At 43.5% G+C, this 72,089-nt stretch overlaps 6 protein-coding genes across 8 annotated transcripts in view; 3 read left to right on the forward strand and 3 right to left on the reverse strand.

Annotated features, from left to right (window-relative positions):
- The window catches only part of LOC133924826 (uncharacterized), a 4,628-nt gene extending 2,038 nt beyond the window's left edge, over positions 1–2,590 (reverse strand). For 2 of the 3 annotated variants that reach the window (XM_062370553.1, XM_062370552.1), the window contains exons 1-2: positions 791–2,590; positions 307–459 (exon numbers count right to left, since the gene is read on the reverse strand). In XM_062370553.1, coding sequence (XP_062226537.1) covers positions 334–459; positions 791–2,575 — 1,911 coding nt within the window. In that variant the 5' untranslated portion in view covers positions 2,576–2,590 and the 3' untranslated portion in view covers positions 307–333. Of the gene's footprint in view, positions 460–790 lie in introns of all 3 variants that reach the window. The other variant, XM_062370551.1, reaches the window with a different exon arrangement.
- Positions 2,591–17,210: 14,620 nt separating this feature from the next.
- LOC133924827 (brassinosteroid-responsive RING protein 1-like) lies at positions 17,211–18,530 on the reverse strand. Its single transcript, XM_062370554.1, has one exon. The coding sequence runs from the start codon at positions 18,433–18,435 to the stop codon at positions 17,806–17,808; it is 630 nt and encodes a 209-aa protein (XP_062226538.1). The 5' UTR covers positions 18,436–18,530; the 3' UTR covers positions 17,211–17,805.
- An 8,931-nt stretch (positions 18,531–27,461) lies between these two features.
- On the forward strand, positions 27,462–28,603 carry LOC133925589 (uncharacterized). Its single transcript, XM_062371463.1, has 2 exons — positions 27,462–27,548; positions 28,109–28,603. The coding sequence occupies exons 1-2, from the start codon at positions 27,462–27,464 to the stop codon at positions 28,601–28,603; spliced, it is 582 nt and encodes a 193-aa protein (XP_062227447.1).
- LOC133924829 (uncharacterized) lies at positions 28,410–31,508 on the forward strand. The gene is made up of 3 exons (XM_062370555.1): positions 28,410–29,762; positions 29,851–31,340; positions 31,440–31,508. Exons 1-2 carry the CDS (start codon positions 28,804–28,806, stop codon positions 31,325–31,327), a joined length of 2,436 nt encoding a protein of 811 aa, XP_062226539.1. The 5' UTR covers positions 28,410–28,803; the 3' UTR covers positions 31,328–31,340; positions 31,440–31,508.
- Positions 31,509–42,054: 10,546 nt separating this feature from the next.
- On the forward strand, positions 42,055–44,789 carry LOC133924830 (BTB/POZ domain-containing protein At1g63850-like). The gene is made up of 2 exons (XM_062370556.1): positions 42,055–43,326; positions 43,415–44,789. Exons 1-2 carry the CDS (start codon positions 42,676–42,678, stop codon positions 44,411–44,413), a joined length of 1,650 nt encoding a protein of 549 aa, XP_062226540.1. The 5' UTR covers positions 42,055–42,675; the 3' UTR covers positions 44,414–44,789.
- Positions 44,790–64,592: 19,803 nt separating this feature from the next.
- On the reverse strand, positions 64,593–66,820 carry LOC133924831 (scarecrow-like protein 8). Its single transcript, XM_062370557.1, has one exon. The coding sequence runs from the start codon at positions 66,662–66,664 to the stop codon at positions 64,817–64,819; it is 1,848 nt and encodes a 615-aa protein (XP_062226541.1). The 5' UTR covers positions 66,665–66,820; the 3' UTR covers positions 64,593–64,816.
- Between the last annotated feature and the right edge of the window lie 5,269 nt (positions 66,821–72,089).

A 72,089-nucleotide genomic window follows, 5' to 3' on the forward strand; every position in this document is an offset into this window, starting at 1 on the left:
ACATATTAAAAAAACTAATACTTTCGGTGCTTATTTTTTAAAGCTAAAACTATTTTAATATATATTAAAAAACTATAACTTTCTCACTAAATCCACCTATCACCCTCTGATAATCGATAAGCTCATAATTAATCCTCCTATTTTAACACATATAGTTTTTTTCCAACATATATCAAAATAGTTATAAATTTTTAAAATACATATAAAAAATTATAATTTTCTATAACATATGTTAAAACAGTTAGATTTTTAAAATTTACTAAGAATATATATCCATACTGGAAAAGAAGAAGAATTTTTTTTAACCTTCTTATTTTCATCTGTCGAATGAAGTTATACTCCTGCTACTTGGCTGAACTCGCCTTCCCTGCATACGCCTACATCGATGGTCATCGTCTTCTCTCCCTTCCTCCCCTCCTCGGGAGGAGACAGCACTCTGCAGCAGTTTCGCCTGGGAGACTGCGCATTCATGTGACAGTGCATCAGTAAACTATGGTAAAACACCACAACACAATACGTCAAATCACATCGTCAAATGTACTAGCAAATGCTCATTTTTGCACAAGGTTGCCTCTTACGGAGCAATTGGGTTGGATACTCTAATCCTAGCATACAGCTGCACAATTCTGTTGATTCAGTACTTAAAAGGAGTTGGATATATCCAGTAATATCAAACTGATACCAGTTTCTCATCCCTGGCCCGTTGGCCTTCTCTCTAAATGGCAATGCATCATGTGCTGTGGTTAGTATGGAATAGAAGGAGAAGGAATGAATGGGCAAGAAGGATTACCCTGTCCCATAACCTGGGGTCAGGCTTCTTGAGCACGACGATGTGATCGAGATGCGCGTCCGGGTCGGCGATATCCCACCGGCACGTGGGCCGCGTCTCGTTGGGGTGGCGCCACCGCTCGTACCGCGTCACCGTGGTCTCCCCGCCGCGCCCGGCCGCGCGCCGCGACGACGACAGGTAGTACACCGCGGGCTTCTGGCACGGGCTGCGCGCCATGGGCCTCGTGTTGAACGCGTACGCCGTGTAGTCGGCGCGCCGGTACCAGTTGAGGAACGTGCGCGCCGGCATCTCCATCTCCCGCGGCGACATTATCCCCCTCGCCACCAGCACAGTGAAACCCCACGCCACTGACACCGTCCACTTGTTGGGACCGTCGTAGCAGATGGACTGCTGCATCACCCCCGCCGAGTCCAGCTTCACCGGCCCATCGAACAGCCGCCGCACCGCCGCGGGGCGCCACCTCGTGTCCGGGAACAGGGGCTTCACGACGTCGAGGTGGTGCAGCGTCACGATCGGCGCCACCGGGTGGGACGCGAGGAGGCCCAGGAGGTCGCCGTACACGTCGTACTGGTGGAACCCCGGGTGCTTGGTGAGCGGCACGCCCAGCTCTGCCATGCACGCCTGGATCCGGTCGTCGCTGCCGTACAGAGCCGGGTACCGGCGGAGGCACCCGTCCTGCATCCGCGCGAGCGCCTCGGCCAGCGGCCGGCTGATGGCGAAGCCGCCGCCGCCGTAGGCCATCCCGTACGAGAAGTAGATGTTCTGCAGGTGGCTCTCGGAGAGGGAGCCGATGTAGTAGGGCTGGCGGTGGTCGAACTTGTTGAGCACGGTGAGGAGGTTGTCGGGGAAGAAGACGGTGTCGTCGTCACCCATGACGAACCAGCGCACATCGGAGAGGCCGAGGCGGAATGTCTCGGAGACGATGCGGGAGATGCGGATGGCGGAGCGGTGGCCGCGGCGGTGCGTGTAGGGGAAAGCGGAGGTATCTGACGAGATCCTGATGGCCGGAAGCCCCGTCCGCACCGTGGACATGTTGGACTCCCGGACCTTGCGGTCCAGCCACACGTAGCCGCGCATGTCGCCGCGCGGGCGCCACCACACCTTGATGTACTCCTTGCGCTTGTCCCAGAACCGCGACGACGCTGCGATGCCGAACACGACGTGCTGCAGCGTCGTCGCCGTGGACGCCGCGACTGCGGGGAGCTTCTCGGCGGCGGCGCCATCGGCGGTGAGGTTGGCGGACAGCCGGGAGAGCGATACGGAGGAGGTGGAGTCAGGCGGGCAGGAGGCGGCCGACGACGCGGAAGTGAGGAGGAGGTGGAGCGTGTAGAAGAAGTAGACGGCGGTGAGCGGGAGGAGGAGCAGTAGGAGGAAGCGGACGAAGGAGGCGGTGACCGTCTCCTTCGCGCCCCCTCCCTTCATCCCCGGCACCGTTGCTGCTGCAGTGCTGCTCACCCACACCGCTTCGCCCCCCAACGCCGTCTCCTTCCGCTCTTTCGTCAGCCGACTGATTTCACCGGCCGAATCAGAATCGGTAGGATTTCGCGGGGCCGAGAGGCTTACACTGGCAGAGTGCGGGAGAGTGCCAGGTCGCGCATTCTCCCGGCGTGTTTTACTCCGCGCCTCCTCCTCCTGCCCTCTCCTCTGGTTCGAGGCCGGGGAGTGTGGGGTTCTTCTCGGCGCTTTGGGTGGGAATCGGTGCGGTGGGTGGGTCGGCAAGCGCTTCGGTTTTGTGCCAGCTTTTGCCAACCTTTTTACGAGTTTCTCCCCTTGGCGGTACTGCATAGTGCATGCCTCTGCGGGTGACGCTGGTTTGGTCGCATCGATTCAGGCGCGTGATTTGGGTGTTGGATGGTGTACAGACTATACCGTTTGGATGTCTGAATCGGCTTGGATGAATTGCATTGGGGTTCAATGCAAATTCAAGGAGTAATTGCATTGCTCTCCGATACCAATTATTGTGTTTGTTTGCCGAAGAAATCACAGAATGGTTATCAAATCACTAGCAAAATCCAAATTATGTTTGATTGCAAAAGAAGTGAAATTGGTTTGGTTTCACACTCATCAGCGGCCTTAGGAAGGTCTAGATCTGGGCTCATCAGTGAAGAGAGAGCTCACCATCATTGGAGAAGAAAGGGATGTCAACAAGGACACAAGAGAAAGAAGTTGCTGGTGATGTCGAAGAGGGAGAAGAGTGGGACACCGGCGAGATCGCATTGGAGTTGATGCTCGCTACAGATCTAGACGCTGAAGTAGAGGTCGGCCATCAGCGACGGAATCTCGTGCCCAGCATAAGTGACTTCCACAACGTGTGGCTTGACGGACTAGCGGTGGAGGCATTTAAGAAGACGAAGCTCGCCGTCGACGTTGAGGATGATGAGGGGGAAGTTACCGGGGAGGAGCCGTTGGAGATCAACACGGTCATCGGATAGGGGTCGCTGGAGGAAGGGAAGAGTTGTTGGAGCTCGACTCGAAGTCTTGGTCTCTTCGAGGAGGAACCGAGGAGGCGAGACGAGGTCGAGGAGACATTGCATGGCTTCGATTCAGACTCTAAATCATGAGGGTCTCATATTAGATGGTCTCCAATTCCACAAAAATCGATCGCCAATTCCTTCTCTAATTCCAGATGACATCCAAGCAGCTGAATTGATAAAATCTAATTCCAATTTCTTGATTTCGGCTATGACTGGTGGAGGTCGCGATCGCCAAGAATCACGGCATGTCCCACGACAGGAAAGATCCCATCCTCCCTCGATAACGGGAGCGCTTGAAGACCTCCGCCGCGTCGGGATAGCCAACCCTCTGACATGCGCGACTCTCTGTGCCAACACGACCTTTGATGTGTTATCAAGAGCTATGAGAACAGGAAAAGGGCAAGCAGCCCTTCCACTCGCCTCCCCCACTCAGGGTGGCGTTAGATTTCTCCATCCCATCCCTAAGATCGCGTGACCGTCGTATCTCTCCCCAAACACATGTTGTCACCCCATCAGCGGGTGACTCTCCATTACGGAACAGGGTACAACGCCCTATCAGCCCGCGAGAGTGCGCTAGTCGGACAAGTTTCGGGCAGTCCAAGCCGAAAAGTATGATAGCTCAACCAACCATAAGGAGTTTATGCAGATCTACACCACTATGGTACAGACTGTAAGAAGCCACGGGAAGGTCATGGTCAATTACTTCCCGACTGTCTTGACCAGCTCAGCCCTGTCCTAGCTTATGAACCTCAACTATGAGTCGGTTCGCTTCTGGGAGGATTTGTGTGACCAGTTTATCACCAACTTCTAGGGGACCTATGTCTGACCTGGGGTCGAGAACAACATGTACCAAGTCAGGCAGCGACAACGTGAGTCGTTGCAAGATTTCTTCCGGCGCTTCATCGACCACCGAAACACCATTCCAGGGATCACTGGTGAATATGTGGTCATAGCATTCAAGAGATGGGTCAGAGACCAAAAGATGGTCGAGAAGCTGGCCACCAAGAATATCTGAAGTACTACCGATCTTTTCGAGCTCGTAGACAAGGGCGCACAGGCCGCCGAGGCCTGAGAGCGTCAGATTGACACCAAGTCACGGACGACCTTTGACCAGCCCGCCTCCTCCAAAGCGTTCAGCCGGAAGGAGAAAAAGAAAAACAAACGCAAAGAGGGACCGTCCGACGTCATGGCGGTCGAGCAGACTGGCTAATCGCGCCGGCGCTTCGAGAAAAGGGAGGGGAAGAAGGGCCATGACTACTGCTCGATCCACCACACTGATGTCCACGACCTGACCAAGTGTAAGGCTATGTAAGGAACCATAGACAAGGAGCTTGGAGAGCGTAAATCCAAGCATAATGAGGATAGTGAGAATGGAGCCAACCCTGACCAGGTTGCACTGGTGTATCAGTAGACCGATCACATGGTCCACTACATCTTCGGGGGCGTTACGACATATTCCTCGAACAGGGAATACAAGTCGGTGGTTCGAGAAGTGTGGGCGACCACGCCAGGCCCAAGGTCGTGTCTGAAGTGGTCAGTGGTGCTCCTTACCTTCAGTTAGGCCGAACACCCCACGAGTGTCAAGCGACCTGGTCACTACCCTATTGTGGTCGAACCCACCATTCAAAGCATCTGAATGGGTCGCGTGCTGATCGATGGAGGGAGCTCCATTAACCTTCTCTTCGTCGATACGCTGGACACCCTGTAAATCCCAAGGAGCGCGTTGAAATCATCTTCCGCCTTCTTCCGGATTACCCCGGGCTCTTTGGCTAAGCCCTTGGGACGGGTCAAACTGCCTGTCACTTTTGGCTCGCCAAGTAACTTCAGGACCGAAAAGGTCCTACTTGATGTGACGGACTTTGGGACTGCTTATAACGCAATCCTGGGGCGACCAGTGATAGCCTACTTAATGGCTATCGCCCACTACACATATCAGGCGATCAAGATCCCTAGTACGACCGTGGCCATCATCATCTTTGGCAGTGCAAAGATAGCCCTGCACTGCGACAAGAGGAGCTCAACATGGTCGAGCTAACTCCCGGGTCATAGCTCGAGAATGCTATGCCTAGTCACCGCCCGATGAAGGTTCACGTCGCGGTCAGCTAGGACGAGCGTGTCGGTGAAATAGGAACCAGGGGGCCCCGAGTCCCGAGGCCAGGACAGCAGAGTGCCACATGGCGCCCTCCCTCGGGGATTATCTCCTCGAGATCCGAGAAGACCAAGTTCCGAGAGAGGGTGCTCGGGGCCATGACAGTGGTCCCTAAGTACCCGAGTTCCCCGATGACCCGAGAAGGCCAAGTTCCAGGAGAGGGTGCTCAGGGTCATGAACAGTGCCTCTGAGCACCCGAGTTCCCCGATAACAAGAGAAGTCAGTTTCGGGAGAGAGTGCTCGGGGCCGTGAACTGTGGCCCCCGAGCACCCAAGTTCCCCGAGGACCCGAGCAATCAAGTTCCGAGAGAGAGTGCTCGGGGCCGTGAACAATGGTCCCTGAGCACCCGATTCCCCGAGGACCAAGAGAGGGCATATCCGGGAGAGAGTGCTCGGGGCTGTGAACAGTAATCCCCGAGCACTCACAGTTCCCCGAGGGCCTGAGAAGTCCTTCGTCGGTGGTTCCCACAGGGGCTCAGCGGTGAGGTGTCAACTAGTGAGAGGCCCAATGCTGCATTTAAAAGGGTGCGCGGCCTGTCACTTCCAACCACTCCCACTACGCCTGCTTTCAGTCCCTACCACGGTCTGGCAGGGAGGCGTGGAGACATTTAATGCGCGGGTCCCATCGCGCGTCATCTGGCGTGCCTCGGGATAACGCTGCAGGGCTCGAGGCACACCGCCTGCCGTCCTGCTGTGTCAGGCTTGCTCTGACCGGGTGGGTACGCGGGGCTGCTCGGTGGCTGCCCGGTGGGCCCTCCCTGCAGCACTCGCCGAAAAGCAAAATAATGACGAACAAGACCGGACAGGGGTGCGTTTTCAACCCTCCCCATCACCTCGAGTTGCAGCCCATGATGGTTGCTTTCCATTTATGACACCTTGGAACTTACGTCATCCTTTCTGGGCACGCTACCGTCCCGACGGGTATATAAGCGGTGCGGGCTCCCCGGAGAAAAAGGGCCTAAAGGAGATAGAGGACGGAGGACTGAGAAGAACCAGGACTTAGATCAACCGAAGAATAAGGAGAACGAAGCTCTAGACTTAGACAAACATCCTTGTAACACAGCAGACCCTTAGAGAGACATTTTTAGAACATTTATAGCATACACACAGGAGTAGGGTATTACGCTCAGTGCGGTCCGAACCTGTCTAAAAACCCCTTGAGCATTTACTTCCTCTGGCATACGATCATTCCACCCCACCTGCATCTTATTCACTCCCATTTATTTCACCTACGAGACGGGTTCAGAATCATCACCTGACCAAATCTTAAAGGGTGTCCCTCTGGATCCTCGCTTGAGGAGTTCACCCTCCGACAGAGCGGCACAAGGCAGTATGCCTTGACGACTCTGACCTGACCAAGACAGTCCAGATTGGGGCGATTTGAGCCCTAAATAGGAACTCACGCTCATTATTTTCCTTCGGGTGAGCGTGAACGTATTTTCATGGTGTCTGTCTGATATGCCCGGAGTCCCTAGGGACGTGATCGAGCACATGTTGTTCATGCAACACGACGCACAATCGGTCAAACAAAAAGCGCGTCGGTTCACAACTGGCCGGAAGGAAGCACTTCATAAGGAGATTGACAAGATCCTAAAAGCAGGCGCTTCATTTGAGAAATACAGTGCCCAGAGTCGCTGGCTAACCCAGTCATGATCCGAAAAAATAATATAAGTGGAGTATGTGCGTCACATTCACCGACCTCAACAAGGCGTGCCCGATAGATCTCTTTCCTCTATCCCGGGTCGACCAGCTTGTTGACCAGTGATTTTCTAAGCTTCTTAGATGCTCGTTCGGGGTACCACCAGATTAGCATGTGTAGGGAAGATGAGGAGAAGATTGCTTTTGTGACACTCTTCAGTGTCTTTTGTTATGTAAAAATACCTTTTAGTTTGAAAAGCGTCGATGCCATTTACCAGCATTGTATTCATCTCATCTTCAACCACATCTCGGTAGAAACATCAAGGCGTATATTGATGATGTGATTGTAAAGAGTAGAACCAAAGACTACTTGGTCGTGGACCTCTAGGAAATGTTTGACAACCTTCGAAAGTACCACATAAAACTGAATCCTAAGAAGTACACGTTTGGAGTCCCATCAGGGAAGTTGCTCGGGTTCCTCATTTTCAATCGAGGGATAGAGGCAGGTTCAGACCCCCGTAAGATAATAGCCCTACATCATGTGTATTCTTCTCCATCCTTCTTCTTTTTTATAGAAGATATTCTCTTTATATTTCAAGGGAAATCTTACAGGTGGGCCCAACAAAAAGACCTATATCTCTTCTAGAGAAACGATATAAACAATCATTATAAGCCTACATTCGATGTGTCTGTCATGGGTCCTTACGGCGTCTGTCCCGTCTATCGATCGCACCCCCGTTTGTTGTGCCCGAAGTGTCTGGCCTGCCCTGTCCTATCACAGGCTTCCTGCGGGGCGGGATAAGGTAATTCTGCGCTGACCATGCTGCCTCAGCCGGAGTGAACTATCTAGGGAAGGAAAACGACGTGAATAGCGACATTAAATGAAGTTTGACTGGTCTAGACGAGTACCTGCCCCGCAACCAGTAATAACCGGTCGCGGGTAACCCTGCGAATGGTCATGGTCACAGTGGCGACGACTGATCGCGCAGGAGTCATGGATCAAAGAACGAAAATAGATACTATCCAAAATTAACCGTTACAGACCATTCCGATGGGACCCATATATTCTTTACATGGATAGTCTACTTGAGCTTGAAATCAAGGAGTGCTCAACACATAATGGGATACAACAACCACTGTTTGTGTGAGGATACAGTGGTAACTTATTCGTTAGAATTCCTGCAAATAAAGCAACTTGTGGGCGTTTGGTTTGAAAAACCAAGTTAATTCAGAATTGGTTTGCCCGTTTATATGAGAAATAAAATAACAGTGGACTAACACATTGAGTCGGAGTACATTTTTTTTGGATTTCTGCTAACGAAACAGTAATTGAGCTATGCTACTCCTCCTTCAGTTGTGAGAGGCACTAGCTCTGTTGGTATATTGAACGTCTGAACTGAACTACACCTTTTTTTTTGACACCTGTTGGCTGCAAGTAAAGCAGGGGAAGGAGTGAAGGAATCTCTCTCCGCAGCTGCTACTGGACAGTTGACGATGGGCAAAATTGGCGATGCGTTACGGCCCATGCCTGCAAACCGGTCGGCGTTATCTTGCATGGAAGCTCACGTGACGCTGCTGATGCGGCTTCTGGTGTGTGTTTACTTGCTGTCAAGAGTAGTGAGTAACGACTATGTATTATCACTACGTCCAGAGACAGGTCACACCGAAAATTTGAAGCAAAAAGATATGGTCTAGTCTACTACCTAAGACTTGTGTAGACGCCCGTCGGCTCGTGGTTGTGACATTATGGCACCAGAGCAAAAGGAAAAAGACTAAAAGGGATGGGGCACTAGTAATGTTAGTTGGTGTCTTGAGCCCACGGGTACTGGAAAGGTGATATGGCATACTCCCATTGCTCCCAGCCTCCAACAGGCTAAGAAGAGTTTGATTAGTTTTCTATATAAAAATAATCTAGTTATATGTATAGTTTTAGTGAGAAATATATTAGTTGTTCAGGTTAACTGTTTCAGTCTGACGTGACGGATGCAAATGTATGTCCGTGTTCTGATCTAGCGGATGTAGACTTCTGCAACTCATGCAGTCGAACCAACTTATCAATATCACAATATCATCTTCATGCAAACAATCAATCACAGTCTCAACTATTGTATCTACTGATACGATTTCAAATTTGATCAACTAAACAAAAACTCAGATTAGTGTCTCAACTATTAGATTTACTCATACGACCTTAAATTTGATCAACCAAACAAAAACTCAGATTAGCCTATACAGATAGGTAAACCAAACAAACGATATTCTTTTCAACAAATATAACTCTGTCTACATATATGATTTATACAGTCAATATATATAAATAACCAATCACACCTAGATACTAAAATGACATGCTCACGGTGAGTTGTAGGTTGCACTACAAAACATAAGGCCCCGAGTTCATCAGTGCGTCACTGTGTGTAACTATGTTGCCATCTAGAACCTTTCGACAGAAGCGGATCCACCCGGGGTGGGCTTGAACTCCTGCCCTCCCTCTGGACGCGTATGTGAGCCCCTTCTTATTTTTAAGCATATAAGAGGAAGAATAAGAAAATAAAAAAGAAAGAAAGAAAAAGAGATAAAACCTCATACTTAATGGTCTTATATCCGCCACTGGTGGTTAGCATGATAAAAGCTTACCGAACTTCACCAGTGATCTTGGAGAACATAGGCCGTCGGTTCTGGCAAGCAATGATGACTGGTTTATGACATTTACAGTTACGAGTAACCTATCAATACTCGTGCAAAACCAACTTAGGACAGTGTTGAGGCACAGGAAATGATTGCTCACTGCTTGAGTGACAGTGCTCGGACGCACTAGTGCAAAGCCAGCCAGATGGCATTATCTAAGAGAGTATCGAAATGAGATTTGGGCGTGGGTGCTTCTCTAGTTTCTTGTGCAAGACAGACTGCTAATCATTTCAGAAATAGTATAAGAAAGACTAGTAGAATACTAATCAATCGGTTGCCTTTCCACCGCCTTCGGCAGCCTACCATCTCGTGCTGCTTTCATTCATCTATTTGGTCAAAACGCCTGGGACGTTGGTGCATAGCCCACATATTCCACGCTAAATCCTGGTGAGCGTGCTGCCCTGTCCCTTTCTTCGTTTATCCCCGTGGACCACTCTTTCAAGTGCGCCTTTATTTTTGGTCGCATAGAAGGTTCCTCACTCTATGAACCTCTGGTTCTGTTGAGTCGAACTCCTCAATAAATACTCTCCCGATTCTAAATACTCTATTGCTCGTCAAGAATTAAGGATAGGTGTATAATGTCTCTATTGCTCATGAATTATTACTAGAGTTGAGGCGTGTGATAAATTTACTATATTATTTAAGATGTATTTAAGTAGAAGTAGACATTAAATAATAAAGCAAAAATGTGCATTGTAGTTATAATGAACTTATCTTTAGTGCATGTGAGAGAAATCTATACGAACTTATATTTGAGATAGCAGGGAGTAAGCGATACTAAAACTGATTACCTTCTTTGGAAATTGCTTTACTAAGACATTTCAGTGGCCAAAATCCATAGACCCGTGCCGCTGAATTCCGAAAACACAAAAAGAAAAAAATGGAACTTGCACGAATAGACAAGTTGTGGTTTCACGTGCACTGAATCGACGATCAACGGTGCCCTGTCAATCGCCATCGCCTTCGCCTTCGCCTTCGCTTCATGTCCTCTTGTGAATTGGAATTGCTAGGCACCGCTCCGGCGCCAAACCTTCTTGCGAACAGGACAACTAGTCTTACGAGACGTCGTCTGTAGGAGGATGCCTACCTGATAAGCATGAGAGTTTTGTCTCGATATGGTTGGAGCCCAACCGCTGCATGATGGGCCTCTTGGGCCACATACATGTCTTATATGCTTAACTGGATCATCAAGATCATCGTCAGCCGGAGGGACCACTTTTCACTTCGGTCAAGAGAAAACGCTTAGCCCAATCTCTAACGGCCCTGATAAACTATGGGCTAGGTAACATGTTCCAACTTTAGTAACGAAGCAGATTCACAATTTTGGACCGTCCAGTGACCGACCATCACTACCATCTTGATGTGCACAAACGGGACCAAGCAGTTCTCCCCGAAATGCTAATGCAGACCCGAAAACTGCCTGATCACATTCTTGAAACCTGAGCTACCATGAGGAGCAGAATCGCATTTTAACTGACAGGCTTCTGATTCAGACATATCTCAAGCGCTGGAGATTCCGCTCCTCTTGCCCTGTTTCCAACACACAATCTGGTCTTGTGGTGGTCACATCTACAAACGAAGGAATACTCCTATTTGATTCGTAGTTGTCAGGCAGTTGCCTATCCGACGTGTCCGTACAGCCAGTGATGTGCAACGCTACAGGTCCATTCCTGATGTTGCTCGTCCCGGCAAAATGCCTTTCTCGTGCAGGCCAAGCCGCTCGCCTGCCACAAACCGTTCCCCGTTTTAGCCCGACTGATAGTGAGGGCCGAGCAAGATCTTTCGTGAGGCCACTATCGTCGAAATATTCAAGATCCGCCAAGTAGCAGTGGACCTGCTGCGAGCTGCAACCTGCGAGATGTTGGCAGATACCCAATTCCGTCACTACCGATTCGCTAACTCGTCATGGAGTACCAAATTGCCTAATCGACTCTGAATTTTTTGGCTGGGAATGACTTGCTTCTACCAAACGAAACGGAAGGTGCATGTGTTCAGGACGTTCTTGCGCTGGGGGAGGCCCAAACATAGAGCAGGATCTTCATGTCTGGTACCCATGCACGATGCATCTTACTATGATTCAAATGAGTCCAAGACTGGCAGCTTGATAAACTGGAATGGATAGATTTCAGATGTCTCATGTATCTGTGGATGAGCCACGAGTGTTGCAGAGATTTGTCCCGTGGGCAATTCCTCCAGACTGAGACATTTTACATTTCAGCATTGCGCTGCTGGAACGAACCGCTGCAGGTGACGTTTGCTGGAATTGCAACGGCTGGACACTGCGCTCGAACCGGCACAGTTATCCGGCTCACCCCGGAAATTGACGCATGGTGTGTACCCATACGAGGAGGCTGTGGCTGCGTGGCGGAGACACCGGCCTCGATTCCGACTCCGCGACGCGATTTGGATAGGCCGCGAGTTGGGCAGCACGTTCGTGGCACTGCAGATCTTGTGTATCGGCCAGGCCAAAGCTGATACTGATGGTGGTGTGGACGCCGACGGGGATCGGAGGCAGTGGTTCAGTTCATTCTTATCCTCTGTAGCGTGAACTCGATGGCACTGCTTTTCGCTTCGAGGGTGAAAACGATGGACCGTCTCGTGAAGCTAACATGGGCCTGGTGCTTATTGCCTACTGACGCTTTGATTGCTTTCAAGAATATGATCCTTCTTTCATGCAGTGAGCAAAAGCTTGCCATTATGCCTTCCTAAGAAACTAACCAGTTGCCACGTTCATGTCCTTGTCATATTGCTTTTAAGTTACAAAGTTGACAGGCACCAGGAATTTAGTAGGAGCTTGCTTAAGAAACTTAGGCCTAGTTTGGATAGCTGAATCGATTCGTTTCTTCGCAGAATCGGTGTTGCTGCAAGCCAAACGGGACGTTTTAGCTGGGATCGATTCGGTGAATCGGCACGAATCACCGAAGCCGTTTCTTTGTCAGCCACTTCGAACATGCCCCTGGACTTCAACAGATTTTATGCGAAAATGCCACTGGTCCATGTATTTTTTTTAATATTGTATTGGAACTATGTATTTATACTATTGTACTGAAACCACATATTTTATAATATTATATCAGAATTATGTATTCATAATATTGTATTGGAACCAGTATTTTATCACCACTCATTTCTAATATTGTTATTACTAATAAAACAAACAAACATCATAACAGCATGGTGGCAAAATGTTTAATTAGATCATCGTCCTCATAACAGGAACTAAACTCATATAGCTAGCTAAACAAATTCCTAAAATAATTCTAATTAATTAGAGAAACATTTCCAAAAGAAATTGAAACTAAAACGTTCCCAGAAGAATATGGATACTTACCGATCGAGCACTGTTGGCTGTTAGTACAACTATGAACAGTTAGGTGTTACTACATATTAAAGTTGGGAGGGTTCCAACTCTGGGGCTATCCACGTCAACAAGAAAGTTTGGCCCGTCCGATCACGATGCATCGGTCCCCAACTGAGGTCTCGCGTTGGCTTCCGTATCGTCTCGTGCGGCGGGAAGACATCAGAAAGTTCTGGACGTTGCTGTCACCCGAGAGAGCCTACCTCTCCATTTTCGTCTCTGACGTCACCGCCGCGCGAGATAGAGAGAGCCTCAACCCCTCCCACAAACCTCCGTGCGACCCCCCCCCCCGGTCCGCCAGTAGTAGGCATAGAAGCCACTGCTCGGGTCCACACCTCTGCAGTGCCCAGTCGCCCCTCCTCTCCTCTCATCCCATCCATTGGCGCCGCGGCTACCCTTCTCCCAGTGCCTTGTCGCCTCCACATCGCGCTCGATGCTCCTCAGCCTCCACGCCACCCCCGCTGCTCCTCTGCATGGCCATCCCCTCCCCCATCTGCCATTGTCGCTCCCAGCACCGCCTGTCGAAAGGAGAAAAATATCGTGTCCTCTCAAGATATGCTTTGGGACACACCCAACAAATTATATTACATGTACATATAGTTTTTTTTTGTGCTCCTATAAGCAATTTGGTTTTGTTGGCTTAATTTTTTTTATTGCTTTTCTGTTACTTGGAAGAAGAAGAAGAAGAAGAATATGACAAAGTCCTTTCATGTTGAAGAGACAATCATGGGAGACGAGGCTGATGGCACGAGTGTTAGGATGGAACCTATTGTTTTCTAATGTTTGGTCTCGAGCGGTGGATCACTACAATTCATGTAAGCTGTGAAATTTCAGGGTAAGATTGATGTTACAATGTAGGTTCCTGGTTCTTCCTTAATATGTTTTCCCTGAGTTTTGCAGTTTGTTGCATTTTCCGTGGAGCTATGTAACACATCTTTAAAGTTTAAGATATACTTTTGGGACACTACCAGCAAATTTTAGTACAAGTAAATGTAGTTTATTTTCTTCTGTAAAGCAAAATCTGCTTTCAACCTTGGAGAATTATGTCATCAGATACATTAAGACAACTTATGAGCATGCTACATTAGAGGAAGCCTGTTTTATGAGTTAATGCAAGCTAAGTAGGTGATACCATAGTGCATTGTGATGTTGTTCTTTTAATTCATTAGATCATTATCCAACAGATTCAAAGCGATCTTTGGTTTTTATTATTTTATTTCATCACTTGCATGGGCAGAATGATGAGTTATATCCCTTCCTGTGTGCCTGAGATAATTCCTTTTATGGTAATATTAACATTGGTATTTTAAGAACATGATGGTTGTTCTACGTTGTTGAAAATTAGCAAACTTGCTTGATTCCCTATTGCTGGATTCCTCAATCACTCGGTTTGTAATTGTATCCCTGAATAAGCTTTGAAGTTTTGTTTCATTAAATTACAGATTTGTTTCTTTTATCTCCTTTTTAATTTTTTCTCAAGGCGTTCCCACATATTCTTAGCTATGGTCTAGTAGATGAAGTTACAAAATCTTTTAGTTCCTTTGTCAAGGCGTTGTGATACAGGGAAGCGGTATTTGTGTAGTTATGAGAGACACCAAGGTGTCGCATCTCAATTAAAATCTTTACGAGGATGGTATCAAAAAGAATTAGCTCAGAGAAACTGTAATTTTAGTGGTATTAAAAAAGAGTTAGGTACAGAGGATCTGCAATTTTAGAATAAAGGCATGCTCTAATTATTGTTGCAATGCTCCCACCATATCCTTATGTAAATTTCCTTCTCATAGTTGTGTCTCTTCAGAACTCTTATAACTTGATTGTAGATAATATAGGTGGTTGTGCATGATCTATTTACTTTTCTGAATAAATCTATAACATATCTTTGCTATCTCTATTGAAATGTATTCATTACGACAATGCACTTATGTTTTATCTGGTTTGGGGCATAGATGGTTTCTAATCATTCATCTTTTCCATTCTTGAGCAGTGTAAGTTTTAACCAATTTTAAAACAGTGTGAGTTTTAGGAGTTGCTATCAACATCTTCGATGAAATGAGTTCAGCCAAGCATGTTCCTGGAGCCCTATTCATCTCAAATTAGATGCCTTGGCTACCTTGCGTGGTTAGAAGGAATGACTTGGTAGTAGATTTGATGCATAATTGTTCTCAAGATCTTTATCCTTACCCTGTAAATGCAAATATGTCTTTGTGGTGCATCCTCGGCTAGCTAAATTTTTTTTCTATGCACGCGCAAGCCACTAGTTTGATTGAGGGTCTATTCGGATAGATTGTAGTTTTAGAATTTTTAGTTAATTGAAGAAATGGTTGTAACCGTTAAATTTTAGTTATTGATTTTTATAATAAATCTTTAGTTTCTCAGTGTATTAAAAGCCAGAAAAAGGCATAGTAAGAATATGTTTCTTAAATTTTAATTTATTTTAGCCATAACTGTTCTTTAACTAGCTAAAATGGGAACCAGAATTCTATCTTCTGGCTAAGAAAACAATGAAAAAAAATTCTATCCAAACGGGGTGAAACGCAGGCAATCATATGTGTCCGTGCGTGATGATGCCTTTGTACGTGCGGATGGCGCCTTGAATTTTTGCAGACACACAAGATGGCCATCGGTCTGCTGTTGTACGGCACGTCGAAAGTTGGTTTGGCCCGACGTGTACGATAATGAGCCGGTGGGCCCGGGGATTGATGTGTCATTATTCCCATCAATTATGAACCCCGAGTTCGTTTTTGGTTCCATTCAGTGCATGGAACCATGGAGCGAGCGTAATGACCGACCCTACCTTTTCACTTTCTTGTCTTCCGAGTAGGGCAAGTTTATCATTTGTCGCCTAGCTTGTGTTACTTGCAAGCAAAACTAGCTAGCAAAAAGCTAAGTTAGATTCACATCATTACAAAGCTCGGCATAGATGCGTAAGTTGCCAATAATGCGTTCCTAATTAAGAACCGCCGTTGCTTAACGAACAAACTCTTTTTTATATACTTTAACAAAATTATCATAAAACTACAAATTTAATCAATAATTTTGTAAATCTATAGATTTAATACCGATTTATCGTAAAACTACATATACTTTAATAAAATCATGATAAAACTATAAATTTAACTAATAATATTATAAAATTATATATTTAACGTCGATTTTATCGTAAAACTATAGATTGTAGATAAGTTGTTCTCAGTCCTATTACCATGACGGTTGAACTTATTTGTAGCCTCACAACAGCTGTTAATTTAGGAAACTAACAGTTTGAGAGTTCATGTGACTGCAAGCGATGCACATTCGTCAGGTTAACAGGTATGCTATAGAAGATATAGTTTTATAATAAAATCGATGTTAAATTTGTAGTTTTATGAAACTGTTGCTTAAATATATAACTTTATGATTTGCGATAATTTTATCAAAGTATATATAGTCTCATGAGCTCCCGAACGATCTGTTTTATGAGTTAGCAGCTGCTATGAGACTACAAGCAGGATTCGGTCGTCATAGTAAAAGAGCCCGAACCCGCTCCTCTGGAACTTATAATTTTACGATAAAATTAATGTTAAATCTGTAATTTTTAAAATTATTACTTACATATATAATTTTACAATGATTTTACTAAAGTATATATAATTTTACTATAAAATCAATACTAAATACGTAGTTTTATAAAAGTATTACTTAAATATATAATTTTACGATAATTTTATTAAAATATCTATAGTTTTATAAAATTTACAAATTATCTTATGCTATGTTATGGTTGGAGGTGCACTTTACCTAATGTTTGGTCTCTGTACGGAGGCGACCGAACCTGACCGGAAGACTAGCTAGCTAGGCAGCTCGCTTCTACGCCTGAAACTTCCCCGTTTGGCCGTTTCATCACAAAGGTCGAGCCTCCGGGTGTTTCTGCATTTGAAACCTCCTCGCGCCAGCGCACGTACCTGACTGGTCAGGCGCCACCGAGATGCGTTGGCCAGAGCGAAACGAATGATTGGATGAGCTTCCTGTGCATTCGAGCGATCGGCATGCGAAAAAATTACCGATTTATCTCGGACAACACAAGTACACCACAATTCACAAGTGAGCACGGATTCGTGACCCAAGTCATACTGTGTGTGTATGCAGCTGTTACGGCAATGGCTTTTGGTGCTTTCCTGTCCAAGCACTTTTTTTTTTTCTGGTTCAAGTGAAAAAGCTCGCATGCTTGACCCAATCAGCGTCCTTCCCAAAGTGAAAGGAAACGAAAGGGAAGGGAGGTCCTTCCACCACCACGCAGGTAGCTTAAATGGTTGTGGAAGGAAGAAGAAGCTAAAGCAGTTGGATGAGCTGAAGCAACATGGGAGAGAAAAAGGCCCAAATTCTGCATCCAAACGCCTAGCTCAATAAATTAAATCCGCAGAAAGATTCACAACTCCAGACTTGGAAGACTTACCAACTCCGCAGAAAGATCTACCTATGCACAAGAAGAATCTAATCCCCTACGGTCCTACCCTTTTTTTGGAGGGAGGGGGGGGGGGGCTCGCTTTACTCATTTTACCTATGTACAATTCAAGGCAAGGCCTCCTGTTCTTTGCCCGCCGGTGTCTCCTTCCTTCCCCGGAAGCGAGCGACGACCAATTCAGTCGTTTGAAACCGCGCATTCCGCGGGGCTGGTGCCAGCTGAAGAGTCGCTGGTCACGGCCAAATGCACGAATCGGCGGGTGTTCAGTTCACTGGTAGCCGCCCAGGCCGCTGAACAGCAGCTCGTGCGGCCGGAGGAGCGTCGGCGAGGGCACCGGCGTGAGGGGCGCGCCGAAGTAGAAGTCGAAGTCGGAGGAGTCGGGCACGCCGGCGGCGGTGGCCCAGAGCGCGCCGGCCATCTCGTCGGGGATGAGCGGCGCGCGGCAGAGCGGGCAGGTGCGCTGGTCGTGCTCCATCCAGCGGTCCAGGCAGCCCCGGTGGAAGACGTGGCGGCAGTTGCTGAGCCGCCGCACCTCGTCGCCGCCGCCGATGCCGCCAAGGCACACCGCGCAGTCCCCGCCGACGACGCACGCCGCGGGAGACGCGGCCACCAGCTCGTCGAACCGCACCACGGGGAGCACCTCCTCGATGACCATCGCCGGCACCGGGCGGAATTCCGGGCGGCGGTGCTGCAGCAGCTGCGGCGCCTCCTGCGGTGGGTCTCGCGCGTGGTGGTCCTGCAGCAGCGGCTGGTGGTCGTCCCCGAGATCCAGCAGGTCGCCTAGGCCGACGGCGTGGAACGCCCAGAGGAGGAAGCGGCGGACGTAACCGAGGAGGAGGAGGAGGTGGAGCAGCTGCTTCGGGAGCACCAGCTCCGTGTAGCCCACCGGAAAGCCCATGCCGGCCGGGACGACGAAGGGGTTCGTGTCTTCTCTTGGCGTGTCTGTGTCTAGGGGGAAGGCGATGCGATGCGCCGCAGATATGGTGTGGTGGCGATGCGTGGATGGGAGAGCGGGGAAGCGTTGAGACCTGGCTATATAAGGTAGCGTTTGCGTGGCGGGTGAGGTGGGATACTAATTTTATTTGTATATTTAAGAATAAGATAATTTTATTTACACATATATATATATTTATTAAGTGAGGTGAAATGAATTTATTTTATATCTTAGATTTACTGTCTTCACATTCAAAATAGTACAGTTACGTTTTACTTTTTTAAATAGTTTCATCTCAAATCTTTAAAAATATTTTATAATTTTAAACCATTACATCACGTTACTCTCAATCCAAACAAGATAAAAGCAGTCTTATCCGTCACATGAATAAAACACTATTAAAGTTTAGGTGGAGGGAAGGGTGACTCGGGTGGGGTCGCGTAGCGTAGTGTGGCGGGCTCCTCCGATGCCCGCGGTGCCGTGCGCCATGCGAGCGACCCGCCGTGTGCCATCGCGAGGAATTTCGCGTTGGCCCAACGGCGTCGCGCCGTGAGCCATCGCGCGTGGCGCGGCAGGGCGGCTCGGTGCCTTGCACGGTTAGCTAGCGCCGGGCGGGCGGGCGGGCGCTTGTCTTGCGTGCACCTCTCCACCGCACACGTACCCGGCGTCCCCTGTTCACGTGAAATCACTAGTACGTGAGCAAGGAGCAGTACATTACTAGGAGAGGTCACAATTTCTCAACAGTCGATGCGTCGGTAACGCCATGTCCGTTTGTGTGGAGCGGTGAACTAAGAAATTAGCCTGCTCCTTGTACAGAGGAGACAGCTGGGAATTTTCATTCTTTTTTCCTACTTTTTTTGGATCGAGGACGAGGGAGCTCGCAAGTTGCATGCGAGTAGCTGGGTTGGCTTGGCCGGGTGAAAAGGAAGGGATGGCTACCCGAAGGTTCTTGGATTTTTTTTTTTATCATTGGTTGTCTGTATAAGTCTTGTACATATAGATTATATATATAAGAGGAGGTAGATTAAATAAAATCAGGGGGGGCTCGTTTCTGATTTCACAATCACTTTATTAAAAAAATATTTAGTTAGTTATATATGTCTAAATTGTGTAAACTGAGTTTTGGTTTCGTTGATCGAATATGAGACTGCAGGAACGTATATCACAATTGGAATTATAATTAATTGCTTATATAAAAATGATTTTAGATACGTTTGGTTGGAGGATATTCCTCTTAGATGGATATCTTATTCAGCTTGCCTTTCAACTAAACACTAAAAAACTAGATTAATATCTCTCATCTAGAAATATCCTTCCAAATAAACACATTATCTGTGTACGTTAAGTCCCATTTCCTACATGAACTAATACATGATTCCGTATCCACTGTTCAAGGTTACGGATGTCTTAAGTCAGACTACAAATATATATTTATATCTAAACTAGATTAGAACAGTACATATAAATATTTAGAGATGTTTTTCTATAAAATTATAGATATCCGTCCGATCATATTACTTACTAAGTAATCAGTCATACCCTTTTGCTTTTCGACCATGAAATAAAAGAATTGGGATCCTCTGCCTTTACAGAGTGAAGCCTACAATATTTTGAACAGTAAAATGTGGGTGCCGATACAGTAAAATATGGGTAATGTTACTGTACCGTACCTGTAGCAATAAATCTCAGCCGTTCATTCTGGGGCCAACACCTAGCAGAAGAGTTAAAAGTCATGAATAATATAGCACGGTGACTTTACATACATGGATACCAGTCCGAAATGAAAGGGATGGGAGAGGAGGCAACTTGCCGGGTGACTTGGGGCGAGTGATTTGTCTCGTCGCTGGGAAGTCGCATGCGCTGCTGCCCCTGTCGTCTGCTCGTGCTCTTGGGCTTGGTTGAGGCTTACCATTTCTTTTAGGTTGCTTTGCCTGATATTTTGAGATGCCATTTTTTCAGGTCACTTCGCCTTGCATCATGCTCAATCTTCTGTGTACGTGCGGGTTTTTAAAATATAGACCTCCGAGTCCGGCACTTCATTTCTGCTTTATATTCTTGGTGTGGAATTCTTGCAAGCGATTCACCCAAACCCTATTGGGAAACAATCAAAAAGTGGGAGAAATAATTAACTATCTAGTCGCAAAGAAAATTACCAATGTAATTACTTCGGCTGGATCAGTATTTCAGACTACGCTTTATTTGAAAGACCATGTAGGGTAGCAGAAAAATGGTATGTGGTATTTCAGGTCATGCGTTAAGTCCCGTTTGCTGCCCCTGCCTTTGATACAAAACTTCAGTTGCACATTAATCAACTAATCAAAAGGCTTATGGATTATGGACGAGAGTCATGGGACCTTACAGAAAGTGCTCGGTCCAACCACTTGCAGTTGCAGATGGGCTAATCTTCTTTTCAGTGCTCGACCAAGTGAAGCTCGGTTATCGTTTCTTTAATCTCAGTCCATCGGTGCAAATTTTCTATCTTTCAGAAAAGCGTTCGTCGGTTCTGAATAGTTAATTGCTCTAGTACCAGTCAACAGTAGCAGAAGGTGAAGGTCTAAAGTGGTTTAGAACAAGTGTATTCCATCCCATTCCAAATGGTCAGGCTAGATCCTTTCTCAATGACTAAATTAACAATGGCGACATAGCGTGTAGTGACCCCGTTCAAAAGGCTGGCCGGCTATCCTCATCACCATCTCGACCGCCTTTAAAGAACCAGAGGAAATTCGGCCCTCTGATGTAACCGGCTGGATCTCCAGAAGATTGCATAGGCAGCCCGTGTGTGTGCGCGCCTTTGATTGGATAGATGAACCCATTCTAGAGATGTTTATTCAAATTTTATGATATTTGGTTAAAGAGATAGGATGGATGGAGTAGTCAGGATGAAAAAATATTCTCTTGCTATGCTAGATGGTTGGATCGGGTGAAAACGGCCGGATAAGCTCATAGAGTTTTGGTTAGTCCGTTTGTCGTAAGTGTGTAAATGTTTATATTTTTGATAATTTTTTATTTTATTTGAGAGTATAAAAGTGATCTAAAATTTCTAAACGTTTTTATAAATATACTAAAGCTCACTAGCAAGTCATTTTAATTAGCTTACTAAGTAAGTGGGTGAAAAATATGTTTCGTATCTTTATATAAAAGAAACTATGTTTAACTGAAACGCTAGAAAAATTTAGAAATGAGATAATATATTTATTAATTAATTGTATAAATGTGAATTTATAGTAAAAAATATAAAAAATATGGTATAACTAAGTTAATAGCATAAATGCGCAAGCCACCTGCTAGTTAGTATAGATGATCCGTGCTAGCTGCTTCGCATTAGTCGGTGAGGACAGCAGGTCATGGTCAAAGTCCAGACTACTGTACTTCCTTTTGATTAAGAAGAAACTGGAGATAAGTCCAGCGGTACATCATTATGAGAATGAAAAGTAGGAGAAAGTAGCGGGCGTTTTTCTGGTGCCATGCACGAATGGGAAAAGGACATTCATCGATCAGTCTCCATAGTCAACCAGTCGCACTTGGACTTTCAAATTCTGCAACTACTTTCTAACTGGTCGGTAGAAAAGTAGAAAACTCGGCCAATTGAGGTCACTGTTCATAAGTTTACAGGGGCTGTTTGGTTTTTGTCCATAACAGAGTCGTGCCAAAATTTAGGCAGAAGGTAAATAAAGGTAGCGTCAAATTTTAGTTGTTAAAATAGCGTTCGGTTTAATGTAAATTAAAATTTAACCGGTCAAAAATTTTGACGAATGATTTGACCATATAAAATTTACATAGAAACACTAGCCAAATTTTTTTATTGTGTCTAATTTTTTTAATAAGATTAAATTTTAGTCTCAAATTAAATAGAGGCTAAATTTTCAAATCACAACCAAAATTTAGCTTATCTCCTTTGGCCTAACCAAACAGTACCTCTGCAAGACGGGGGTTGAGCGAACGGATCAACAAATAATTGAGCCGGAAGGAAACAAAAACGGGCTTGATCGCCACCAGCTGGATTACTTCAAATCCAACATGGGAGGAACGTCTTGAAGATTTGTTTAGGTCATAAGGAAGATTACACCGGCTGCTCTATTGCTATTGGCTCTGCAGATCACCAGTGATATCGCTTGCTTGGCTGGCAGTGGCAGAGGAAGCGATCCAACGAACAAGTGCACGTACGTTGATGTACTTTATCATATCTAACCATGCACTACTTGCCACCATTTCCATGTAGATCGTGCAGCCAAATTAAAAGAGGATTAATCCTAAAAAATAAAAGAGGATTCCCTCTTATCTTGGCCGGGGCTGAGTTAAGCTGTATCATTGGCCAACCAGTCCAGTGTACTTTTAAAATGCTAAATGCCATCGAGCTAGCGCTGGATATACATTGGCCTAGCTTACACATTGACGAGAAGTCATGGTCATCTTACAAGGAAAATCGAGGAAAAAAAAATGCCACGTCCAATGTGGTTCAGGTAATGTGGCCTCACCTCGATCACCAGCTGTTTCGTCGCGAGCATCACGCAACACGCACCGCGCGACGTCAGCTAGCACAACATCGGCAAACGTTGATGCTCCCTAGTGCAAATAGAGACGGAGCGCAGCTTAGCACTGGCTCCGAAGTAGGAGGGCAGAGGAGATATTATCTGCTCAACCAAGGAAGAAACAGCTCTTCTCCGGCCTGTTCTCTGACACAGCTGCGAGGCATCTGAATCGCTGAACTACGCAGGTAAGTCAGAAACACAAAATGTGTCTTGATTTATTTATAATAAATTATTGATAAAATTTAAATTGAGTTGAGTTTGATTTGTAGGAGTATGTCTATATATTATAATGCATGTTTATAATTATGACTAATCGAGTTTGAAAAGAAATAGAAGTTGAAGTTTTGTTCACGAGGGTAGGAAAATTGCAAACATCATATGGTCCGGCACTCAGGAAGAAAACCATATCGGATAGTTTGGTGTTAAAAAAAATCGAAGACTTTATCAGATGGTTCGCTGTTAGGAAGGTTTGCATGCTGGAGTATTTTTTAGGAGATATGTTTCTTAGTGCCAGAATGAAGTTAAATGCCGGATGGTCGGGTGATGAGCAGTTGTGAACATCGGATACTTTACTAGAGTATTTTCTAAAAAAATTTGTCGGCTTAGTGGAGGAAGAGTTTTTTACACGTCATATTATCCGGTGTGTACATTAGAGGCTTCAACAGAGCTTTTCCCACGAGATTTTCTCTCGACTCAGTGAAGAAATATTTTTCACACACCAAATCATTCGGTGTTCACGATTTTTTAGTGATGAGCTTTTAACAGAGAATTTTGATTATGACTAATTGGAGATTATACTAGGGAGACTTTTGTGCTTGTCTTGTCCTGTGTAAGTGGTGGATGCAACTTGATGATCGATGAAGGGATGATCAGAGCTAAATGGAGTGCTTGATGCCGGATGATCAAGTAGGTCGAACGGAGTTAAGAATGATCCTAGCTATATACGTGGATAAAAAGTAAAGCTTGCGAGGTAGATGAAGACGATGTGTTGATAAAGTCAAACGAAAGTGATACCAGTGCAAGTGACAAGATGGTCTGAAGGATCGAAGCGGGAGAGACTTGGCGATCGAGATTGCAAGACGGAGTACACACGTCTACATCGGGTGGCTTGCTTAAGATGAAAGCAAGTGACTGCGAGTCACGCTTTGAGAAACGTGTAAAACAATTTTGCGGTTTGGCCTTAAAATCATGGAAAGTTTGAAAGTGCATGTGGCATCATTTTGTATTGAGATGAAGCTACGTCATGAAGGCACCACAGGCGTTTGATGGATGAAGAAAAGATTGGACAAAAATACCATCAGTAATAGGTACGAGTGTATTGAAAGAGAGTAGTATTTTGAAAATCTAGTAAAGTTAGGGGCTAATGAACCTCCCTAGCCTATAAATAAAGGGGAGGACTGTGTGAGTTCCTTGAGCTAACTATTTTGAGAGTAGTGTGTTAGGGTTTTAGAAGTGAGAAAGATAAGTACTTAGCTTATGCGTTAAATGAGAGCTTTGTACATGAAAATACTTGGTAATCTGTCAAAAGTAGAGTGTTTCTCTGTAAGTAATGTAGATTATATTTTCTCTTACTTTTGTTCATCATATTTTAGTTTTCCTCTCTTGTTTCTTTGTTTGTTTGTATGTTCTTCGATTTTTGTTGGTGACCTAATTTTTTTTATCGTGTTGAAGTCATTTTTCTTGTTGTTAGATATATAAAAATCACATACAATTTGGTCTTAACCATCTCTTGCCCGTAAGTCTATTAAGTGGTTCCAGTTCAAATTGTAAGTTTTATGATTATGACTTTTGAAATATTGTTTAACATAGGGTTCAATTTCATCTATAGGAGTCAAGTTTTCTTTGAAGATTTTTTATTATGACTTGTTTATCTCATTTTGTTATGTCCACGTGTTAGATTTAGGATGCGTTAGATAAAATATTAAGATAGACCATTTAAAATTTAATAAGATTCTTATTCACCCCTCTAGCTAACTTTCTTATCCTACAGTAGGGATGAAACGCCTGCAATAACCAGGGCCGAGGCTAGAAGGCGTCGCTTTGTCCGAGCTAGTATAATTCCACGACACGAGCGCAGAAAATCACTGTATCGCAACGGACTTTACAGTTAGCACGCCACAGAATTTGCAGGTCTAAAAAATGTGCCTGGAAAACAACATCAGTTTGAATCCGGTATATTCCTGGAAGCTTTGCTCGCATCACATGGTACATTGAACCTGCTGGCTGGCTGGCGGGCCTCGCGGACGAATGCTCAAGATTCCAATGATGGCAGTGATCTGCACTGGAACTACTCGGAAATATTGACAAAACAGACATCATATAAAACTTATATTATAAAAATAGATAATATATTACTATATTTATAAATATAACATATCTATTCGATATTTTATTCATTAAAAATAGATTTTCAGCACCGTGCACCGATAAAGAGAGAATCTAAATATTTTTTATACCTTATTTGCCAAATACGGCATTTGAGTTGTATTCGGCATATGTGTCGAATACGGATCTCCTGTTACACATCAAGAAACGTGGTAGCTTCCACAACAGGATCTGATCATCCTTGCACGTGGTGCAATATGCTTCCATGTAATTGTCTATCTAACTGAAAGAATAATGATTCAAGAAGGTTGTAAACGTAGAACTACCGGCCTATATTATTCTAATTTGATGTTCACGCTGTGGAAGAAATTAAAAAACTTGTCAGACTTTCAAGTTTAGCTACACATAGTACTATATACGTATTATTGCTGCCCCTTCGGAGACATCCGATATACGTATTATTGCTATATATTGCTATGTGCTAAATGCGACCAGGGTTAATCTAAAAGTTTTCTTTTCAGTTAATCGAAAAAGCTGGATGGCACAGAACACATCTACGTTCACAGCCTTCTTAAATCATTATTCTTTCAATTAGATGAACAATTACATATAAGCATATTTGCATCAAGTGCAAGGATGATCAGATCATGTTTTTTTAGCCTATTATCAGATCATGGTGAGGAAGCTTTACCACGTGCTTCGTGGGTGATTCAGACATACCACTGCTGCTAGTCATCATATATAAATGCCCTCGTCAGATAATCAATAGCTACTCCCCTATTTCTTCATGTGTAACAGGGGATCCGCATTTGACACGTAAGATACTAAGTATAGCTGGTTTTTAACACCTCATGTACTAAACACGTGTACAGTTGCCATGCTTCTAGAGAGATCACTCTGCATCAAGACTAACTACGTGCAGTGCGTGCTCTGTCAGTTCAGCACCTGAGCTCTAGTGTGTGTGATCAAGACGTGTCCTAGGGATGGCCGTAAGATCGGGGTGATCCCTAATACTAGCTCCATTTCTTTACTTGTGAATCCTAATTTTGATCTTAGGTTTTTTCTATAAAAAATTTATAATTATCTAAAAATTTTATACAATTAGATTCGTCATGAAATATACTTCATTAGTACTATATACTTTTAAATATTTGTAAATTTTTTATGAAAAACACAAAGTCAGAAACACAAGGGATGGCTAGTTCTGTCAGTTGTACGATGGGGTGATCCCTAATACTACTCCATTTCGTTACTTTATCATCGATTTTTACAATAGTAATTTTGACTTTATATTTTTTCTAAAAAATTTATAAATATCTAAAACTTTTGTATTAATAAATTCGTTGTAAAATATATTTTATTAGTATTATATACTTTTAAGTATTTGTAAATTTTTCGTTAAAAACGCAATGTCAATATTGCTAGAGTAAAAAGATAGTGAAAGTAAACAGAAGTAGTGATAAATCTGGTATATCGGACAACATGTATGTTGATCTATATTTTTTACAGGTGTGTATCAAACAAACTCAAGAACATAAAGATTTGTTCAAATTCGGACCTCCTATGATATAATATGTTTACATTATGCGTATTTTTTTATACATCAGGTGAACTTGTTACGTAGTATTCTTAGATCGTCTTCTCGAACTTTTCTCATTCTTGTATACAGTAGGGAAAAGAAGAATATATACAAACAGATCATACCAAACGTCATAATAGATTTACTTTTGACGAAGCCAACTACACAGCCCATCACAACACTAGATAGGCATGTCTACTTTGGTCATTCTACACGTCATGTCCTATCATCGACCATCATCATGCTCATCAACCAAATTATTACGTAGTATTAAATGCTACGAAACAGATCACTGCTTTACAATGACTACTCATGACCTCACTTGTTAAAAAAGAAGTGACTAAAAAACACTTAAGTGAATATCATTAAACACGTCCTAACAAATTAGATGAATGCACATCCTGCAACCAACTAAAGCTGATCGTACAATAAATCTATGGTCTTGAAAAAATCTGTGATCTTGAAAAAATCTATTACCGACTGATATTTAGTAACGTGACTCATCTTTAAACATCCTTATCTATTATACGGACAAGTACTGTATGACTACAGCAACGATGTCCTCGAGACGGGCAAATCGTACCAACATGTGGGCAGCCAGATTCGTGCTGCGTGACATGGCCAATGTGGAGAGTCGGTTCACTGTTATCTGTTAGATTAGCTCCACAGATCACGGAAGCTAGCTTAGCCGGGGAAGCCTCCAACTCCAAGAGATCATCTTTGCATACCCTTCACGTGCACAATCTTTCTGTAGATTTTGGTTGGTGTATGTTCACAGTCTTACTTAAATTCAAAGGTGTGTTGTTTTTCCTCTGCCCAGAAAACTTTGTGCCCACGTCACCAGACAAAAGGCTGTTAGGGGTGGCGTAGTTGTGATGCTGATTGCCGCTAAGTGCATAAGGACTAGGGGGCTGTTTGGATGGTGACCAAAGCTGATCAGGCCAAATTTAAATATTATCCAATCATTTCGGCCTTTGTTTGGTTAGGAGCAGGGGCGGATCCACCGCCAGGGCGAGCCTGGGCGGCCGCCCGAGCTCCTGGCCCGTGACTCCGTGAGGCCCATTAGTCGAGTCACGAGTGGCCCAGGCAATTTCGCAGCCCACAAATTCAGCAACCCTAATCTCCCTGCCGAGTCCCGACTCCCGAGTGCGTGTTGGCGTCAGTCCTGGTTGGCGTGTTGGTGTTGCGAACTGGCTGCGGGCAGCAGAGCAGGCTTGCGGGCTTGCGGCGGCCGGGGCGTCGGGCGGTGGGCAGGGCAGGCGCCACGCGCCAGGCGGGGCGTCGGGCGGCCAGGTGGGTAGGCGCTGCGGCTGCGACGGGCGGCGGGGCGTCGGGCGGCCGCGACTCGCGAGCACGGCTGGCGCCTAGCGGGCGCTGCGGCCAGGAGCGTGTCGGGCAGCGGCGGGGAGGCGGACGGGAGGGCGCGCCTGCCGGGAGCGCGGCGGCCGGGAGCGCGGCGGGCGGGCGAGCCTGCGGCGGGCGGGCGGGCGGGCGAGCCTGCGGCGGGCGGGCGGCCGTGAGCGCGCCGCGGTGGGCGAGCCTGCGGAGGGCGGGCGCGGCGCAGGCGGCCGGGAGCGCGGCGGGCGGGCGAGCCTGCGGCGGGCGGGCGGCCGTGAGCGCGCCGCGGTGGGTGAGCCTGCGGCGGGCGGGCGCGGCGCCGGCGGCCGGGAGCGCGGCGGGCACCGGCAGGCTGCCGTGAGCGCGGCGCGGCGAGCGATCGCGCGACGGGCTGTGGCGCTGTGCTGTGTAGGGGCCTGGGTGGATCCAGTGAGGTGAAATGATAAATTAAGATTTTTATATTGAGCTATTTAGATTAATTGATCCATATAGATGAATTCTATTTTGTATTTTTCTCCTATAATATTAGTATTTCTTTCGCAGAATATTAAGATATAAATAATGAAGAGATTTTTCAAACCAACATCTTTGAATACCCAAAGTACGAGGGAGAGTAGAGTTAGTGAAGACTGTGATGCAGAAAATGATATAGTAGTTGTTACTCCTGCTCCTGCAACTTCTCGGATAGAATACAAAGGTATTAAAGAATTTAGGCAAGAGTTTATTATTGCCGATCCGGGACTTCGTATTCCAATAGATGAATTTGATCATGATATTAGAGATGAAGTTAGAAGAGCTTATGTGTTGAAGGGTCCGACTCAACCAATTGGACATACTTTCCCCAAAAAACAGTTTGGTAAAGATTTAAGGACTTTTTGTGCAGCATGGTTTACTAAATATGATTGGCTAGAATATAGTGTGGAGAAGGATGCAGCTTATTGTTTCTATTGCTATCTTTTTAGATATGATCCCTCAGAGTCTCATTTTGGGTATGATGTATTTTCAAAAGTAGGATTTAGAAATTGGAAGAATGCATATAAATCATTACCTGAACATGTTGGTGGGCCTAATAGTGCCCACAATAAAGCTAGAACAGCATGCGAAGATTTCAAAAATCAAAAGGCTAGTGTGTCATATAAGGTGATGACTCATAGTAAGGAATCAGAAGCCAAATATGAAATCCGTTTGACTGCATCTTTAGATTGTGCAAGCTATCTCCTAATGCAAGGTCATGCATTCCGTGGACACGATGAATCTTCTTCTTCATCGAACAAGGGCAATTTTCTAGAGATGATTGATTGGTACAAAAAAAGAAATGAGGAAGTGAGGATTGCATTTGAGGAGTTATGTCCTAAAAATGTTCGTATGCTTGCACCATCAGTTCAAAAGGACCTTGCTAAGAGTTGTGCACAGGAGATAACCAAAGAGATAAAGAAAGAGATTGGTGATGGTTATTTCTCTATTCTTATCGATGAATCTCGTGATATATCAATCAAGGAGCAGATGGCCATGATTGTGAGGTTTGTGATCTTATTTATTTGCTAAATTATGATATTATTGGGTGTGTGATATATTGATGTTATAATAATTGTTTGTGATGGTGCACAGGTTCGTGAATAAGGAAGGAAAGGTTATGGAAAGATTTTTGGGTCTTAAGCATGTCACAGAAACAACATCAGATGCATTGAAAGGAGCTTTATTTGAGTTGCTTTCTACACACGGTTTGGACATTGCAAGAGTTCGAGGGCAGGGGTATGATGGAGCTTCGAATATGAGAGGTGAATTCAATGGTCTTCAGAAACTTATTAGAGATGAGAACCCGTATGCTTTCTATGTCCATTGTTTTGCACATCAATTGCAATTGGTAGTCGTTTCTGTCGTAGGTAGTTGCACATCTATTCATGAGTTCTTTGAATATGTTAATATGATTGTGACCACAACTAGTGCATCTTGCAAAAGAAAGGATTTATTATCTAGTAAGCACCGTGAGAACTTATTGGCCAAGTTAGATAGCGGTGATATTTTTTCTGGAAGAGGGAAACATCAAGAAACTAACTTGGCCAGACCCGGGGATACTAGATGGGGTTCTCATTACAAAACTTTAATTCGTATTGAATCCATGTGGGTTGCTGTGATAGAGGTGCTAGGGCTTGTACAGGAAGATGCCCGAAATCCAACATCAGCGGGTGGTTTGATGAGAATAATGGAGAGCTTCAACTTTGTGTTCATTATGAAGATGATGTTGAAAATTTTTCATATTACAAGTGAGTTATCTCTACTCTTGCAAAGAAAGGATCAAAATATTGTTGAGGCCATGTCATTACTGATTGATGTGAAAGCACGTTTGCTTAACTTGAGGAATCATGGTTGGGAGCCATTGTTTGCGGAAGTCAAAACATTTTGTAAACAAAATGAGATACCAATTCCAAATATGGATGAAATAGTACCAAGATGGGGCCAATCAAGACGAAGTAAGATCAGTGTCACTCAAGACCATCATTATCGTGTTGACACATTTTATGTAGCTCTTGATGCTATAAACACAGAGATGACTCATCGTTTCAGTGAGCTATCTTCAGAGTTGCTTATATGTTTTTCTTGTCTTGATCCAAGAGATAGTTTCTCAAAATTTGATGTGCACAAGATTGCTAGACTTACGGAGATATATGACATAGATTTCTCCATCAGCGATCGTGCAGTTATAAAAGATCAACTTGAAACATTCATTCTTCATGTTCGAAGAGTTGAAGATTTTATTGGTTGTCATGATCTTGCAAGTCTAGCAACAAAAATGGTACAAACCCAAAGACATATTGTGTTTCCATTGGTGTACCACCTTATTGAGTTAGCATTGGTACTACCAGTTGCAACAGCATCTGTTGAAAGAGTCTTCTCGGCCATGAACATCATCAAGACTGATTTGCGCAACAGGATATGCGATGATTGGCTCAATGACTTGATGTTGTGTTATATTGAGCGGGATTTATTCAGAAGACTAGATTCTAATGCCATTAAGAACCGGTTTCAAGACATGAAAACAAGGAAGATGAATTTGCCTAAGCCTTCTAGTTCTAGACATAATTAATGATTGTGTTTCCGTAAGTTTCTATACTTAGTTATTTCTATTGTCTTTGGTTATATTTGGTATATTTGCATAATTGCATATTGTTTACCTTTGGTTCTTTTTCATTTTACAGGTTCATATGGTTTTATCAATTTATGTTGGGGATCTTTTCGCCTCGCCTACCAATTGTCTTAATTAAGGTATTTTTTTTTAATTTCTTCTTAAAGTTCGCCCTACCTTCTTTGCTTGTCTGGATCCGCCACTGGTTAGGAGCCCAATTTTAGCTGGCCCAAAGAAAATTTGGCATGCCAATTTTTTTTTCTTCACACAGCCATGACGTGTCCCGGGCCAGCAAATCGGCCGCCGCAGCTGTCGAGCAAAAATGCCTAGCTGCTCTATGTGACGTGGCACCATGAGAAAGGTCGCACGGGTTCCAAATTTGAGGATTAAAAATTTCAAACCATTTTATCTTCTAAACCGTAGGTTCAATTTATAATTTTTTTCACCATAATATTTCTTATAATTAGATTAAAAATAAGATCTCGGATGACTATATTTTAGTAAAAAAAATTATTGATAAGTAGAATCTACATGTCATACCAAGAGTTTTGTCAGACTTTGATATAACTACGATCCAAACATCATTTTTTTCTCTAATTTTACAATCTATCTTAAATTTAGTTTGATCATGAACTAAACATCATTTTAACAATTAAAATTTGATACTGCCTAGATTTAACTTGCACTTTTTCCTAACCAAATTTTGTCTTAGACGTGGGGACCAGAAATCAAACAGGCGTAAAATTTGACGTGCGAGCAAATGAGATTCGTTGAAAGCAAAAGATGTTTATTTGTAGCTCGCCGGGTGAACATGACAGGACGTGACCTCGGGACAGAAAACGTCTTCTCGCTATCTGGCATGAGACGCGTGTATTGTGTAATGTGCAGGGCGACCGTGCATGGGCAAAAAATATGCTAGTGGCAATCCGTACAATTATTAAGTTACATTATGGACCTTTTCCAGAACAAACTTTTGTTATTTGTATCTAGCTATTTTTCTTCTGACTGCTGTTGCACGAGGTTCACGAGGCACCAAACGTTACTATGTGTTCAAGGTGATTACGTGGTCTCTCAATAGTTATCCACCGTCAAAAGCGTTTTCTAGCGCGGACACTCTTGCTGTTGATGTACTGTACTTTTTTTTTTTGGGAAGGGGCTAGAAGCATTTGGGTTATATTATATTACGTTGAACAGTACACATCCTATGGGAAGTTACGAAGAAGAACTTAGTAAAAAAGAAAATTTACAATCAAGGATCTCCAGGCCTTCTCTAACCTCCATCCATACTTTGGCTTGCCTGACCAATCTATCAGTGGAAAACGCCGGCGACTGGAACGAAAGCATCCGCCAAGTCTTCTGAAGGGATCCAAAGCTTTGGGGACACCGCAAGAACTAGCTTCCAGAACCAACCGTAGGGATGCATTAAGATCTTTGAAAGAACATCGGCAAATCCCATCTTCAACCTCGTCGGCTTCTGATCTTGGAACGTCCTCGCTATAGAAGACAAACGATCTGGCACCTTCGGCCAGAGACCCAACGACTCAGGAACACATCCATCCAAACCAGGGGTAACAAAATCCACCGACCCCAGTATCCAAAGGCTGTGAAAAACATACCTCACAACCAAGACGCCGGATTCTAACCGTGGATGACTCTATCACTGGTGAAAAGCTAGAAGAAGGACAAATCCCTGTGGAAACGCCATACCCAACGCCACATAAAAAACCCTAACTTAACTTAGGCTTCAGGACGAAACCACGTTGTGGCGGGTGGGTGCACATACATCTCATTACATCTAAAAGTGTCACTAAATGTGGGGACGATAAACAGTAATGAACAGTAATTTTATAAATAGTAACTACGCGTTCCACTCAGTTTGAATCTGACTTTCGCTTAGCAACTACGCGAGACGTCGGAGAACCAGTTCCGCTCCTTCGCCAGCGCTGGAGAGGCCGTCGGAGGGAAAGGAAACAATCCGATTGGACGTTGGAAGCTAAGTCGCCTCTCTCTCCTGTAGCAGGACCTATCCGTTCTTACTTTACACCGGTAGATGTACTGTATTAGCACTTGCGCAGGATGGTCGGAGAAAAGGACTGCCCTTGTCCAACCATCTGGGACCTTCGCAGTGTCAGGTACTCCTAATACACTATTTGGTCTCGTGATGTGTTATATTCTGGCGTCAATTGTGCTGTCCCCCTCATATATATGTTAGGGTTCCGGCCGAAGAAAAGATAAGAAATCAGAGATGGATGCATCACGGAGCTTTGATAAAGTGTGATTTAAAGTTCTTCATGGTAATTTCAGCAGGAAGCTGTGACTAGTTAAAAACAGGCATTTGCCTGGCAGGCTGAAGTTGAACGAATCCCAATGTTGTGGAATTCAGCGATTGCGATTCTCCTAGATCCTTGAGCGCAATGGAAAAAAATAAAAAATAAAAAAATCGAAGGGCGCATGTACGGAGATCTTTCATATATGTTAGCAGATCACCCCAACTACCGTATGCCTGTATTATATACCTTGATTGCATAATGTTTCTAGGATCCAAAGGTCACCTTGATCCCATGAGATAGGATTCAAGATATAACTAACGAATGCGCCCAAGACTAGTTTTTCGTTCAGCGCCTGCATGGAGTGATTGAGTTTGAAATAATTTTAAAAATCGCAACATGTATGAATTTATTTTCCAGGTTGTACATACAGAACTTTTCAAGACAGTGTGCTAGACATGACTAAACTCATCCATATAAAATATGTTCCTCTGCTTTTTGGCAAAGTAGTGTTTCTTTTCTTGCACTAGCAGTCCTGGTGAGGTACATATATGGAGATTGAAATTTAAGTGAATTACACAAAACTATAAGTATTATATCTAAGTAACACAAAACTATAAATTTTGTGTATTAATTTTATATGAAATCCGATTTTAATTAAATTTATCTAAAAAATAGTCTTATGTTTCTCAAAAATCCTAAAACCTTTTATAGACTTTATTGAATTCACCTAAAAATATTGTGTAGAATTTAAACCAAAATTCTCTAAAAATGCTACTTTTATAACGCCTAACAATTGTTATGGCCTCAAATAAAATCTCAAAAATATAGAAAAAATTACTAATATTTTTCTTATATGATAAATTAATTTATAAAATTATTTTCAGACCTAAGTTTTATGGTAAAAAAGTGAATTCCTTTGTAATGCTCCATTTATATACTTATAAAGGAACTTACTTTTTCACCATATAACTTAGAGCTAAAAATAACTTTAGAAATTATTCAATCATATGAAAAAATATTAGTAAATTTTGTCATATTTTTAGGATTTTATTTGGGACCCTAACAATTGTTAGGAGTTATAAAAATAATTTTTTTTTGAGAATTTTAGTTTAAATTATACACATGATTTTTTAAGTACTCCACCTCCCAAGGACTGCAAGAAACTCCTTAATTATGTAAAACAACAGCCGGTTTCTGAGTCACTACTCACATAAGGAGCCGGCGTAGTGAAGAAAGTTTTACAGCAGTTCCTGCTATTTAAAGAAACCTTCTAGCTTTATTTATTGTCAATGGCAGCTTCGCTGTCCAAAGTGCGGGACAGTTCAACTAAACATGTCAGCATAAACCGACGCGCATGGTTGATTGTTTAATAGTGGCATCCGTGCGTGCAGCATGCTTTCCCTCTCGTTCATCAGTTCATGGCCGGCAAGGCGGCAGACAACCACGCACGATATGACTTCAGACGTTGACGGATTATGTTTTATAGGACAAAAGAACGTTCATGCATAGGAGGCCTAAAATATAACTCACTCCGTGTTTAAAAGATAAAAAAAATTCATCTCCCCAAAAGACGGAGAAACAAAAGCGCGACCGATTCGATTGACAGTAGACAGTCGAGATGAGGGTGGATTAGTTACAAATTGGAAGTCCCTCTATAGTAATTTCAAGCATATGAGAGTCTTATACTACAATAATGCCTTATTGTCGAAATTCTGATCTAACGGCTCAGACTTCCCGAGCAAACGGACGCCGGGCAATCTTCCATCGAGATGCGCGCACATGGACTGTCACGCAAGCTTGGCACCCGGCCGTCACAGCTCGCAACTATCTGGGCATGTGACAGGCACCCAAAAGGTCCCAAACAATCAGAGCTGCTGCCCTACCAGCACGCTGAGAGGCGAGAGCTCAAACCTCAAAGCGGCTTCAATGTGCCCATGGAATCCGGCACCGGCCCTGCTCTGCCCCCCAAGCCCAACAACTTGCCAGCCCCAGCCCACAGCCTCCACCCGCGCACGCTTCAGACGGGCGGACAGCAGCCGCAATCGTGGCGTCCCCGTCGCCTTCGCCTGCTGCTTGTCCCGTCCCCGTGCGTCACAGGCTCACAGCATCAGATCGGTGCTATGTTCACAGGCACCGGTCTCGCGCTGTACAGTTGTTGGACTCGTGTTTGTCGATACATGTCAAAGTGTCTAGCGTTCGGCATGGGCAGGAAAGCTAGTTTGTGCGGTTGGTGTAAGGGGCGGACCCATGGACCGTGCTGGGGGCTCTAGCACGTGCTTGGCCCAAAATACCAATAGATAGCACCCCACAAGCCCAGTTAGCACCCACTCCCCCAAAGCCCAATACCACACTCCAACCTGCTCCCGTTTGCTCGCTGCGGCGACGACACCCGGCGGTGCAGCCTGCTCGTAGCTCGCCTGCTCCTTCGGCTGCCGGCCCCCTCATTCATCCGGTCGCGACGTCGCCCGTCGCCCCTTCGGCCTCCCCGTGCTCGGCCCCGGCTCCCCTGCGGACGGCACGCCTTTCTCCTCCAGGCTCCAGATCCTGTCGCCCGTCGGCCTTCCCTGCAAGGTGCCGCTCGGCTCCCCTCCGTCCCTCCGAGCTCCGGCCTCCGCGGCTCGCCGGTTCCACCCCGAGCCACCGCCCCCGTGATGCCCCGACACCGAACCAGCGGGCCAATGACTGTGTGACCCCGTGAGACCGCGTAAGAATCTCACTCTCCAAATCCCAATCCATTGGTGAATGACTGAATGGTGATGAAACATGAAAGCAAAATTTCCGTCTAACCATCTCACCCTACTGATCATTACTGGTCTCTGGTCTGAACGTTAGTAAATCAGCCTTGAATATATCATCCCAAGACATTGTAGTCGCTTGATGGAATACTGAAATGCTACTAAATCAGCACTGCATGAAAATAACTAAAGTATTTTGAGCTGGGTTGATCTGTGGCTGTTCATCTTGCAGTTTGTGATCCTTGCAAGAAATTGGTTATCTTATCAGGTTACTTGTGTTGTTTGAGATTCACCAAGGAGCAGGATTGCAGCGGCTTGGGCTCGTAGCTGTTGTAGGCGTGCAGGCATTTTAGCGAACACCTAAGGTGCGTCCTGCTTATCTCTTGTTTCTTGTTCCTGCTTATTTAATTTTTTGTTCCTGATTCTGATCAGATTAAGTAGTGTCACCTATCCCATTTGACACACAGAACTAGACAAATCCCAGAACACATGATGTAGGGCTGTGTCTATTTTTTAGATACAATCGGTTTCTTGTTTTTGACAATTGCAATTGTTTTTTAAATGGATTTTACCTTTGCTAATTGATATTTCTCTAGGTAGAATGTATTTTTTATGTCATTCGTCTATTTTCATTTATCTATGTGTTTGTATCAGTAGCATCATCTTCATTATGACCTTCAGCCAGCTAATCATTGGTCGCTCTGCGGTGTGCGTCTGTCGATATCGATATCACAATAGGGTTGCCTGCAACTAATAACCAATTACCAATCGCTCTGTCGGTGTGTAGGCATAGGCGGATCCAGTGAGCAGTACAGGTGGGTCTGAGATTATCAGGGATACGGTCCATTTTTTTAAAGTATGTATAGGCCTAACGAATACGAGCTGTGAGTACAGAGGATAATCACTCAGTTATTACAGGTGTTTGAAATTTAATATTATAATGTTGTGAATGCTGCGAGCTTTAATTAACCTTGTAATCTTGTATATTCAATGTTGGTTGCAATTTTCAATTTTGCAATGCAATTGATAATTACTATAGTAGAGAATGTATCTTGATGTTATTGATAAAATTTAGCAATAGCTTAACAAGTTACTAACTAAAGATTCTTATCTAGAAAATCAAGTGTTAGCTTTGATCCTTATCTAGAAAAATGGAAAAGATTGAGAAAAGGAGTACTAGCTAGCTGCTAAAGCCATGCATTGTACCATAGATCGCTTGTTAGTTGTTTTAATATTTATTTGATATATATCGATATTATTATTTTTATTTATTATTCAAATTACTCACATGATACTTAATCAACAAAATTTTAGAAATTACATTGTGTGGTTTGTGTTGTTACCGCCCTCCATCTCAGTAACATGGTTGCCATACAGTCACACACACGGTCTAAGTCTCTTAGGAATCAATGCACTCACGCACGTAGTCATCACTCATGTAGGGCGTCACGTGGGTAGTGAGTCACGAGTTATGGCCGTGTAAATGCCGGTCAGATTGTGGTAATATGGGCTTGAGCTGCTGTGCATTGTGGTCACAAGACACACCTACAACACATGACACTAGCTATATGTCCGTGTGTTGTAATAAAAATACAAATATTGGACGTGGTAATATCAAGTATAAAACTCAACGTATAGAGATGTAGATACATCATGAGAGCATCACTGAATGAATATATCGGTAGCAATACCATAGTTTGATTTTAGATGTGATTAAAAAAAAGTAAAAGATTATCCGTTAACTTTTCCCCTAATTTTTTAATTATTTTTATTATTAAAACATGACTCATATCTATGCTCGGTAACGAGACGGAGAGTATAAGATGACGAAAGTGAATATCAAAATTAGGTAAATTATTTAAATTTTAGATGTTTTTATTAGATATGGGGAGAGTAAAGTGAATATGTGAATCAACTCATATTTTATATAGTTGACATATAAAAAAATTATATAAAATTTTATGTGTACGTATGTACTCCTTATCGCCAATGACGGTCGATACCTGGTGTCTAAGTATATTAGATTGCGATGCGCCCTCATCAGAGTAAGCTGGCAGCCGTGGATTGACGCGTGCTCTGTCGAGGCACCTGCGTGGCTGCATATCCTAATTCCTCTAATTCCTAAACAACAGTTGGATTGCCGTGCGGAAAGGGCTTGCCTCATCGTCAGGAAAATGACTCCCTAACTAATCACCGCCGCCTGCCTGCCATTTACATCTGGCAGCAGCACTTAATTCCTCTACTTCCTAAACAACAGTTGGATTGCCAGTGGTGACTGTGCATTTTGGTTGGCTCCACTAATTAGCTGGTGGTAATCATCAAATGCAGGTTGATGCTTGCCCACTGATGCGTGGCCAACTAAGTTTGAAGAATGTTGGGTTTTCCCATGTTCCCAACTCAAATTCACGTGGCAAAGTACACACGACTCAACATGGGATGATCGGGATTGAACACGAGGACGCTCTTCAGACAGGTTTGTTCGAACACAATGGGCCTTCTCCATACCTGATTGGCCGAGCATGAATTGTTCAGTTTATGTTATGGGCATTTGGTGTCTAAAACAGCCCACCAACCGTATATATGGGCCTAAAATACATACAATCTGGGCTTGGGGCATTCGAACAAAAAACATAGAAATTCACCCCTTGGCACACAGAACCGGGGAATCATATACATCCACATCCGCCACCCGATCTGAGATTCGGCGTAGGCTACTTTTTGAGATTTGTGCGTGAGGGAGCGGACGGCTGGGATACAAGCGCGGAGCGTGCTGCGACTCGTGTCAGCATCTGGTTGGGTGGTGATGGGGAGTTAGAATTTTAATTATCAAATGTGTTTTTTTTTCTCTCCAACCATACATCCATTTCTGAATCCGTTTGAACCACTGTATTGCTTAGAATCAATACAACAACATAACATCCTATGAACATTTACTTATTTTTGATTTTTTTTAAATTTCAATATTTTGAATGTACTACTTTAACATTTTAAATATAATATTTCAATATTTTAAGGAGAAAATAATAAGGTATATATTGGTTATTATTTTATTGAAGCTTATATACAAATTTAGATAGAAAAAATTCATTGATGAGCTTAGAGAATAATAATTATAATCTATGAATCATATTAAAATATTCAAATTTTTTTGAGAAAAATAGGAGGAATAAGGTAGATATTGTCTTATGAAAAACGCACATGAGAAAACCTTGAAATAAAAAACCCATAAACAAGTTTAGATAATAATATATGATCTATGAATTAAATATGTCTTTAATAATTCATTTAAAAATCCCAGAAGGAAAAATAGAAAACATGACATGTATTCTTGTGTAGATATTACATCATTAAACTTTTTTATGAGAAACCACATGAGTAAAACTCGTATAGGAAAAGGAGTATAGTATGATGTATTAATATGTTGAAATTCAAGAGGAGACTCTTCTTGATCTGTACAAATCTCAAAGTCATCGCATAGTAATGCTATGGACATATTGGAATGTCAAAGTTAGTAAGGATTTTGAGAATAAATCTACAAGGTTATCGTAAAATTTAGTTTATAAGATTTCCATCTCTTATTATTTTGTAATTCATGAGGACAGAACAACTTAGGGACAATATGTTTTATTATATTACTTTTTATATAATATGTTTATATTTGAGCAACGTATGTAGAATTATCTTCAAAGATAATGGTTGATGATTTAATAAACCCAATATCATATGACTGTTGTATGTGGTTGATCATTCTGCGAAGTTATACACATATATGTGATGTTTTAGCAAAATAGGTGGAAGTAACTACTGGAATATATTTTGATAACTCATATGAGAAGATTATATTATCATAAAATTAGTCTGTGATTTAACGTTATGGGGATCAGTTATATAGGCAGTATCTGGATATCCTATTATGGTCATATCTTGATTTTTTTGATAGAAAATTTAGATCTTTTTGCCATAAAGATATCTGCGGATATCCTCTTTGTGTCTCACATAATGGTGTTGCTAGAGCTGCGCTATTTAAACAGTAAGTTATCTACAAATACAATATCAGGCATCTTGTGATTTGCACGATACATGAGCACTTTGATGACACTAAGGTATAGAACTTTAGGTTTAATATCTTTTCATTATCAACTCAAGGTATGAATGGATCTTGATTCATATTTAGAGATTAAATGACTATAAATATTCATAAAGGAATATGCTTAAGTTGTAGACTTAAGCGAAAAATTGTTTTAACCAAATCATTCATCTCAAATTCCTCATAAGATGATTACATACTTTATCGTGTGTGGTTTGAAGATGATACAAAATTCAATTAGGATTTTATATGAACACATATATGCAATCGTTGTAGTTGACGTAATCCTTCTGTGGAATGAACTTATTTAGTCAGTTATACCACAATAAACTTAATTGCTTGAAGTCGTGGAGTGACTTAAGCTATATACAATTTACATTGCAATTTGTATTTAGATTAAAATACGGAATCTATTAGAGACTTATATGTCCAAATTTATATAATTCATTTGATCTACCAATGATATTGAATATAAGAACATAATTTTTACATATATCATGGAGTATGTAGCATCGTAATTAAATAAAAATTCATTTTCCTTCCGTACGGAATATATTGTGTTGTTGAGAAAAACAATTCTCCTTAATTACCACCTTAGGTTTGACCAAGTTGAGTGCTGAAGCACTCTGCCTATGACTTTTGGTCTGAATCCAATCAAAGGTGTACGATTATTTTAAGGAGAAATATTTGTCGACAATCAGTAATATTTAGTATGTATTGATTATATGGAATCAATATAGTTTATGAAATGGTCGGGTGCGAGAAAGTCGCCATCGTGCAGGCTGTCGCTGGATGGGGAGACTCGGCTGGAGGGCGGGAGTTGGAGGGTGGGCGCAACCATTGCGGTGCACTAGTCAGTCAGATCTGCGCACCACGGGGTCTATCGCCGTTGGATGGAGGCTCCGATGTGGGCTGTGGTCGGTTTGGGTGCGAGCAGGCCACCGCCGGCCCTGCATGAGGCCGCTGACACGTCAAGCCATTGGATCTGGATAGGCCGCCACACCTGGAAGATGCGGCTGCTAGAGGGCGGTGCTAATTGCTGCCAGAGGGTAGATTTGCCCCTCCAGAGGGAGGGCGTCGGCTGTCGGCTCAGTCACCCAGCACTGCAGGCAAGCTGTCACTAGGCAGGGGCGGGAAGGCGCCATCGGGCCATGGCCGGAGCGGTAGGCCGAGGTTGACGTCGCCATATGATGCTTGGCCGAATGGAGCCGGTCGTGAGGGCTAGAGGGGCGCCTCCATGGATGAACGCCCATGGATGCCACCGACGTTAGATTGGGCAGGACGTTGTTGGTGTTGCGCATCCGGATGGGATCCGGTTGGAATGAGCTAGCCGAAATTCATGGAATGCGATGGCCGGAAACGAGGCATTTATTGGAGAACTTCGGCATGATGAAGGTGGGTCGACATCATGGAGCACCTATGGTGCATCCTTTGTGCAAAGGCCTTTGCTGTTTGTCTTGGTTCTCCGTTTTTGTTGTCGCATCGTCGGTGCTGCCAAAGAGGAGGTGAAAACCAAAGGAGGCTAATCGGACAGTACATCTACATGACTACGAGTAAGTCAGGGTGATCGCCAAGTTCTGCATTGTTCTTCATCGATTTCTCTTTGTGCTTGTGGTGTGCGACGCGACCGAGTAGTCTCGATAGAGGTGTGCTGATAATGTAGTGCAAGCAATTGTAGAGAGATAAATAAATAAAAAATAAAGAGAGTGATTTTTTATTTATTGTTGAGAATATTTATATATTTACCTAATTAATGACACAACATCGACAACCCCCAACAACTATCCATCAGCGCCTGACAGCGTCCGCGCGTGCAGCCTCCAGACTCCAGTCCTGTACCCACCACGGCACCACCCAGCATTGATCAACGCTTCCTCCGTCCGTCCGGTCCGTCGACCGCCAGCCTCAGGTGGTCCCCGAGGCGGGCCCCTCCATTACAACCCATGAAAAGACGACAACGACTTCCCGTGCCCGCCTGCCCCGCGCGGCGAGAATCCCCACGCCCCAGCCCGCAATATGACCGCTTCATCCAGATCCAGGCCGCTCACCCAGCTCTCCCCCCTCCCACCCGAACGGGGCTCGTCTGCGTGACTGCGTTCCCCTCGACTCCTCGAGCTGTCTTCCTCGTGGTGCTGCACGCCTCACGGTCTCGGCAGCCACGCCCCGTCCTCCTCCGCCTCCTCCTCCTCCTCCCCCACCCGCGCCGGCGCCGAACCCATGGACCCCCCAACGCATCCCCCCGCCAGCTCCTCCGGCGCCTCCTACTCCACTCCGCCCCAGGCCTCCTACGCGCCGTCCTACCCCTCCAGCTACACCAAGTTCAACTCCGCGCTCAACGCTGGGCTCCTCAACCCCATGTCCCCGCCGCCGCTGCCACTCGACAAGACGCGCTCCAGCCCCACCCTCTTCGACATGATGGCCAACGAGCAGGACTACCACCCCCGCACCGCCGCTTCCATCCACTCCATCCCGGCCCCGCCCCAGCCGCACTCCCTGCAGCCCGCACGCTCAATGGACAGGCAGATGCTGCTTCAGGACCGCATTGCTGAGCTCATCGGCAGCTGCAGCCCTGGGAACCAGTTCAACGACGCCGAGTCCTCCGACGTCCGCCTCACCCTCAGCTCCAAGGACGGCCTCTCCGTCACGCTGTGCGTCCACCGACACATACTCGTCGCGCACAGCAGGTTCTTTGCCGCCAAGCTGTCCGACCGGTGGTCGAAGCAGCAGCGGACGCTGCCGCACATCGTCGAGATCTCGGACTGCGACGACGTCGAGGTGTACGCCGAGACGCTGCGGCTCATGTACTGCAAGGATCTCCGCCGGAGGCTCATGCGGGAGGATGTCAACAAGGTCCTTGGCATTCTAAAGGTAGCGCGGCCTTCTCTACTGTCTCATGAATGTCAATTCCTTGGAATGATACAAATTTTGGTCACTGATTTCTTTGTTCCTTTTGCAGGTGTCCGCGGCCATCGTGTTCGATGCTGGGGTGCTATCTTGCTTGGAGTATTTGGAGGCTGCCCCGTGGGCAGAGGATGATGATGAGAAGGTGGCGGCATTGTTGACACAGCTGCACCTCGAGAACTCAGGCGCCGTGGAGGTGCTTAAGAGGGTCTCACTGGAGTTGGCACCTTCTGCAGTGATTGAAGATGCAGAGGCAGGAGGGAGTTGCAATGGCGGTGGCAGTGCCGGTGATGGTGAGGTGGTGTTACTGAGGCTCCTGCAGGTTGTCCTGGAAGGGAAAGACGAAAAGGCGAGGAGGGAGATGAAGGGCCTAGTGTCCAAAATGCTCAGGGAGAACAGTACATCACGTGGCGGAGCAATTGGTGGCGATCTCCGCAAGGAGTCACTCTATTCTGCGTGCAATGGGTGCTTGAGCTTGCTGCGTGAGCAATTTGTGAGGGCTGCTGGGGGCGACAAATCTGAGGTGGCGCAGATTGCCAGGCAGGCTGACAACTTGCATTGGATGCTGGACATCCTAGTTGAACGCCAGATTGCCGAGGAGTTCTTGAGGACATGGGCAATGCAGACTGAGTTAGCGCAGATGCATGGTAAAGTGCCAGCAATACACCGCTATGAAGTGAGCCGAGTGACAGCTAGGCTCTTTGTTGGGGTTGGCAAAGGGCAGATTTTGGTGTCGAAGGAGGCCCGTTCCCAGCTCTTGAGCACCTGGCTTGAACCCTTCTACGAGGATTTCGGATGGATGCGGCGAGCATGCAAGGGGCTCGACCGGCATTTGATTGAGGACGGGCTGGCAAACACGATCCTAACGCTGCCACTTGCAACTCAGCAGGAGATCCTTCTTGCTTGGTTCAATCGGTTCCTCAACTCTGGGGAGGACTGCCCAAACATTCAGAGAGGGTTCGAGGTGTGGTGGCGGCGTGCATTCTGGAAAAGGAATGCTGAACCAGAGCAACCACCCCGTTTGAGGATCACGGCAATCTATGAGAACTCTTGATGACGTTGATTCAAATTTGACACAAAAGGTGGTGGATTTGTGATATAAAGGTTGATTTTGTGTGACCTGTAGTTGTGCCTAACTGTTTCTCTGGGTTCTTTGTTATGTTTGATTTTAGGCAATTAGCCAATTACACATGCCATGTTGATCTTGTGCAATGTATACCAGATCCAATGTACCACTATGCTGCATCCATTTTGAATGAAAGTGAAGTAGAGTGATTATTGCCATCTATTTTAAGCAACAAAGGAAGGATTCAAACGCTTTTGATGTAGAAATTGTTGTCCCCGAAAAGAATAACTTAGATGCTTCTCTAGGTTTTTTAAGCCTGTTTGTTTCTTTCATTTCAGAAAGGGTGTGATTTACTTCCAACTCATCTCTGAGTTTACATATGGTCAGTTTCTCCTTAGACTAATTTGTTTGCATGAGTTTGCCTTCTTGCAATGTTTGTGCAATTGATATAGTGGAGGGGTCATGTTCTACGCATGCCCTTTTTGCTGTCTCCTCATCTGATCACTAACCAAGCTGGCATGCCATGTGGGAATGTTGCTGTACCAAATGGAATTGGATGGATGTTTGCTTCGGCGCAGTGTTGGAGTATATTCTGTCCCAATTAGCTTGATTTGTTCTATTTGTCAAGTTGGTGTTGGACTGGTGGTTGAGTCGCTATGACTTTTTCCGAGCGCGCGAAGGAATCTGATGATCCTCTTAGTTGTTTACAGGCCTGTAGGTGCTCTCGAGTCCTGAGCTTACTATAGTGCCTTTCGGCCGTATCATTGGTTGCACCTGTTTTATAAACTCACGCTATTGAAGTGGTTAGCAATGAATCTCTTGGTCCTGTATGTTTCACTCTTTCATTATTTTGCTGTGGATCTTCCACTGTTGAGCATTCTTAAGGTTTGGGTCTCCTTATTTTGTTATACTAAAGCCCACTAGAACTGAACTGATAAATATATTCCTTCAACCATTATCTCAGTTATTCTTAAGGAGATAAGCACACCAGAAAGATGATCTTGAACTACTAATAACTACTACCCGAAGTTGTTGCCAGCTACTCTACTTTGTAGATTTTGGTTGAAATGCGTGTCCTGCAATCGACTTTGATGTTGTACCATCAGCTACATTAGTATATCTTCGCGAACACAGATCCTCTACAGTACTGTAGAGGCATTAAAAGTCAGTAACATGTGGGCCATGTAGAGAAGCAGGCCCACGTGTCAGTGACTTTTAATTCCTCTGCATTCACTATCTTCGCTGTTTTCCTCAGGAATAAATGGCTTTACCAGCATGAAGGTACTTCTGCTTTCTTTTTCAGGATTGAAGGTAGGTTTGCTTTGTGGACTGTACTGGACATGTATAATTTCATTGTCTCTTTAATGTGGTATTCTCAGGGCCTCCTCAGATAATTACAGGATTGTTGGAGTAACTGGGATTCCAACCCAACCATCATTTTACAAAAGGAGTTATACTTTGAGCACGTATTTTCTTCTGACTCTGAAAAACATAAGCCTCAACAAGACCTGTTTCTTGTGGGCCTGAAAGAAGCATGCATATTGCACTGTTCGGGAAGAGTGAATTGGTGGAAGTCATTCAACATCAAATAAAGCTTCATCAAAACAAAGCCCCGTGGAAATATTAAAAAACCGCAGAACAGCCATCAAATAAGGACTAACTTCTCGTTGCATTTCCACCTGTTTAGTTCTACGTACTAGTATTGAGCAATCTGCAGGCGTCTTCCTTTCTGCGCATGAAAGGGATACAAGTTTCTGAACAAGGAATACTCCCATAGCTGTCAATCTGATAATCAGCATTTTGGGATGCCTTGTTCTCTGCAGTCTGATAGACTGATACTCCTTGTCTCTGTGGTTGGAATCCGACCATTTCATGTCTTGTGCTCCGTAACTCAATTGCTGATTTCAAACGAGCGAACGGCTGAAACGAGAGCGTGTGGCGGGGAAGCTGACAAGGGTGCTGCGGTCGACGTGCGATGCTCTCCCGACGGGTTGCGGCCAACAGGGTAACCGTCGCCGGCGGGGCCCTAGGTGGAGCGCGAGTCGCCTTCTCGCGAGAGAGACGAAACATATTTCTCACCCACACAGGCTCTTGATATCATGTAGTCTTTTAGTGGGAAATAGCTGGATCCTTCTTCTCTTTGCTATGATGCTATAGAGTACATATAGGGCTTTTTATTTTTATATTTTTTAATATAAATATTAAATAAATATATTATGGATGAAATGATTTGTAGAATTAGGTGCTTACCGGTGCCACCGCCTTAACGCTTTTTTTCTTTTACTCTTTCTCTATTTGAGCAGTAGAGTTGCTGTGCTTTAAAATTTGTGAAACTTCTTTTTAGGGCATAATCCATTTTAAAAGTATTCATCTCAATACCTCGTGTAGGTTTTAAAATAAAAAACTTTAAAGAGAGCTACTTTTAGAACTCCTAGCAATTTTTAAGGCCAAAAAGATTTCTAAAAATTTGGAAAAATTTACTAATATTCCTCTCATGTGTCTTAATAATATCTAAAATTATTTCAACCCAAAGTTAATTGGTGAAAAAGTGAGTTCCTTTGCAATGCTTTATTTATATGCATTTTTATCATTTCGTGTGATATTATCTTTTTAATTCAATTTGAATTCAACCAAATTCAAACATGCACAAATTCATACAAACTCTTATGGAGTGCATATAAATATGAATGTGCATAATTTGGGGTGTGACATCAAATAAAAAAAAGAAATGTCGGCAATCAGACAAGTATCTGCACAAAATCATCCAAACTCTTATGTAATTTTGTGCACATTCATTAGGTCTTGAGGTGGTCAGACACCAAAATATTCTTCGAGCAAGAAGATTGCCCTGATAACTCCGTACAGTCAAGCCGCTTTCCGATAGTGGTTGAGTCTGCTATAAATAACTGTAGGGTTGCCCGAGTGAACTCATATACTCATGTACTTTGTATATGCATTCCATAAGAATTCAGATGAATTTGTGCATATTTGAATTTGTTTGAATTCAAATTGAATTAAAAAGAGAATATCATATGAAATGATAAAAATGCATATAAATGGAGCATTGCAAAGGAACTAACTTTTTCAGAAAGTAACATAGGGTTGGAAATAATTTTAGATATTATTAATATACGTGAGAGGAATATTAGTGATTTTTTTTCCAGATTTTTGAGATTTTTAGGTCTTAAATTGCTAGAAGTTTTAAAAGCAATCCTCTTTCGAGATTTTTTATTTTGAATATTAGTGAGATTAATCATTTTAAAATAGATTCACCATAAATTATAGGCCCTATAGAAAATGTTTCATGAATTTCGGAGCACAACAACTTCACTACCCAAATAGAAAAACAAGAAATGAGGAAAATTGAAAAAGGGTGGGTACTGTTTATCCGAGCCTAATCGACTAATCAGAGGGGGTAATGCGGTGGCACTTACCACCTCATGAGTGCATGGTAGACATCTAATTTTATAAATATTTTCATCCAGGATATATTTATTTAATTATTTATGTTAAAAAATAAAAAATTCGTACATATACATTTCGTACACGGTCTCTTGGGCCCTATAACATACACAGCCCAACATAGATGCTGCTGGGTGTAGTTTCTATGATCAGGCAAGGCGACTGCTGTTCTTGCTTGTAATTTGTTTATTCACTTAGGCGGCGCTTGGATAGCCTTTGGGTTTAGGATAAGGATATGACATGAGATATATAGAGGTGGGTTTAGGGGATATGATACTCCAGTCCATTTTTCATGTTTGGTCTGCATTAGGTTTAGATCCGGGATACAAATTTTATGACGAAAATGGCCCTCACGAAATTAAAGAGAAATTGTTAGTGCTAGTTAGTTAGCATCAAAACAGCAGAAATACCTTGATGTTCAAATGATACTTTTCGTTCCTCTTCCCTTAATCGAAGCTGTAAGTCGCAGTGACAAGTGAAAAAGCAAAAAAAAAAAAAAAAGAAAGAAAAAGAAAGAAAGAAAGAAAGAAGGAGAGCAATAGTCAAAGAAGGAAGTAGCAAACATTGATCCAATAAAATGGATCTCTCAAGTGGCTTGGAATCTCTCCCAGGGTGGCCTCGGGGGCACGAGCACTATCTCTCACATATGTTGACCGCTGGAGCTACAAGCCTTGAGCGCTCCAGGCAGTGGATGGCGAGCGCATTCAAGCAAACGAGAAAGCAATGTTGTAAGTGGCGGCGTGGAAGATGGCAGAAGAGGGAGTCAGTCAGCAGTGTGAGCTGGGAACTTAGCTGACCGCATATTTGGAGCGCCCCTGCAGACGAACGGCGGGCCACGATACTGTTTTGTGCTCTGGCGGCGGAGCACAAGTGATGTCCAAGCATGGTATCCCTCTCCAAACCCACCTCTCCCATCATGATATAATGGCTGGGATATAAGGCCTCTGTATCCCTTTCCCACACCCTCTTCATATCCCTATCTACAAATCCAAACATAAGTTTGATTATATCTCAGACCTCTGTATCCCATTTCCACCCCCTATTTCCCATCATCCAAACGCCACCTTAGTTCCAAATATACAGTCCAGGAAATTTGAAACTTAATGGGTCCAAAGATGACGTTGTGACTCGCCTCTTGGCTGGTCGGGTGCCGGCTAACTTTGCGAAATATCTGGCTGATCTTGTATTTAGCAACAGTAAGAACTGACTTCACAACAAACAACAAACTGAGGGGAACAAGAAAAGCAGACTCACCTATTGTCACTTTGTCAGACGAAACCGACAACGGCTGCGACCTAGAGATTGCTAAAGCCCTCAACCGACTAGTAGGCGACCTGAACAACCTAAGATCTGAACAACAAAACAAAAAGATAACTAGTCTCCGATTGCACCCATGTCGACCCCTCTGGCCTCTTGCCATACTTTCGCTTCCTTCGATTATGTTGAATGATCTGAGAATGGTGTTGTGTCGCAGCTGATTGGTTATTCCGTTCGTGCTTTTCGTACCATCCAAGCCATCAGAATTACTACCTTATCATGACCGAATCCCTTCCTCTGAACTTTAGGAACTGAGTTGCATCAGGGACTCAACCAATCTCTGAAATCCCTTTGCCCAACCGGTTTGATGAGCTGCTGGAGATGGATATAGCACAGGATGTGAAACGAGATGGTTGAAGATTCAGGGCAGCTGACCAGAAGGTGCTCTACTGTTTTATACGCCTGATGTCTTACTCTTTACAGTTCGTGAAATTCAATATCAACGAAACGTTATGTGCTTTATCTTGAGGTTGAGTGTAATTATTTTGTGCATTGCTCCAATTGTCTTTCCGCTGGGACTGAAGCTATGTATCATTTGTGCAGTTCCAATAGGCAGAAATAAAACTTACGTGTCGATCAGTTGGTAGGAAATTTACAGTTAATCTGCATAGTTACGGGCTTGAGTTGAGATATTCAGATAAGAAGTGCAGCCGATCCTCTCTATTTTTTTGGTTAGTGCAGAAGTTGCGCCGGAGTCGTCTGGCACTACTGTTTACTAACTCGCTGATATTTTGTTTCCTCTGTATAATTATATGATGTGGCCTTTGTAAAAGCTTAAGCTTTTTATGGGTGCAACCAGCAACTTTTATCCTTTCAGTGAGGTACTGAAGTACTGTTTCTTTCCAAGAAAAAAAAAGGGTGCTGAAGCACTGTATGCTGTGTTCTTTGCTTTGATTGCAGTGGCCACATGGATTTCATCAGTAGCTCAATAAATTGTGGAGGTAATCAGTCGAATTTGGTTACTGCAGTTAACTATGAGCTACTCCTTAGTATGTTAAGCTCGCAACCGCTCTGCTACAGCCTACATGCAGTCATTTTAATTAGCTTTCAGTCTCCATTTCTTATTATATTTCAAAATAAGTCTCCGGTTCTCATATATCACTTTATCCATCCATATACTGTCCCCCCCCCCCCCCCCCAAGTCGATGCTATTCCGTGTCTGGCTGCAGGTATCCATGCTTAGAAAAGTTCGTTTTAAAAGATTCAATAAGCTATGAACATAGCTTATCCTGGTTTGTTTGCTCGTGATTAGGTGCATTCTGAAATTTCTTAGTCCAATATATAGCCAATTAGTCATTGTGGGGACTGATTGCTCGAGGAAGTTACAATATGTAGGTATAAGAACGGCGACTAAAGTGGATAAATAGACGCATCAATAATTTCTTTCAAAATAGATGATCTTATCCTATTTTATCACCCAACGCATCTCAAAAATAGATCACAATAAATTACAACACAAGATAAAAAACCACAATAAAAACAGAAGAACCCGGAAGTTTCGAGTCGAATTGGGAAGTTCCGACTTCTCAGAAGTTCCAGGTTGAAACAGAAGTTCCAAGTTGAACGAAACTGTGATTCAAAAATTAAAAATTCAAATATAAAAATTCAATCAATGGTGGGTCTCATGATTGGAATCGAACACTATGTTTCATAACATACCAATCTATGACTCATCCCGACATAAGGCTTAGATTTTGAGAAGAAACATCCAAATATCAAAAGGATGAACACTGGGGGAAGATAGTCTCCAAGTTGATAGATAAGAGGCGAGAGAATTCAATATTAAATTGTATACGTTTGTACATAAATTTTATACCTCTAACAACAAAAAGAACCACTCTAGCAAGGTGAGAAATTTCAGCTTAAGCATAAAAATGAAAATAACAACTGAAGGACATAAAGGAAATCAATAGAGAGAAACCGAAAAGAAATGAATTCAAGTACAAGAGTAAATATAAATTTCATTACTTGCTGAGGTCAGTCATATTTTAGATGAATTACAAAGATTTCTCTTACAAAGCTCTAAACTAATACATATACTAAGAATTGATCTTACTTTTCTCTAAAACCCTAGCACAAAATTCTCATATGAATAGCTTAAGAGGCTCAAGTGGCTAATTCCCATCTCCTATATAGTCCTACCTCTCTATTTATAGCACATGTTCCTTGATCTATAAGTTTCTTAACTTGTTTTCAAAATATTTATATTTTGTAGTATACTTCTAGCTACCACCGAGGGTATTTTGATCTATTTTTTTTATCTATCTATCAAACGACCGTGACGCCTTCATAACTTAGCTTCGCTTCGACACAAGCTTCGTGATAATGCCACGTGCACTTCCATCATTCTCATGGTTTTGATGCCAAACCGCGAAACCCCTTACACGCTTCTCAAAGCGTGACTTACTGCCACTTGCATGACCTCAAGCAAGCATCTCGATGTCGACTTGTGTACTTCTTTTTGTGATCTTGACCGCTGACAAGTCTTTCCCGCTCCCGATCTCTTAGACCGCTTTGTTACTTGCACCGGTATCCATTTCGTTTGACTTTATCAATACGTCATTTTTATCCATATTCCATGATTTGCTTGATCTTTATGTGTACATCTTGAATCACACTTGACTCCGTCTAACCTCTTCGATCGTCTGGTACAAAGCACCTCGTTTGACCCCGATTATCCTGCCGTCGGTCATCAAATTGCAACCATTACCTACACAGCATAAGATAAACAAACACATTTTTCCATCTTCAACTCCAGTTAGTTCAAAACCAAAATTCTCAGTTGAAATCGCATTCCAAAGAAGAATCATGAGCATGGGACAAACAAACTTCATCCAAGGTACCCGAAAGTCTCGGTTCAAACCCATAAGTACCGGTCCAAACCCAAAAGTTCCGGTACTCGAAAGTTCTGGGTTCAATCTAGGCAGGGGCTCTTGGTTTTGATTTTCCCGGCAACCCGGAAGTTCCGGATCTAGACAGGAAGTTCCGTGTTCATACAACCGAAATTGAACATCGAAAACTCTGGTGATAAAAAAACTCTAAACACCGGATATTCACCCATAAGTTCTAGTTTCAAGATCGAAAGTTTCAGATTCACCAGAATTAACACATCAAAGCTTAAGAAAAAATAAAAGTCATCAAACTAAATCAATATTAATATCAATCACTCTTAAAAAACAAGACACATTTCATCTCAAAAAATAAGACAAATTTTAACTTAATTTCTCACCGTACCATTCCAGGCATGATACTTACCTGCCAAGACGCTCCCAGGGTATCTCTGTATCTCTGTGCATAAAGATTAGTGCTTATTTGTAGGAAGTAGAGCTTTGTGGACTTGTTCTCACCTCCTTGGCTAAACCCTCGCAGGTATATACTCATCTTGCTCTGATCCTGTCGCTGTCAGCCTCGGCATGTTGACAACAGAGACATCGAATGGAGATTTGCAACATATAATAAAGTGGCATATCTCCTTGTTTATTAGCCCAAATCCTAACCAGAATCTCCGACTTGCCAAAAAGACCAAAGACTAAGACATGTAAAAGAAGGTTTTGCGCTGCTTTTACCTGCACAGAAGTAGTTACTTCAGCATACACGAGTCATGCGGTCAATGATTATTTCGGCTGGGCCAAGGCTTTGCGCTGCAATGGTCGCGATCTCGCGGAGCGTGGTCAGGCCAACAGACACAAGAACAACTATTCGGCCCTGCACGGTGACGTCGCAGTGCAAAGGCTTGCACGGCCTCGAGCATTATTGCCCGCGCGATGTCGGTAACCAGCGTCACGATGCCAGGTTCGGAAGTAAATTTTATGAGAATTAGTCCTATAAAAATTTATCTCTCTTATAATAATATGTATTTACTATTTTCTTTCTCTTTAACTCAACTATTAAATCGCAGATGTTATAAAATTTACTTCCCGGCCGCCACGCAGCGAGAGCACCTACTACAACCTACAGCAGATGCCACGCAGTGCCTCTCCTTTTGGCTGCGTTCCTCTGTAACCTCTTGCTTCCACGGGAACCGCGCATTCCGCCCTGCGTGCGCCGTGCCCGGCGGCCTCCGCTACGAACGCTTCCGTGGCTGGAACGCGAGCGCGCGGGGTTGCTCTCACCATCGAGTTCGCGCGGTTTCCCCGTATTGTCAAGGTGGTTGGATTATCCAGCGGTGCACGGTACGAGAAAATAGAAACGAGCGTGCAAACCGGTAAACTGTAACGTGGAACGAGCTGAGTCACTCCTCTTTGCTCATGCCGCCCGGCTCACCAGACATGTCTTCCTCATGCAACAGCAACACTAACACCAGCCGTTTGCTCCACATGCCTTTCACACGCGCAGATCTTTTTCTGGATTCGATCACGGCGCGGGACATTAATTGCAGCAGCGAATGAAGATTTGAGAACCGACGAAGAGTCGTTTCCGGCATGTTTCAACGGACACCTGGGTTATAGCCGGCAGAATGGAGATCGCCGGCAGAGAAATGCATAGAAAACCCCTTAGGATATCTGATCTGCTGAAAAAGTTGGAAAAAGATTGCAAAGCATATCAACGGCCCATTAAAGTACGTACTGCCTCAGGATTCGTGCGGCATGCGTAGTTTCCACAAATAGCATAGCTGCACCTGCCGCCTGATCGGATCTGTTGGGTAGACTGCAAACGAAAAGAAGCTCATCTTTTTAGTGTGAATGGGATAAGAGATTCCGTGCAGTACTTAGCTCGGCACCGCCGGGAAGCGTCAACGCCTGCTTCAGGTTCAGGAAGCCCAGCTGTTTTGTTTCCCAATTACTTGAGCGCGGGCGTGGGTCGGCGGGCGGATCTCTGCATTAAGATAGATTAATGCAGAGAAATACTGACTATACAGTGAAACGAGTCCGGCACTACAGTAATCCATATAAATTAATCAACATTTACTATAGGACCGGTGTATCAATCTGGCACTGTAGCGAAATGCTGTAGCACCCGACCATAATCCATCTACCGTGAAATCAACGCTCAAATCGGAGCTAATGCAGATGACTGTTTATCCTTTGTATTAGCTCCTTCAATGCAAAGAGCCCTTTCCGCTCAGTTGGTGTATATCTGCTGGTGCTAGACCAGTAGAAGATCATCAGCCTCACAGGAGACGCAGGAGACTAGCTAGGTTCCTCTTTCTTTGTTTCGCAAGTTTTTGCCCCCCAACAGATTGCTGGTGAGATTGCCCCTCTGTGGAGTGTGGACTCGAAACGACTAGTACTTCAGGAAGTTTTAACGCATGTGGCCCTACACCGTACACGGGTTGTTGACAAATTAGACATTTTCTGAAAGGAGAGACAGCAGGAGCTACGCTTTGCCTTATGAAGAAGTAGGTCAGTCAGAGATGATCTGATGAGAGGCCAACCAAAAATTATGATGTTTTGGGCCAGGATTACCTGGAGGATGCGAAGTGAAGACTGTACTGACGCCTTGCACCGTCCGTCGTAGCAACAGACCAGCTTGAATTCGATGAAACGCTTGCTGGACGATACAATATACTAGCACACTCCAGAAAATAAGGGGAGGTTGAGAGTTGGTTCTCTCCACGCGTTGATACAATGCTGTTATGAATAGACATCTTTTAGATTTTATCATGTAATTAATTACTAAAACTTGTATCTATTGAGAAGGTATATCTTATCTATTCAGTATGTATAAATATATAAACACTCCATAAATCAATACAAGATTTTCAATCTCTATTATCTACTTTCTGTCTCCTATCAATTTTCTACTGCAATACGTTATCAGCCACTTTGTTCTCCGTTCCGCTAATCGCCTGGAAATGAATGCTCTACACACGACATCTGTGATTCCTCCCTCTCCTATCGGCCAGACCGAAGCACAACAGAGGTTGATCCACTGCAACGAAGGCATCAGGGCTAGACTGGGAGCACATTGCGACGACACTGCACGTAAGAAAACATCGCCATTGATACGTCCACTCCAACAAAGAAGCTCATCGGCCATCCCCGTTGCATCTAGCAGAAGGATTAACAAAAGGATGAACACCATGGACAAATCGATCACACAAGGTAGGCATCATGCAAATTGATGAACTTATTTATAGCGATGCCCTTCGTGGCACGAGGAGATGCCCGGTGGCGTCATCACCCTGTGCGGCCAGCCTGAACGACGGTGCACGAGGCCACTACGCGCTAGCCCGAACAGTCCACATGGGGCCACTGCGCACCTGCCTGAATTGGCAGCGCATCAGACGGTGGCCCCAATGTCGACGAGGCAACGTGCCCGCATTGGAGCTGTTCACCCACAACACCGGCAACCCAACTAGGGCATGCCGAAGAAGACGACCGACGGCCTCCTCGTCGTCCGCACTCTAGCGCAACCGCCCTTTGGTGTCACCTCCCATCCATCTGGCCCTCGCCCCTCCAGCGAAGGCACCCCCCTCATACCGCAGCACTCTTGGTGTGGCCACCTCTCATGGCTGGGCAACGATGGCTTTGATGCGGTGGCCACGTCGCGACCTAGCCATCCGGCGGCGGCTGCGCTTAGTGAGGGAGGTTGAGACCGCCGCTCCTTCCTCTTTTATATGGGGCGGGATGAGGGGAGGCTGCATGGGCCGAGTGGGCCAGAAGGGCCGCCTGAGCCGCAGTCCAGGTTAGCTTAGCCCCCTCGGTCAGGCCAAAATGCAGCAAGCCTTCGACCATTTTGCATAATAGCCCTTAATGTTTTACAAATTTATATGTTTGTATAAAATTAGTGGCTGGCTATTTCTATTTAGGCCCTAGGGTCCTAATAAATAGCCCATTTGAATAGTACTATGTGTATTATTTTTGTTACAGTCCCTGTACTTGTTTATAATTATATAAATTTATGTACTTTTATGAATAAGTATTTCTAGACCCAATGAGTGCTAGATTTGCAACATGTTCAATGTATTTACGTATCTGCATTCAAAAAAACATGTCTTTACCTTTTCATACTTTTAAATTCTTGCAGTTTACTTTTATATTACAATTGAATACTCTTCGCACTCATTTTTTTATTTAAGCCCAAAATTGCTTCATAAAAGCACAAATTGTTTAATTAGAAGCTGATTTTTCATGCAAAATTTACAGTTATTACCTCCATGTAATATTTGTGAAACATAAGGTAATAAAACTATGGATCTACTGCATATTATAGATTATCCGTTATTACTGTGAGATCTATATTTTGTCACCTTGAATTTATGATTACATTTAACATGTTCTTCCAAATATTATTTTTAGAATAACACAAGGTTGGCATATTATGCTCATAACAAAGAATTACTCATTCACTACTATGCGGTCTACACTATTTTTGGTGACTACCATCAAAGTGTTATACCACTTCTATACGGTCTACACCATATTGGTGACTATTGTCAAAAGGTTAAATCACTAAATTAGAGGTATATATCAATTTGGTGATTACCTGATATTGTAAATGAGTATAATACAAGGTAATAGGAACATAGATATCTACTAGTAAATGTCAGATTATATCTCCTACTACTACGAGATCTACACCACATTTGATGATTATCTTCAACGCGTTAACTATATAATTTGAGATCTACACTATGTACTTCAAGTCTCAACTTGACTTCACAAATTTTGCATTATTATTACAACATTGCCGTGATGATTTTTAATTTACCAATAGTAAATTAATCAAATCTATGATAAAATTCATGTAGGATACAATGACAGCCAAAGTGTTTGATGAACTCACGCTTGATGATCATAATTATCCAACATGAGCAATGGACGCCAATGTCAGTCTCGTATCTCGTGGAATAGTAATAGCACTGCAACCTCTCTAAGAGAAAGATCCACTGCGACCAGATCAAGTTAAAAATAGAGTATTATATATCATAATGCATCAGATACATCCGGATCTCAAATCTGAGTATCTAATGGAAGAAAATTTGAGCACTCTATCGCTAGCTCTTAAAACTAGATATGAATAGCAGAAGGTAGTAATTCTGTCTGAAGCGTACCATGGATGGTCACATATTCGACTTCATGACTTTAAGTTCGTCGGAGATTACAATCATGATGTTCATAAAATTTAATCAATTTTTTTTTTCAAAAATAGAACCTAAAAATGAGAAAAATATAGAGAAAATTTTATCTTCTATACTTCTTGCTGATAAGATCTAATAGCAACAATATCGTGTAAGAGAATATCAAGTTTACTCTACTTAATACATGTATTACTTCAGATCGAAAAGAATAATGAAATCCTTCTAAAAAATCATCATCAACGTCCAATTGGCATTGCTGCTTTACCTGAAGTAAATGCTAATGTCCAGAATAACAAGTTTGATGGCTCTCTTAGACACAATCCAAAAAACTTCAATGGTAAATGCAAACACAATAAGAAGCAAAAGTCCTATATATCAGATCAGGGACAAGGCATTTTCAAACTTGACAAAACTAACTCCACCAAGGAGACTAATTGTTCACAACAAGTTCTTCAAGAACCAAGTAACAACTATATTCTTCTGTAGCTAGAAAATTCTATGAGCACAGAAAACATAATTGTCGAATTTGCTTCGCGCGATATGTTTGGAGAACTTATCTAGTCTCTCAATTCATTATATACCATATTATCTACGTCTCATTAAGTGTTGTAATACAATATTGTATTGGCACTTATGATACTAAATAAAATTTGTATGTATTCTATATATCTGATAAAAAAATTCATATCAAATTCTTCAATTCTATATATAGATTTTTACGGGAGTCAATTCGATGGAGGAAGAAATATGTCTAGTGAACATATGCACCATAAATTCTATACTTAGAGAAACTAAAATATTTTTATACTCTTTCTAAGAGACAAGTAATTGTTTTGACAATCGCTCGACGTGATGCAATTCTTTTTGGCTCTAGTTGTGCTATAATTACTCCCCCTATGGGTACTCAAATCACAATCAATTATGCACTATTGTATCCTGATTCAACTCGTACCCTACTAAGTTATAGATATATTCATTAAAAATGATTTCCATATCGAAACACATGATGACAATAAAGAAAAATTTCTCCTCTTAATCAAATGAATGGATATGGCAAGCTTCCCTATATACCATTTGTATTGTATTATATATACATTAAACCCGTACCATATATTATGTACAAAATAGTTTTTCTTTTTTATTAAATCAAGATTTGGTATGATTTCCTTTGTCACTCTACCTTAGAAATGATAAGAAAAGTTATTAATAATTCTATTAGTCACAATATTCCAAAATTCTTCAGATTTCTATGCTCCGTATGTGGCATAGGAAATTTAATTTAATGCTCTCTTACCCCTTAAAATACAAAATGTGCCACGCAATTTCTTGAACGTATTTAAGAACATACATGTGGATCTATTCATTAATTTTATTGCCCATCTAGCTACTCTACAATGCTGATTCATGCATCTATAAAATAGTCCTATATATGTTCCTTATACATAAGGCATCACACTTATACCAAACTTATTGCTCAAATAATAAAAAATTAGAGCAAATTATCCTGGATGCAAGATCACATCCATTCATATAGATAATACCATTCCTTAACGTGCATTCAATTATTGTTTGGTTTTGACACTACTGTATTAAGTATCGTATATGCACATTCATAATGGTCTAGCTAAATCTCACATCAAGAGAACCAAATCATTTGCATGACCAATTAAAGAATTGCAATTTGCTAACATCTAGTTTATGACATGCAGCTTTACACTGCATCATTAAACTAATTTCTTCCAACTGCAATCATACGGCTCCCTCTGTTGTAGTTAATACGTGAAACTTTGGTCCCAGCCAAGTATTTCCTATCTGCGAATTGATTACGTTAGCGCGTACCGATATCACTACCCTACAACATATATCAAAGGGTATTAGGGTTCTATATGAGGTATAATTATCCGACAATCATATAATACCTTGAGTCTCCCAAAGGGGATACATTCATTACCCGTATGCTCATAACATTATGAGGACAATTCTCAACATTAGGAGGGGGGGGGGGATAAATACCACAAAGATAATATCATACACGTTCACATTCAGTCCTCATATCTACGTATTAGAGATCTGAACCCATATTCAGAACATCTTGTATCTGCCATATGCGTTTATTCGTCATCAAGGTGTCATCAAATCCGATTCCTGCTATTAATATACCAGAAAGAGTGAAGGTACCTAACAAAACCGCTCAATTCTCAAACCATAATAATAGGGGAAGAAGTTTGGTCAAAGGGATACAAATTCTTGCAAGCATTTTCAGAAATAGGGGGAGAACATCGTCCAAAAATGTAAATATAAATCAACATCAAGTTGATAGACACCTTATGGATATTCACTATCCAAACACCAATAAATTATTCAACATCTAAATACCCAGTATAAATATGTATATAAATTCAGACGCTAGGTCATGGGAACACCCTAACTCTATTATTTTGGAAAATACATAGAGTTAAATAGAATAATATTTTCACAAACTATATTAATTCTATAGAATCAATCAATATCAAACACTACAAATTGTCGACATATTTCTCCTCAAAATTGTTGTACACCTTCAATTGGATCCAAACTAAAAGTCCTAGACAGAGTACTTCAACACTCAATTTGGTCAAACAAAAGGTTGTAATTAAGGCGAATTATTTTCACTCAACAACACAATATCTTCTGTACGGAAGCAAAATAGATTTTTATTCTATAAGATGGTGAAATAGCGAGGCTTGTTGCACAAGAGTTCATGCAGAGACCCAACGTCATTTATGATGCTACATACTCCATAATATGTGTGAAAATTATGTTCTCATATTCAATATCGTTGGCAGATCAAATGAATTGGATATATTCAGACATATAAGTCCCTAATAAACTTCGTATTTTAAATCTAAATACAAATCACAATATATATTGTGTACAACTTAAAGTCACTCCATAACTTTAAGCAGATAAGTTAATTATGGAACAACTGACTAAATGAGTTCTTTCCACTGAAGGGTTACTCCAACTACAACGATTACATATGTGTATTCATAATAAAATCCCAATTGAATTTTGTATTATCTCCAAAACACACAAGACAAAGTAGTAATAATCTTAAGATGAAATTTGAGATGAATGATTTGGGTAAAACCAAATTTTGCTTAAAGTCTATAACTTAAGCATATTCATTTAGAAAATATTTATTCATCAATCCACAAATATCCAAATAATATTGGACACTTGTATCCATCAAAACACATATGATCATTCAATCCCTAACTATGAATCAAAATCCATTCATACCTTGGGTTGATGATAAAAAGACATTGAAACTAAAGTTCTATATCTTAGTATCATCAAAACGTTTATATATCTTGCAAATTGTAACACGCTTGATATTGCATATGTAGATAACTTGCTAGCTTAAATAGCGCAACTCCAATAACGACGTTAGGCGAGAGTCAAAGAAGATATCCATAGATATCTTTGTGACCTCAAAGATTTAGGTTTTTCTATCAGAAAAATTAAGATACGACCATAGTAGGATATTCAGATATTGACTATATAACTGATCTCCATAACGCTAGCGCATAAACTAATTTCATGGTTATACAGCTTTCTCATAGAAGTCATCGAAACAGATTCTAGTGGTTACCTTCACCTATCATTCTGAAACATCACATACATATTTATAACTTCGTAGAATGATAAACCACATACAATAATCATTTAGTATTGGTTCCATTGAATCACCAACTATTATCTAAAAAGGTTATTTTCCATGCATTGATCAAATACAAACATATTACATAAATAACAATATAACCAACCATATTGCTCCTAAATTATTCTATCCTCATGAACTGTAAAATAATGAGGAGATAGAAATCTTACAAACTAAATCATATAATAATCTCACTGATTTATTCACTATATTCTTATCAACTTCCACATTATAAAATGTATTTGTAGAATTGGTATGCGACGACTATGAGACTTGCAAGGTTCAGAAGGAGCTTATCTCTAAATAATAACATGTTCATATTATATTGCACTCTTTTTTTTCTTTACGAGTTTTTACTATACGGTTTCTCATATAATTTTTTTAATGAGACAATGTCTACACAAGATCATGTATCATATCTTTTATTTTTTTCCTTCCGGAGTTTTTAAAGTAGGTGTCAAAGATATATTTATTGTTCTCTAAATCCGCTTATGAGTTTTTTCTTTTAAATATTTTCGTATGTGAATTTATAAAGAGACAATAATCAATATATGTTATATCCTTTTCTCCTTATTTTTTCATTAAATTTTAAATGAGTTTTAATTGCATATCAATATATCAATATATTATTTTCTCTTCATATTTTCATATAAAGTTTTAGAAGAGTTTTCAACAAAAAATTTATAACTAAAATAATTAATTAAAGGTGTTACGAATAGACACTCTTAGGTATTACCATGTGATCAATTACTAAGAACTATATCTATTAGAAAGGGATATCTTCCTAATAGATATACCATTTCATTACGTCTATTCAGTATATACAAATATATAAACACTCATAAAAAATATAAGATTTCCACGCTCTATTCCGTACTTCCTATCTCCGATCAATTTTCTAATGCAATAAATGTATCATGATTACAATATAATTAGAATGTGCTACATGAATGATTACAGTTGGCGTCGCGGTACGCCTCGCCACTTAAAATAATGCGTACGAATAATCATATTTTTTTTCAGGGAACGTACGAATATTTATGAAAGAACTTTATACTAAAAGACCTAACGTGGATTCGTGAAGTAGTACCGATTTCTGAGAGGTAAACCAAAACTGTGTACAATTGCTTGAGTAAAACTTAAGAACAATGAGTGGATATTAGAGAGAGACGTTCTCTCTTTTACTCGAGTATATAGGTGTCGTCGTGAGTCCACAGTACTAGGACACTTGTTTGAAGGCGGTTTTGTGTACATGCTACAGCGAGTTCATTCGACAACGGATGTCCTGATGATTTGGCAGACTTCTTGACGAGTGTTAATTTCTAATGATAGTTGGTGCATATATGCATCAAAATACTTTTGTACACCTAATATCTATTATCTTAATATTTAAGAGAAAAAACTATCATGTTCGCTCTTAAAATTATAAAATTATTATATTAATCTGATAAAAAAATCTAGACCGCTCATTGTTATGAACATCTAACCGTCTAAATTAAACCAAAAATCATATCAAATATAATTAATAAATAGATAAATTTAGAATTAAAAGATATGAAAATTTAGCACTTTGATTTTCATACGGTTTGAGAAGCAAAACATCTAATCAAAGAATCCAAATAAAATAAAATTAAGAATAATTAAATTAGGGTTAATAGAAAAAAGAATGATCCATATCAAATATAGTCTTAGAAAAAAAATTAAATATCTAAATAAAGAGTCAATGTAAAGTACAATTAAACAATGGCTAAAATTCATAATAAAAAATAAAAAAATTACAACAATTATTAAAATAATAGATTAATAAACACCATATAGCCCAAGGCTGTCGAATTAGGTAAACAGCAGGCAAGACATCATACAGAGGCAACACAAACCTATTCTTATTTTTGTTGGGATGTTTACACCCAACACACAATTATGATGGTGGATCAAAACATATATGAATTGAATAAATATATGTATACGATTCGGATACATGTTTGGAGCATAAATAATTTTTTATTTAACTAATAATGTTTATCCTTTCCTCTAATTTTATGTGTTTTAATTAAATGATACTAATTTATAAAAAAAGCTAAAGAGACTAATTTTTAATAAAACATTATAGTGACAAAATATTACAACAAAACTAACCACGCTACTGACTTGAGTCCCTTGCTTTTCCTCTACTTCGAGACCCTCTATTTTCAATGGAAAATGAGGAGCCTTGCACGGAGAAACAAATCCCATTGAAAGCTGCCTGATCGATGTGAATATAATTCTATACTCTTCCATTTTTCTCTCATTTTCATTTAACAAGAACCCAGGAGGATTGTGTGTCAGTTAGCGATTTTTTAAACCCGTTTACAGTTTATACAGTCCCAGTTAGCGATTTTTTTAACGAAGTACTCCACCTAGTATCATGCAGCCTTACTGCTCTGGCCGGGAATCTGAAAACGTTTTTTATGAGGTGGTGTGCATGTAAACGCATTTTATGAATCTGAAAACTTGCACCAGAAAAATACTGTTGGCGGCGAAACTCTGGCCCCAGAAATCCGAAATGCAATGTACAACTGCCAACGAACCATGACCAAGACTAGAGTTTGCTATTAGCATTTGGGTATTCTTGAGACGAAAGCCAATTCAGGCACGCGGGTTCCACGTACGCTTTTGCCGTAGCTTGAAGCGCACAGCACAGACAATCCCTTCTTCCAACACGAGTACCCGGGCCCCTTCCGTCCCCACGAACGCAACCCCCGGCATCTTGACAACAAGCATCAGTGACATCAAGCGAAACCAGAGGCACGTTGGTGGCTGTACTACCACGCCTCGTAGTGCAATGCATTGGCATTTCGTTTCGTGCACCTCTTTCTCACTCTCCCCTTTCTTCTAGTAATCATCTATCCCTAACTTTGATTAATTTAATCCCTAAAGCAACCTTTCTTCTCAGTACCTCTATCCCGAGCTTTGCTTAATTTAATCCCTAAAGCAACCAATATTTAACTGATCAATTCCGTGGCAAAGAACTAAAAAAACCTAATTGTTTTCACTTTGGATTATGGTTTTTAGATAACATTTTACCGCTTTTTACAATCTGCTTGCTAAATTGTGAAAGTTTAAGAAGCTAGTTTTTCTCAGATTTTTACGGATCGTGAAAGTCCCTTTATTGAACGGTCCATTAAAGCTTTTTAAATCCATAATCTAAAAGTTTTTTACAATCTAGTTTTGCAATCCACGATCTATAATCCAAAGAGAGCCTTATGCATTTGAGATCTACACCTAATTCATATAGCAATTTCTTTCCTTAAATGTTTCATCATACATGATTTTTTTTATTTTCATCTCAAGTTTTATAGTAATTTTTACCATGTTACAGTATAAATTAGATACATATCATAAATAAATGAGAACATAGTTGTTAGGATTACTTTCCGACTACCACTCCGTCCAAGTGGCATTGTGGCAATCGACAATACCTAGCCTCCATTTGTACGCCACAAAGAAACCCTCATCCGCCGACGTGGCAAACAAACATTAATCGACAAGGGATAGGACCCGCGCACACATTCCGCGTCCGCTAGTTAGGCAGTACTACGACGTACAAGTCTAAACCACGTCGCAATGAAAGACAGGGAATGTTATCTTATTCAAGCAGCAGACCAGAAAATTAACAGCAGATCGCGATATAACTTTCTCTTTTCCATATACTACTATACGAGCAGTTACCAAGAATTACGAGCCACTACAGCTAAGCTTTTAGCAGATCAATAACAAACCCATCACCCCTCACCAAAGGAGATAAAAAAGAGAACGTGAAATAAGGTAAAAGAATAAGCGCGAATTAGGTAACTGGCGATTTGGTGACGGTAATAATGGCGAGGGCCGGCGGGGCGGCCTCACCGGTCTAGCGCCAGGCGGAGGCGACGGTCACCACGCGCCCCATCCACCCGATCCGGAGCACGCCGTTCTCCGCCTTCACGGTGAACAAGGGCGGCGCCGGGCCGACGCGGGCCACGACCTGGTCCGCAATGCCCGGACCGAGCGCCACCGGCCGGAAGCCCGCCATGCCGAACCGTGCGCGCCACTTGCCGAAGACCTCGCACCGCTCCAGCCGGTCGGGGCCCTCCCGCCCCACCGCGTTCGACGCCTTCTTCGCCAGGGCCGCCTCGGCGCGGGCCCTCTCCGCGCTCTCCCGCCCCAGCGTCGCGTCCAGCGACTCCAGGATGGCGCCGTAGTGCGCGCATACGTCCGAGAAGCGCGCGGCCAGCGGGGCCGTGTTCGTGTTCAGCTCCTGCTCGACGAGAGTCACCACCTGCGGGCCCAGCGCGCGCACGCGTCGGAGGAGCTCGTCGCGTGGATTCGCCGGAGATACGCTCTCGTCGGGCACATGCGAGAGCGCAAAGGCAAGGTTGACTGCCAGTGCCTCCTCAGGTTCGCAGCCCAGTTTGGATGCATCCAGCTCTGCAGCTCTGCAGCTGACCACTTTAAAGCGGTACTCTATGCCGGCTCGCTCCGCCAGCTTCTTGAGCCGCTCCCCGATGGCGAGGAGCGTTGCAGTTAGAGGCTGCGTGAACGGTGAGGTCGGGTCGGTGACGGCGGTGGTCTTGAGGGAGGTGCCCGGCACGCGGCGATCAGCGAGATACCGTATGAGAGCCGCGTGCTGCGGGGCGCTGACGTCGAAGTCGACGAGGTGGATGGCGCGGTGGTCGCCGACTGCTTCGACGATGGCGACGCTGGCGGTGTGGAGGGCCAGGCGGAAGCAGGGGGAGATGTCGTGTAGGAGTTGGGACCCGGCGCGCTGCTCGGCGCCGCAGAGCTCGGCGAGGTGTTGAGCTGGGGCGGAGGCAGCTGGGGCAATGCGGGAGGACAGGGCGGCCACCATCATGGCAATCAGCCGCTGCTCCGGGTCACCGCGCTGGTTGGCCGAAAGTTTGAGGGCGGCCAGATGAATGGCCGCCGTTTCTTGGTTGCCGTCGGCGATAGCAACCGCGGATTCGAACAGTAGCTGCCGCGATGCGGTCCCCGGGGTCGGCGGCGAGCAAGATGCGGACGAAGACGCCGTGGAGGAGGACGAGTTGGAAGGCGACCTCGTCATCCCCGCGTTGGTGTTGTTGTTTGGAGTCGCCGCTGCAGGGACCCCAGGCGACGGCGCGGCGGTGATGGAGTTGAGCTGCTGTATCGTCTCCTCCAACTCGGAGTTGGTCACCGCGGAGCCCGTCCCGCTCATCGCCGCTAGCGGCTCGTCGTCGTCACCCAGCAGCTGCTTCTCCAGCTCCTGCAAAATGAACAGCTCGCTCGACGCTGCCGGCGGAGGCGGCGCCCTCGACACACCGAGGGCCTGCGTCTGCGGTGAGGCCGTCACGAGCGGCACCTGCCGCTGCAGCTGCAGCTGCATCAGCGGCACCACCGTCCTGGACGCGGTCGTGAGAGACGACAGCGTCGACGACGGCGACGCGAGGGCCCCTCCAAAACTGGACCGGGGGAGAACCAAAGGCTGAGACGGGGTCCCACCTAGCAAGGCGGTGATGTCCGCCGCGGCAGCCGAGCGCTGCCTCACGGTGCGCAGGTAGAGCGCCTGCTGCGCCGCCACCTGCTGGTGCGGCCACCTCTCCAGCTCGCCGAGACTCCTCTTGAGCACCCCACCCGCGGCGATCGCGTCGGACCGCGGCTGCTGCAGCGGAATCTGCATCGCCGATCCGAGCCCGTAGGCGTACCCCTGGCGCGGATCGCGCCACGGCGCGCCTGGCTCCATGCAGGGAGAGAGAGGCACAGGGAGGAGGAAGGCGACGAGACGAATCTACCGAGGAGGGAGGAACGGAATGCTATGGCTACGGCTGCAGCTAATGAGAACCGGTGCCATTCAATTCAATTTGCCTCTGCTAATAATAAAACGCCGCCCCCTCCTCCGGCCTCTGCTGCGGACTGCGGTTACGTTTATAAAGCGAACCCGCCGTTTCGGATCCGACACCGATTCGGCGGCACTCTCGCTGACGGCGTGGGCCAGCCGTGGGGCCGGGCGGGGTATTGGTGGTGGGTGCGCTGGTGTTTATCGGGAGGCGTTATGGCGGGGCCCGTCTCGCTTTGGTGCTGGATTCAATGCGAGGGCGGGGCTGGGTGCGGGCGTGGTGAACCGTGACGGGCAGTGTGAAGGAATGGAAACGGGCAGCGCGGGTTACAACTCGCGGGGGTGGGGTGGAGGGGGGCGTCGCGTGGTCGCGTCATCGCAATCGAAATTGCGAAGATGCCGTCGCCTCCTTCCCGCGACGAGGAGGCGAGGACCCGGACTAGGCTGGCTCCGGGTGGCGCCTCACCACCGACGCCTGCCGGTGGCCGCCACCACCGGTTTTGTGGGAACCGCCCCTCTATTTCGACGCATTTCGAGCTGCCACTCGTCTGGGTGAGCCGCATGTGTCTTGCACAGAATCGCAAGCGAACTCGCCCCTCACAGACAGTGGGCCCGGGGATCTGATCTCGGCAAGCTAGCATCCTGCGATTTCGTAAAAACTCGTTGGATTCTGCAAAAGTCGCTTTGGGGACTTTGGAAGACCACGGCGACGTTGGCCAGTCACCGGGCCACACGATTAATCCTGGCTAGCGTTAAACGACCAAGATGCCCCTGACAGATTACGTGGTCTGTCAGGACGTGAAAGGACGAGAAGAGATCGCGTGGGTAATTTCGTCAAATCGGGAAGGATTTTTATTTTGGAACGGTGTGTATGTGTGTAAGAGGTTGCTTGTTCGGGTGCGTTTGGAATTTGTTAGGAAACCGAAATATCCACCCAACAACCCCGTACCCACCTTTTTGTGTTCAAACCCCGATTCTCTTTTCCGTAGCCCTCTGAATGTTCGTATGACTCCACATCATACATTTACCATCTGGTCCCCACATTAAGAAATTACTCCATCTAATTCTAAATATAAGTTCATATTATTTTTCCAAACACATCAAATATAACTCTATTACAATTTCAATGCACATTTTTTATTCATCCTTCTATATTCATTCTTCTATATCGGAGGAAGTAGTCACCAATTGACCCATCCTGTTGGGATGCAATCATGCAAGTTGCCCAAGTCTAAATGAAGATCGGAGACGATGTCCTCATTGTTACCCCTAATACCTAGTTCATAAAATTTCTATGCTTCAACCACATATACTAATTCCTATGGCAATATTGCTCAAAAGAAACACCACTGACTCAATTTGATGCTAATAACTTCTTTTTTTTCTTGTCTTCGAATCATCTGTTGTTTCCATCATTTTTGCTATTTACATGGCTTAGAAAAATCTCACTCCACGGCTTCGAATGGTATGGAGTACACTGACGCCTTAATTAGGCCACAAGACGAGCGGTTACACAGAATCCAGCACAAACATACGGTAGGACCCGGACGACACGTGTGAACCAACAATTCCGAATGTTCCGGGCAAAATTACTTGAACAGCACTAACAATCGAACCCTTCAAAGTGAATTTCCTATGACATGTGGGGCCCGATATTTGGGTCCCGCCGCTGAACATCTTTTCCGTCTATGTAAGCGGAGAGGTCAACATCCCCATTTCTGTTCTGTAGCACCGGGGTGGGTGCAGGGGCACCGGTGCAAATTGCTACGCGCACCTGGTCTGAAAGGAGGCTGTTGGAACACAGGAATGGCAAAATATGATAGGAGTACTTTAGAAAGCATGCTAGGTTGTAGATCTTGTATAGGTATAGAATATGATATGAGTTTAGATATTATATTTTGTATCTTTAGTATTATAGTTTGTATCTTTAGTATTCAAGCCAAAAAAAAGTAGTATAAAATATAAGTTTTTGATTTTTTTTAACTGAGATAAGTGCTTGATTTTATTTGTACTACATTTAGTCCTGTTTGTCGCAACTAAAATTTATAGGTTTTTTAAAAGTTACTTATCTGAAAAGTTGTTTATAGCTTCTGAGAAAAACGGTTATTTTATGAGTTTAATTTTTAGGTTTTTAACATATTAGCTTTTTAGAAAAGCTGATCTCAATTAGCTTATCAGTTTTTAGTTTATTTTACTAGAAATCAACTTATTAAAAAAATCATAAACCAGTAATAAGCTTGATATTTGTTTTAGCTTATTAACTTATTAGTTTTTTCTGAGAAGCAACTACTGATAAGTAGAAACAAATGAGGCCCTAGTCACAAACAAGCCGATCTTACTTGGAACCAATTTCTCACCATTTGATTATGAAATAGTGGGATCTCAAAGAACAAGATACCACGACCGGTGGTCCTCAATGACCAGCTCATCTGTGGTCACGTAAAAAGCATGGGACAGTGAGAACGGCGTGCCCGGAGTTCTTTTCCCATCGGTCCTTGTCGTCGCGGTGCTTTCTCTTCGGTCAGTTCGGTATAAGAACCATGACGGCGCTTAGCTTCTGCAGGACGCCTTCCAGTGGTTGAGCTAGGCGCCCGGCTACCACCATGGGGAAAATCCTTTTCTTCAAAAGAACCCTTTTACTAACACCAAATTTGTAGTAGTGACATCGAGCTTTATGGCATTAGCAGTGGCGATTAATCCCCGGAAAGATGACCACAGTATAGTACTAGTAGTAGTATATTGCTTCAGTTGCATGGAAAGGGGATGGGTGATAGCAGCACCTTTTTGGCGATTGGTGGCAGGTTTCATCGGCAGAAAGCTGCTACAGGAGCCATCAAATCCTTCTGTTTTAGAGTAATTTCTTTCGCATATTTGGTGACCACACTTAACGAAGGAACGTGCAGACGGCGCGCGTTCAGCTGACGAATTGACTGGGGAATCCCTGCGTGGATTTCTTTCTGGACCCCGCACTCTGTTTACTGTCAGTGACTGCATGCTAGGCTCCTCTCTCCCTCTGGTTGGACCGTGCTTCTGTTCATGCACGCCCTTCCAGTATCATTCGGTGTCCATGCCGACCTCGTACAATGTCGCTCCTGTACAATGTACTGGTCCTGTGTAGCACTGTAAGTATCTCTTCGAGATCTCATTCATTTCGCTGTCGCGGCAATATAATTGGCATCGACCGTCCATGCACATCAGTAGGAGAATTTAGTACATTTGTTTCACCTTTTAGATGGTACATTGTAAGTTAAGGTAAATATATTAGATCGTAAGAGTAAAATTTTATAATTCAGTTTTTAGATTATAATAATCTAGCAATTTATTTTTTATTTGGTTTTGCAGATCATATAATCTAGATTTTTATAATTCACTATTCACAATTTTTAAAATCTATAGTTGAAACCAACTGCTTTTAATCAAGACGAGGCGTTAAACATGGTACGTGGTAAAGAGGGGCTCGTAATTCAGCCGGGATCCGAGGTGAAAACGCATCAAGGCCGACAGTAATGGGAGAGGAATTCGACAGGCTGGCATGAACGGCAAGGTCGGTCGGGTCTCACTCATGACCCGTTCCAACAACACGGGACGGGAGGGTAGCATAGCCATAGAGTTTAACTTCCACAGACGTACTGACGCCGCTTCACGCCGTCTCTCTCTCTCTTCCTTCGATTTCCTTCTCGGCATCACTGCATCAAACGTTGTGCAATGAAAGCTTCAAAGCCGTGCTGATCGCTGCCCCTCTTCCTAGTACAGCTGAATAGACTGAGAAGCCTGAAAACTCTTCCGGGCGGACATACTTCACAGTCACATGGAGAACCTAATTTGGAGCTCTGAAGGTCGAGCAGGTCTCACGCACAGCGTACGCCTCCGGGAAACAAATATCGGGAGAATCACGGTCACGGATTCAGCGCATCAACGTGACATCGGGCGCTGAGGTCACATTAACTCGAGGACGTCGCGCTCCAACCGTCTGATCTGATTGTCGACTGTTAGAATATATATATATATATCATATACGGATGGGTACGCCGTGTGCGTACTTAACAACTTTGGATATTATGAAAACAAATCCACGGTATCCGATACGTTCGAAATCTAGAAAGTGTATACTGGAAAGATCTTGATTATTTACCAACTCGAGAAGACTACTATCCAGGACAGACTATCTACTTGAACTACAAGAAAAAGGACTCCATATCGACTATGACTGTATATGAGGTGATATGTTACCCGTATTTAAGATGGGGACCCAGACCCCTTGGAAGGGACTTATTTCTTTTGGCTCGGCTATGGGAGACATGCATCAGGAATTTAGCACAGGAGGAACTCGACGACTTTAGCCCTAGGTTAGACTAGATCTGATCTATTTCTTGTACTAGGTTAGCCACATTGTTTGTACTCGAGTGAATACATATACTTAATCATCCACACATGACGTATGGTATCATTCCAACCAAAGATCCGAACCTGTATACATCGCGTGTGTCTCACTTCATGTTCGATCTTTGATTCATGAAGGTAACCCCGTTATTTCCAGACAAATTGTCAGGACCAAATCCTCGATAGTTGGCGCGTCAGATAGGGGTCGTCTGCTTTTCAGGATCGACTATGTCTCGATTGCACATCGGCACTAGATTCTCTGACTTCCGCTTCTAGACCACTTCAGATCAACAACTATCACTCTCGAATCACCCTTAGCTTGATCGAAATCCCACCAGAGACATATGTAGTTAGAGCTTTACGTGTCCTTAACACAACTATCCATCGACGGATCACGGGTGGTCAGGTATCTCCTGGTCTTCAACGATGACTTTCGATGGGCACACCTCCACCACCAGCGGCTGAAGCATCGAGGAACAAGTTCCCTCAGGATAGCAACCGCGGAGCAGCATCATCTCGACCATAGCTAAGTCTGGGTAGTGATGTTTTCAGCACTCCGGATGCTAATATCCAAGGAGTCCATCTGATTCTAAGATCCCTTTCAAAGTTGGATCCAACTAATCCCTTAACCCCTATGGTTAATCAGGTCAGTATCCTACTTGATACGGTCTAGATCCAAGCTTCTCGAGCGAACAATCTTAGCAACTCTAGGCGCCCCAGTCGGCAAGGCACCGACTCGAGGAACCATAGACTCGAGCATCCCCAAGTCAAGGGATCCCAAGCGGGAAGCTCAGGTGATCGAGCGTAAGTACCGCTTTGCAGTCCAAATTGTAACTGTCCTAACTGTCGTAATCATATTCCTCACTATTGGCATGATCTACGTACAGTGATAGACAACCGCCACGAGAAACACCATGAGGACGACCGCCATTATTACGACCGTAAATCTCCA

This window comes from Phragmites australis, chromosome 7 (assembly GCF_958298935.1).
Source record: "Phragmites australis chromosome 7, lpPhrAust1.1, whole genome shotgun sequence".
Lineage (NCBI taxonomy): Eukaryota > Viridiplantae > Streptophyta > Magnoliopsida > Poales > Poaceae > Phragmites > Phragmites australis.

Excerpts from the sequence above, each read along its gene's own strand:
- LOC133924827 (XM_062370554.1), bottom strand. The coding sequence starts at position 18,435 with ATGGGCTTTCCGGTGGGCTACACGGAGCTGGTGCTCCCGAAGCAGCTG.
- LOC133925589 (XM_062371463.1), top strand. The coding sequence starts at position 27,462 with ATGTCCTCGAGACGGGCAAATCGTACCAACATGTGGGCAGCCAGATTC. Across the intron at positions 27,549-28,108 it reads ATGTGGAGAGTCGGTTCACT|CAGAGCAGGCTTGCGGGCTT; the intron begins GTTATCTGTTAG and ends GGCTGCGGGCAG.
- LOC133924829 (XM_062370555.1), top strand. The coding sequence starts at position 28,804 with ATGAAGAGATTTTTCAAACCAACATCTTTGAATACCCAAAGTACGAGG. Across the intron at positions 29,763-29,850 it reads CAGATGGCCATGATTGTGAG|GTTCGTGAATAAGGAAGGAA; the intron begins GTTTGTGATCTT and ends GATGGTGCACAG.
- LOC133924830 (XM_062370556.1), top strand. The coding sequence starts at position 42,676 with ATGGACCCCCCAACGCATCCCCCCGCCAGCTCCTCCGGCGCCTCCTAC. Across the intron at positions 43,327-43,414 it reads AGGTCCTTGGCATTCTAAAG|GTGTCCGCGGCCATCGTGTT; the intron begins GTAGCGCGGCCT and ends TTCCTTTTGCAG.
- LOC133924831 (XM_062370557.1), bottom strand. The coding sequence starts at position 66,664 with ATGGAGCCAGGCGCGCCGTGGCGCGATCCGCGCCAGGGGTACGCCTAC.